Consider the following 72,089-nt stretch of genomic DNA (forward strand, 5'->3'; position numbering starts at 1 on the left):
AATATTCCTCCAAACACATTCATGAGACTGTTGGGTGTCTGTTCCAATGAGACTCAGAATCTTAGAGAAAGTATTTCTACCTCCTTCCCCACATTCTAAAGCTAATATGAAAAAAGAGATAGGGTTGATGTGTTCTATAGAAACAAAGATTTAGGGGAAACAGACATTGAAATGCATGAGGTAAAATATATCCAAAAATATAAGCTCAAAATTTCATTCTGTAATGAAACAAATACCGAGGAGAGGGAGAAATTCTAATCGCATACATAGAGATCAAGAACATATTGCATTTCTATGTAAAACAAACTGATTTATCAGAATTCAGAAAGAAATTAGAATTATTCATTCATAACTCCATAGACAAGGTTTCGCCTCTAACTTCTGACTAATCCCTATTTTCATCACAACTGGGAAGGCAGAAGTAGTCAGGCTTTTTACTTTGGGGACATTTGAGGAAGGAAAAAGATGGCTTCTGCCTTTTTGTAAAAAGTGTGGCATCAATAATTCTGGGCTGAGGTGTGCTGCGTGTATCCCATCAGAGAAGTGGTGGAATTATGACCTACTTCCACAGCCCACACCACTGCATACTGGGGGCTGATCTTGGAAAGGCCAGAGCAAGCCAGTGACCAAGGACATTAAATCCTTGTCCTTGTCAATTCTGTCAAATGTCAGAAATTAACTTCTTGGCATCAACCAGTAAACATGTGCTCCAGGCTGGGGAGAACCTTCAGCACTTTATCTGATCTCCAGGCAGGAGGGTCCATTTAACTTCACATCCTGAATAAACTCCACTGTCTGCAGGTAGCACTGGCCATGCGAAGCCACTGCCCATCTACGTGGCCATCAGGGATCGCAGAGGGGATAGTCTTTATTGTCTAGTGAGCAGTATCAGGAATACCTGCCCCGACTGTCAAACCAGCCCTACCAAGTGCCACGAGGAGACATCATCCACCTGTGCCCAGAAGACACTCTCAACAGAGACGCCTGGCCCAGAAGAAGGCTAAACAAACTATGGCTTAGCTAGAAATTGTTACTTCGTTTAAGATTCTGATTCAAGTTTAAATTGGCAAATGCAGTGTGTGTGCACGTACAAGTGTGTGTATATGTACAAGTGTGTGTGTACAAGTGTGTGTGTATGTACAAATGTGTGTGTGCAAGTGTGTGTACATGTACAAGTGTGTGTGTACAAGTGTGTGTATATGTAAAAGTGTGTGTATGTACAAGTGTGTGTGTATATGTACAAGTGTGTGTGTATATGTACAAGTGTGTGTGTATATGTATATATGTACACACACACAATCACGCATCACTTAACTACAGGGACACATTTGGAGAAGCATAATAAGTTGTTAAGTGACATCAGAACTGGGCAAAGAACACAGTGTGCACGTGCCCGAGCCCAGCCGGTGGGGCCGGCCTCACAGCTGGGCCGCTCCATACAGCCCGTCGCTCCTGGGCTGCACCCCTATAGGTGACTGGACTGACTACTGTGGGCAACTCAGGTATAACACAAGGGTCAGTATTTGTGTAGCTACACATATCTAAACACAGAAATGGTACAATAAAAATAAGATATAAAGGAAAAAGTGGCACAGCTTCATAGGCCTTCAGCATGAATGGAGCTTACAGGGCTGGACGCTGCTCTGGGTGAGTTAGTGAGTGGGTGGGAGCAAGTGTGGGCCTTGGATGTCTCTGCACACGACCGTAGACTGTGTAAGCACGGGCTCATAGGCAACGCTGAATTAATGAAAATATTTTTCCTTAATAATAAATCAATCTTAGCTTACTGTTGATATTTTACTTTATCAACTTTGTAATTTGTTATTCTTTTGTAATACCGCTTAGCTTAAAACAAAACATATTGTGCAGATGTTAGAAATGTCTTACTAACTTTTTGAATTAATAGGGTACATGTTTTCTTAACAATAATAAGTATGGTAATACATTAACCAGTAACATAGTCCTCTTTTATTAACATTTTTTAGTACAGTAGAACCTCTGTAAGTTGACCACCCAAGGAACTGTAAAAAACTGGTCAACATATGGAGGTGGTCAACATACAGAGATGTTCAACACATGTAGAGGGTCAACATATGGAGGGAGTCGACATATGGAGGTGGTCAACATAAGGAATTCCATTGAGTACATGTGGTGCACATCTGGTTTATGAAAATTAGGTCAACTTCAGGAGGTGATCACCAGTGGAGGTTCTGCTGAATTCCATATTGCACATAATTATGTTGCTGTCTCTGTGGGGGACTGACTGGATGGCAGGTGTGTTCACAGCAGCAGCATCTCCACAAAGACAGGAGCAATGCATTGCACCGCGAGGTTCTGAGGACCAGCAGGTAAGAATTATGGAGCTCCATGATGCTCTGATGGACTCAGCCATGGTATGTGCAGCCTGCCACTAGCAGAGCGTCATTACTCGGTGTGTGACTATTCACCAGCAGGAGAAGCAGTTGAAGACAGCGTCATCTGGGCTCTGACAGTCTGGAGGTCTACACATACCTGTCCCTGGGTGGTGGGGGAATTAGTGGGAAGTGGTGGGTAATCCTGACAGAAGGTGGCTCCTTTCAGCAGCTCTCTGCTTCGTTAAAATGTCCTCTAAAATCCAACCAGAAAAGGAGGTTTTCCCCATTCCTTGTATAATATTATGTGACAGCTTTAACTCGAGGACGGTATCTTATGTCAGGGCAAAGACCAGTGTCCTGAGGTGGAAGGCGCCCACTCTCCTGCTCATCATAGAGACCTCAGTGACAGCTGGAGCACTCACTTGTGGTCTCCTTTTCATCTGTCCTCAGGGAACCCAGCTTGTGACCACATCTCACTCTCCCTCACAAGTGGCTCTGGGTGGGAGGATGGTTGACCCCCGACACACATACACATACAGCTCTCATGGTTGAGAAGTTTCAAATAGTTCAGATGACATACGCTGATGCAGAACTGAAAATCTTATTGTAGACACATTTATTTTGTCGTTCTAAGCAAAGAACTGACTTTTAAAAAAAATACCACCCCAGCCCTGCTCAAAACAATTTTATGATATTCGCAAGTTCCTCACAGTACTCCATCAAGACTTCTGAACCTGTTTGTGTAGGCAAATCACATCAAGGGGAGATGGTTGGGACTCTTCAAGTGCAGATGCTGGTAGAGGCACTCCAGGGGGCCCAGAGATCCTACCAGCTCCCGAGCGACCACACAGGACCACACTCAGCAGCTAGGACTCCCCAGGGCTCTGCCTGCTCCTGGACCATCTTCTGGGACCTCCCAGCTCCGCTGGGCAGAACTGCCTTCAGGTACATTCTAGATTAAGTTCAGTCCATAAGATGACATTGAAGTTCTAACCCCCATTACCTGTGAACATATTTGCCTTTTGCAGCTAATCAAATTAAAGTGAGGTCACTAGTTTGGTCCCTATTCCAATATAACTCGAGTCTTTACTCAAGGAGAAAGTTGAACACCAAGGACTTGCATGGACAAAAAAGGTGGTGAAGACGAAGGGCGAATGACCTGTACATGCTCAGGGACACCTGAGGCCATACAAAGGTGGGAAATAGGCCTGGACAGAGTGTCTCCCCCATCCTCAGGGGAGCCAGCCTGGCTGACACCTGGGTCCTGGGCTTCTGGCCTCTGGGACCATTAGATAGAACATTTTTGTTGCTCAAAGCCCCCCAGTCTGCAGCACTTGGTCATGGTATCCCAGGCTAACTGGTACCAGATATTTGAACACTCTACATCCTTGTCATTAAAACAGTCATGTTCCCAAAGGGGTGGGATTAGGGACCCATCCTACCCATGGGAATTTTGTATATTTCTTTATACAGGACTAGCAAACATACAAAAACAAACTATTGTTGGGCTCTGTCCCTGACCCCCCATTGATAGATGCCTGTTTAAGTCCTTGGCACATGGTGTCAACTCTGTCCTCTGAGTGGGGCCACCTCCTATCATCACATAGCCTGTGGACCTCCATGTGGTTATTATCAGGTGATGCATTTGGGGAACTGAGTATGCAAACTGTGGCCAGACCATCCATAAACACAGAACTTCAACCCATGCCTTCTGGAGCAATTGGCCCCAAATGCTCAAGATTTGGTCCACAAATGCCAACTTTCATCATTTTTGCTCCTGATTCCAACTCAGAACCAGAGAAGGATGGCCTGCTCCTGGCTAGTCCACCTTCAGCTTTCCCAGGCCAATGGCCCTGATCAGAGCACACCCAGAGCCCTCCTTTCTTATCAAAAGGCTTCCCCATGCCCCTGCTGGCCTGGGAGTCCCTGCCATATGCCAGCGACAAGGGCAGAGCCCCTCACTATAGCAAGCTCTGAATGTACAGTCCCTGTGGGCTCCTGTCTGGGTAGTCTTCCTCTGTCCCCAAGCTTGGCTCTGATACTATGGCCACAGATTCCATGAGGGGAGAGCTCAGTGCTGAACACATCACAGGTTTTAGGAAATATTTCTGGGATGGTGAAAAAAGTGAATGAATGCTGTCATGACAACAGTTAAGTATTTGTTGAATGAGCAAATGGGTTTTGCACAACTCCTTTATCTGGGAGAAGAAATCACTGAAGAAAAGGAATCGCATGGCTGAGGGTTGACTGACTTTCGGTAGCTCTGGGCTTCAGTCAAACTGGGGGAAACAGGCAGATTGTGAGTCTCCACTTCCCAACACAATGCACATTCTTCTTTCAGCCTTGTTTATTGTGGTATTTTTCAAATTATAATAAATTTGCTTTCTTCTGAATATTCAGATGCTTCAAAAGGTACCCAAAGGATACAATTAGCCCCTGGGGAAATTGCCATTATGTGCACATATCATATTTTGCATGGGCTTTCCATCAGCTACATAATTTATATGCTTCTGCATAATTTTGCCTCTTTTTATGTTTCCTATGTGTTTGTGAGATAATCTAGAAGTCAGTTTCCTACCGTTGGAAACACAGAAGGAACTCAAGTCAATGTTGTTCTTCACCCACTCTGCCGGACTTCCAGTGAATCCCCTTCCAGAAACCTCAGGAGACCATGGCTTTTCATAGGCACCAACATCAAGGTGTGAAAAGTAGACGGTTCTAGGAGCTTTCAGGAATGAAACAGAACCTTGTCCATTTTCATACTCTTCTGGGTATTCACTGGGGTCTCTGATGAATGGTGCTAGCATTTTAAAGCTCTTTAAACTGTTTATAATCCTCGCTTTGGTTTTGAAATAGAAAAATAATGCCAAAATTAATGGCTTTTTAAAGCTTCTGATGTGAGTTGGTTGCATACACATTTCCCTAAAACCGAGAAAGTCTGTCATCTGGGGAACAGGTGAGTTGTGCATAACGCTGGGTGGAGTTTAATTGATTTTTCACTCTCAACGGGCTTTTCTGTTTTCTGTATCTTTAATTTCTGTCTCTCTGGTGTGTTATTCACTGCTCGCATCTCCTCACTGGGCAGCTGGTAGACGGGAGCAAGTGGCCTCAGCTGAGCCACAACCCTCCTTGTGGAGCTCGGGTCAGCCCTCCCGTCAGTCTTGCCAAAATTGAGAACATGCAAACATTTGCCTCAGTCTGCTCTCTCGTGAAGAAGTAGTTATGCGAATTTTACACTACAAATGACTTCCTTCCAGGCCAAAGAACACAGACATTTTAAGAAATTATCCTGCTGACGCCATCATTTTCACAGATGAAGAGAGTGAGCCTGAGAGAGGTGCAGGAACCTCCACCCTAAAGCCACGCCACGGAGGAGAGAGGCTGAGTTGGTTCCATCCCTGCGCCTTCCACCTCTCAGTCTGGAGCTGTCTCGGGGAAGGGCCGCGGCAGGGTGGATGTCACAGAGCTGCTCACTGCCAGGGCCATCGCACACTTGGACAAAGCAGCCAGTGAGGAATGGGGGGCTTCCCATACACTGGGGCAGAACTGACTGACCACAGGGATTCCTGCCTCCTCCAGGTACCCTGGAATATTACTCAATAGCTCACTGCTCCCCAGTCGGGGTCAGGAGACCCTCTGAGCATAACTGCAAACCCCCCCATCTCTTCTACCTACGTAATCACTGAAAAGCAAAATGCACCCCCAACCACCCAAGGTAGACGTAACAAATAGTACTGGAAAAACGGGGTGGTCAGACAGAAAGACGATAGGGCAAATTTTTTCCCAACATTTTAGCAAACAAAAATAGTTCCTATTAGAGCACAATGAATAATGGTGTATTAAAATTGGTTTACAAGAATGCTGGTTCAAAACTTCTAATATTCTATAGCATAAACCTCAACATCAGTGAGAGCCACGACAAACGTTGAGAGATCTGCAAACGCAAAGCATCCGGTCCCCTCGTCCTGACGCGAAGCTTTGCCAAGAGACAGGGAGGAAGAAAACGCCACTTCCATTGGGGTTGTTAGTGTTGTGTACCCGAAAATCATTCCAGAAATGGGAAGGGACTATGCAAGATGTCCGTATCTACATGTGTAAAATATGGGTCTGTGTGTTACCAAGTCCCTGTGTGTGGCTGAAGAGCTGCCTTTGCTAAGGGGGGGTCCTCGCACAGGATAGCGACCACCCTGTCCCTCATGACTGTGGCCTGTCACCTCAACTCTCTCTGTCTCTCCCTCGTCTGTCCTTTCTGGTGGCTCTGGTACTCTCCTTGTGCTCCCCCAACATGAAAGCCTCATTCGGATAGAGGCTCTTGCTCCTGTGCTTTACAGATCCTGTCTGATTTTATTACCTAGATCAACTTCCCCTTAAAGGAGAACCAGAGCACTCCTCAGGGAGGGGAAGAGACCAGGACCTAATTGAGGAAAAGGAAGGATGACAACCAAGATCCCCAACTTGCCACCCATAGTAAGCACCTCTACACAGCTCTGATGGAAAGCTTTTAAATTGAGAATTATCGTCTTTTGGTAACAAAGGAGATGGTGACTGCATTTCCCTATGGTAAATAAAATAGCAAAATATTTGAGGACAAGGATGATCTCTGCACCTCATCTTACTCAAACACCACCAAAAGTAGAAAATGAAGCTACAAATAGTGTAAAAGAGCCCGTTGCCATGGCAGGGTGTGAGTTGAAGTTGGCTGTGACCAGGCAGGGAGCATCCTGGTAGAAGACATCTTTCCTCTGCAGGTCAGAAGTTTGAAAACACCCTCCCCTGGAGGGATCCATGATTTCTTCAACAGCTTGTCCAAGCAAAAATACAACAGAGAAGAGAACTCCCACCTGAAGCTACCCTCAGAGTATGTGTATAAGTGGTACCAGGGTGCCACTGAGGGAATTCTGTTCCTATCAAGAATCCACCCCTTCCAGCAGAAGCAGAGGCCATTGCAGAGAGCAGAGAGCTGGAGCTTAAAGGTCAGCCCTTGCTCAGTAGCTCTCATGGCCTGTTGAACCGAAAAAACTGAATTATGTAATTGGTTATTTATTATGTGTTTCTTCTACTATAATCTCAGTTCTGTGCAGGCAAGAGCCCTCACTAGCTTTTTTCCAAGCTCAGCACCCAGTGGGGGCCCTGCACAGAGCAGTGCCAGGTCAGTACTAGACGAGGGAGTAAATGAATGGATAAGCAGAGTAGGAAGATCTTTGAAGAAAGAATCCACCTGCTAGGATTACCCAGGATGCTCTCTCCACCCCCCTGCAGGGGTCCTCTGGCTTTTAGAACAACATGCTAGCCCTCATGCTGGCCCAACCTATGTGGGTATTTAAGTAGCACCAGGAAAGGTGAAACCCACGCAATTTCTTTGTGTCCATTCACCAGACCTGGAGAGACTCTCCGCGTTCAATAATAAATGAAGGAAAAACCAAAACCCAGAGATTCTCGACATGAAAAAATGAGGAGAACTCACTATGTAGGAAAAAATACATACAGAATCTTACAAAAGTAAACTTCAGCGAAATTCTACGGCATCTATTGGAATGCTCCAAAATGTCTTTATAAAATAGAAGAGCCCTTAGAAACAAGAGATGGAGGACGAGAGAATTCCAGGGTGAAAGGCACTGCATGGTTAGAGGGACGACAAAGAAGAGCAAATTAACGCCAAGTAACACATCCCAGCTGAAAACACAGGGCCAGGGCTCTGAACAAGGAGACTAGTGACAAGAGAAAACACCAAGCGTCAGTGACGGAGTCGATGACCTTCCAAGGAGTGAGAGCTCAGATGAAAGGAGCAAAGCAAAATGACGAGAGAGGACGTGATAGATACGAAGGACAGAGAATGGAGATCAGATTGCTTTTCATGGAAAAGAGACTGAAGTAAATGGAATAGACGCAATGTCTGCAGAATAAATCTTCCTTAAGACAGAAGAATCGAAAAGCTTGAATCCAAAGTCTGAAATCATTTACCACCAGCAAAAATTGGATTTGCACTTTAAAAAAACCTCATAGGCATACGCTGATGAAAGTGTTGAGTTTTAAGGATTAATAAAAAATACATAAAAATATGACAAGCATCCATGCAGGAAACAAAAACGAAAGCAGAAATGCAAAGGCATTGCTTTAAAAAAAGGAAGTCACAATTGCTCCAAATTTCTCCACTGCAACATTAGATTCCATATTTTGTAGAGTTTTAAGACCCCAGGAAGACTGAAAAAATTGTACAATTAATTAGTATCTTTATACTGAACAACTGAACATCAAAATACAATGTTTTAGGCTTGATATTGACAGAGCATATGCTTTAAAATTGTATTGTTAAATTAACAAAAATAAAATAAAAGTGAATCAGAAACTTAAATTTAAAACATTCAGCTATGAAAGCACTAGAAGAAAACACTGGGAAGACACCCCAAGACACTGATTTAGGCAAAAAAATTCTTCCTAAGACCTCAGAAGCACAGACAACCAAGCAGAAATGGCAACTCTTGGGGACAGACTTGGTTGTGAGCCTTCAAGTCAACATTTCTAGACACTGGAGAAGTAACAGCCTCCATCCAGAAAGGGCCCTGGGCCCCCTGGTTGCCATACCACAGAGTCCACTCCTGGGGAGATGGACCAAGCCTCAGGAGCACTCCAGCCCCTTCCAGGCAGACCTGATTCAGACTCCAGCTTGTTCCCCCAACTCCCTCTCTGATCTTCCCCTCTGCTTTTCCCTTCGCCCATTGCTAGAGTCCAAGCAGTGTGATCTAGGACCATTTCAGCTTCCACACCCCTATGGCCAGCTCTGAAGGGCATCACACAGCTTACCTCCAGAGGATGCTGCTCATACCACACTCTGCATCAGTCACGCAGCACCCAGACCACATCCCTATATGAGGGGGTCTGCTTAATTTGGGGCCTCCAGTATAATACATTGGGAGAGCAACCCCTGTTCTCACAAATCACTGGCATATAATCTCTTAAGCCCTAAGACTGTCAACTTTTCCAGAGGTGGTTTCTCAACAGGTTCTTTAAATGCACCATAGTAAAAACTGTCTCTCCACAGTAAAATCAGAACCGGGCTCTCAGAAAGAATCTAAATGAAAACAAATATTTAAAATTGTTCCCTTTCACCACATTTATTTAACATAGTGCTGAAAGTTCTCGCCAGAGACATTAGGCAAGAAAATAAAATCAAGGGAGCCAAGTGGGAAAAGAAGAAATCAAACTATTGCTGTTTGCTCACAGTATGATCTTATATCTAGAAAACTCCAAAGATTCAACTAAAAGACTCTTGGAATTGATGAATAAATTCAGCAAAGTCTCAAGTTACAAAATCAACATACACAAATCAGTAGCTTTCAAATATGCCATCAACAGTAAAGCTGAGAATCAAATCAAAGATGTAATACTTCTCACAGTAGCAACAAAGAAAGTAAAATACCTAGAAACATACCCAACAAAAGAGGTGAGAGACCTCTACAGGGCGAATCACAGGACACTGAGGACAGAAAGAGGAAGGGAACAGGTGGGAAAATACCCTATGCTCACAGATCAGCGGCATCAACATTATTAAAATGGCTTTACTACCTAAGTGATTTAGAGATTTAATGTAATTCCCATGAAAATAGCAATGCCATTTTTTTCAGCTCTAAAAAAAAAAAAATTAGTTCTACTCTTCAAATGGAACCAGAAAAAGATCCAAATAGCCAATGCAACTGTACACAATAAGAACAAGCAGGAGGCATCACTTTACCACACTTCAAAGTATACTACAGGCTGTTGTAACCAAACCAGCATGGTACTGGTACCAAAACAGAGACATAGACCTACAGATCAGAACAGAGAACCCAAAGATGAAATCATCATCATATTCTTGTGTGATTTTTGACAACACACAGGTGGGGGGAAAAGGATCCTTTTTTAGTAAACGATGCTGGAAAAACTGGACAGCCACATGAAAAAGACTAAAACAGGATCTGCCCTGCTTATCGTTCACAAAAATTAACTCAGGATGGATGAAAGACTTAGACCTTAGGCAGGAAACTATAAGAATACTAGAAGAAAATATTGGAAAACTAGAAAAATGCTTATTTATATTGGCCTTATAAAAAATGCATAAAGACCCCAAAAGCAATCACAATATAAATGAATGGGACTTGATCAAATTAAAGAGCTTCTGCACTGCCAAGGACACAATCAGAAGAACCAATCGAAACACACGGAATGGGAGAAAATTTTCACATGCTACATATCTGATAAAAAATTGATTACCAAAACCTACAAAGAATTCAAGAAACAACCAAACAACCCCATCAAAAAGTGGGCAAAAGACATGAACAGAAACTTTTCAAATGAAGTTCTATGAATGGCCAAAAAACTCATGGACAAATGCTCAACATCTCTTATCATCAGGGAAATGCAAATCAAAAACACAATGAGATATCACCTAACTCCAGTGAGAATGGCTGGTATTAAAAAGTTCCCAAACAACAGATCCTGGCATGGACGCAGAGAGAAAAGAACTCTTATACACTGCTGGAGGGACTATAAACTAATACAACCTCTATGAAAATTGTATGGCGGTACCTCAAAGAACTTAAATTAGACCCACCATTTGATCCAATCCCACTGCTGGATGTATATCCAAAGGTCATTGTATATAAAGGACTCTTATACTCAAATCTTTATAGCAGCACAATTTGCAATCACAAAGATGTGAAAACAACCCAGTGGCCCATCAATACATGAATAGATTAATAAAATGTGGTATAAACATACTGTGGAATACTACTCAGCTGCAAGGAAAAATGGTGATCTAGTGTCTTTTTATAACAACCTGGGGGGACCTGGAGACCGTTCTTCTAAGTGAAACATGGAGAAAAAACACATGTACTCAATACCCAGCTGGAACCACTCGACTGGCCCTTAAGGGCACATATGCAGGTAAATTTCCATGAAAATCGAGCTTGAGGAGAGGAAAAAAGGAGATGGGTATGGTGCACACTGTGTGGGTGGGGGGCACATTTATAACCTTGGCTCAATTTGTGCCCCCAAAAGTGTGTAAATAAAACACACATACCCTCTAATATTCTTGCAATGAAATAAAATAAAATAATGCTTTTTGGTTAGACATCTTCCTAACTTTTGTTTAGGATGTTTCTTTCAAGTCTAAGTGAAAAGTTTGTAGAAGGAAAGGAATCAGACATCCTGAAATCATAGAACATAGGATCCCAGCCCTAAGGAGAAGGAACATCAGAGCTCCCCACAGCAGGTGCTGGATGAAACCGAGGCACAGGTGAGTCCAGGGAGTCACCCCGGGCATTGCAGTGAAAGCTTCCAGCCGAGGCCATCCCTGACTCTTCTGCCTTGTCCTGCCCACAGCTGAAGAGTCTCCCAGGTACACAAACTCTTTTTGCAAATGTGTCCCTTTCCCTAAACCTGAAAATTGTGTGGACATTTGTCTAGGTTCTAACTGGTCACAGAATGAAAGGATTAGCATGGCCAAATCCATCTTCCCAAACTTCCTGGGACAAATGACCACACATGCTCTGCAGAGTGTCTGGAGACAACACCCCAGAAGTCTGGCCCAGAGGGAGCCAAACAAGCTGCTAAATTATTTGAGGAACATAGGAGGAATACCTGCTGTTTCCCTTAATTTTTATTTACCATAATTAATGTGTTCAACTCATGCAACTTGCACATACATGGAACAAATAGCTGAGAAAATAATGAATATGCTTTATTAAAAAGTTCAAACAAAGTAGGAAAAATTCAAGGGTTAGTCACTCACCATAGTATCTAGTTACATAAAAGCATATAGACAGATACATTAAATTCAGTTTTAAAACAACTAGCAAAGTATCTAGTTATGACCCCAATTCTTTCCCATGGTCTTATAGGGATAACAAATGTAATATTGCTTTTTTCTTTTCTTTTTTTGAGACACAGTCTCACTGTGTCGCCCTTGGTAGAGTGCCGTTGCATCACAGCTCACAGCAACCTCAAACTCTTAGGCTTAAGGATTCTCTTGCCTCAGCCTCCCAAGTAGCTGGGACTACAGGTGCCTGCCACAATGCCCGGCCATTTTTGTCGTTGTTTAGCAGGCCCGGGCCGGGTTCGAACCCACCAGCCCCAATGTATGTGGCCGGCACCCTAACCACTGAGCTACGGGCACCCAGCCACAGCTGTAATATTTCTTAGACGTATGGTCCACCCGGAAGATATTTTAAATCAAAATCAACTCGTTTGTGATTTTTTCACAAATCTTAAAAATATAAATGATATTATCTCTATAAATATGACATCATTAAAATTGTATATGATGAGATCTGTGGTTTGAAATAATAATACTTTTCATAATCAAGTCCAAGGGCAGGAGATCACAGGCACACTCTGGGAGTTGCCTAAGTTATTTGAGCTTTTTAAATTCTTTTCTGTTGTCATTTGGCTGAAAATCAAAAAAATTATTTTTACAATATAAAAACCTCTTCCTTTTACCATGATAATTTCCCTTCCAAATCCATTTCCATAGGATAAGACTTTAGTTTGGGAAGTGACTATTTCTCTTAGTGAGGACTGAGGAAAGCCCAGGGGGTTCTCAAAGGCACTTCTGGGCTTCCTCCATGCCTCTCATAGAAACGTAATCGGGTTCTGATACTACAACTTAAAGAAATCATATACTTCAAATCAACAGGCCCCTTAGGCAACTAAAACCTTTATTTGCCTTTTGTTTAAGAAAAGAAGAGAGAACATTACACAAGCAGGAAAGCTTATGGCAGGTTATTTTGTTTATTAAAATGACAACTCGAGACATTTGTTTTGACATCTGTAGTAGACAGACGCTCGGGTAGCCCATAATCCCAGCCTCCTGGTGTCCACACCCTTGTGCTCCAGTCTACCCTGGGACTGCAGAGAGGACCTGTGCCTTGCTTCTAACCAACAGAATATGGCACAGAGACAGCATGCATGTGGCTACTTGCATGAGACTGTGCCTTCACTAAGAGACTCTCCTCATGCTGGCTTTGAAGAAGCAAGCCACAGTGTTGTGAGCTGGACCACCCACAAGGTGCCAAGGGTGGCCTCCAGCCAACAGCCACCAAGAAACTTGGGCTCCCAGTCCTTCAGTGGTAAGGAAGTGAACATTGCTAAGAAACACAGTGCTCTGCAAGCAGATCCCTCCCCACAGAACCTTCAAATGAAAACACAGTCCCAGCACCAATACTTGGACCATAGCCTCGCGAGGACACGGCTGAGCTGTGCTCAAATTTCCAACTGATAGAAACTAAGATAATAATATGTCACTTCAAAGTATTAAATCTGTGTGATTGTTACACAGCACTAGGTAACCAACACAGGGTCCATGCCCTGTGGGGCAAACCTCCTCCCATTCTGCACCAGTGGCAGAAACAACCAGCCATCGTGATGGCCTCTCCTGCATGAGTTCCATGCAGGCCCTTGGCTCTGCTGTCCTGTGCCAAGCCCCCGGCCCTATTGCTTGAGCTCTCAGTCTCTCCCGTGGTCTCAGTACAGCCTAAAACCTCCAGCGTGGCACCCACAACCTCTGAGCAGGGGAGTGGCCAGCTACCATCTTCCCTCTCTCCTCCTTTCACTGAACACCACCACGCTCCGCTTCACACCCTTGCCTGTCCCCTTCCAGGACACTCACCACACACCTTGCATTTCTGAGCCTATTCAGGCTCCACAGAAACCCAGGGGGTGATCGTCGTTATTCTCATTTTGCACAGGAGAAAGTGGAGGCCTGTGACTTGCCCAGGTGAGTGCTGGCCAGTGGCTGTCCTGGGACTGGAACTCAGAACTTCTGAAACCAGATCCACTGTCCCCCTCCTCTTTCTTATCCGAGAATGGCTCAGCTTCTCTCACACTGGTCAGCTTCAGTGGCAGGCCTGGTCATGGGCAAGGCACTGGCCTAGAGAGGTCAGTGGCTCAGGACTGCACTGAACGTCTGTTCCTTACCCTCTCACCCACCCGCCACCTGCTCTGTGCCCAGGGGGTGGACCCCTCTGGGTGCTCCCACCCAGATGCTTTACTCCTCAGCTTCCAGAGGAGACGAGTCCATGAGAGGCCCCTGCAAGAGGCCCAGAGGGCCAGGGGCTGGGCCTGGGTGTGCTCCTTCCGATCAGCTTGCCTACCGATGGGTGATGCTTCCTTCCATCACAGCCACGGCTACCTCTGGGGTGTCCTCTCAAGTCTGGGGACCACTCTTCCTTGGCCCCTCAGGGCCATGCCTGGCAGTGCTCTGGTGTCAGCAGCCCAGCGATACCACACTCCCCTGCCCACCATTGGTAAGCAGACAGCTTTGCCGAAGTCTGCTCAAATCCCCCAGAGTGAATGTGCCTCCTCCTTCCTGCCAAGCCCCAACATACAGAGACCTTGCAGGGCAGAGCTCAGGACCCTGCTCCTCTCTAGAAAATTGCCCAGATTCCACAGGGTCAGTCCAGAAACAGCAGCAGCCACTTCCCAGAGGAACCTGGTGGTTGCTGAGAGCCTTTCCTCTCTAGGCTGCCTCTGCACCCCCAGCTGCAGGGCTGTGGGGCTCGAGGCCACCTGCCTCCATGCACCGCACCATTTCTGAGCTGCCTAGAATCCACACTGGGCATGGCAGGTGGTCTGATCACACAGCACAGAGAGAGGAGGGGTTTCATTCATTGTTATCTGCCGGGGTGTACTTAACCTAACTCCAACAAGTCCTTGGAATTGTGATCTCCCAGAAGAGCTTGTATAATAACTAAATATAAACTGAGAACACCATTAAAGTTGATGACCCAGTCTGTAAGCAGTTTCAATGCATTTTACGTTACATGATTATATTTGGTGAAAGGCTGAGGGTGAGACAAGGGAGGAGAGCATATATAAAATCCGGTGGTGCCACTGTCGCTGGCATCCCCAATGCAATCAGATGCTGGTCTATGTAGCACAGGTGGCTAAATGGCAGGTCTCCAGTGGCAGCCACACAGCAAAGCCCCAAGCCTGGGCAAGCCTTTCCACACGTACAACAGATATTTCTAAATAAGCTCAAGTACATTCAACAAATGTAGAGATTCCTATTCTGTAAAGACCCCTGTTCTCTGAATCACTGGTGAGAAAGCCAAGTGCTGGTTCTCAGCTAAGGTGGTGAGAGATTGATGCAATGGACAGGCTCTGCCTGGAGTCCCCATCACTGGTAATGTGGTCTTGAGTACCCAGGGACTCCACTGGGTGTCCCAGAGGTCGCCCATAGATACATAGGGAAAATGGGAAGTTGTTGCTAAATGTGTCTTTATTTACAAATATTCATTACAATTTTACAAAATATTAACAAAACATTTTCTATGTGTTGACATATAAATGTAAAATAGATTAAAATACAACATGAGCGTTAATTTTTCCTGTGTTTGCTGATCATTGGGATGCTGTGTGGAAGTGCTGTGGCAGCCCTGTGAGCTAGAACGAGCAGAGACGGCCACAGGGGCAAGGGCACAGCCTGCCTACATCCAGGGCTTGAGGAGTCACTCCAGATGGTGAGAAATGGCTTCCTCTCAATGGATGGGTTTGTTCCTGGGGAGTGATAGTCTCTTCCTGTGGGTAGAGTAAGAAGTTGGCCTGATTTCAAGGGGAGCTATGTTCATCTTAACACGGATGACATTCTCCCCTGGCTTTACCACCTGCTCCTCGAGACCGTGTGGCCCCACTCCCTGTGCTCCTGGACAGTTGGAGAGGAAGAATAGAGTTCTGAAACATCTCAGCATTTCTTGCTTCCATTAGCCGGCACTTCCCAGATTCTCTTGCTCTGTGCTGTGGCTGTGCGACTCTGTGCTCTATCACTGGACCTGAGCATGGTGACAGCACCCGGGCTGGTGCAGGGGCCTGCACTCTTTGGCTCTTGCCCTTGCAGTTCACAGTGACACCCAGCCTCAGAGTAGCCCAGGCGGAGATGGCCCCAGAGGGCCCATCCAGCGACCAGGACAACCTCTGCCGACCTCTGCACGGCCAGAAATCAGCTGAGGTCATGGCTGCTGCCACGTGGCTGCTCGGCACTCCAGACCAGCTCCCTGGAGCCAGGACAGCCTCCCTCAATAGCAGCTGAGATTAGGAACGTGGCTGCTCGGCACTCCAGACCAGCTCCCTGGAGCCAGGACAGCCTCCCTCAATAGCAGCTGAGATTAGGAACGTGGCTGCTCGGCACTCCAGACCAGCTCCCTGGAGCCAGGACAGCCTCCCTCAATAGCAGCTGAGATTAGGAACGTGGCTGCTCGGCACTCCAGACCAGCTCCCTGGAGCCAGGACAGCCTCCCTCAATAGCAGCTGAGATTAGGAACGTGGCTGCTCGGCACTCCAGACCAGCTCCCTGGAGCCAGGACAGCCTCCCTCAATAGCAGCTGAGATTAGGAACGTGGCTGCTCGGCACTCCAGACCAGCTCCCTGGAGCCAGGACAGCCTCCCTCAGTAACAGCTGAGATTAGCAAACCCATGTTACTCAGCCAGACATCACTGGGTGGGGGCCAGTCTCCAAGGCCAGCCCCTTGGTCCCTGAGCCACCCTCAACACCCACACAGCTGGGCAAGGTTCTGCCAGGCAGGGTCCAAGCCGTGAGGACATAGCCACAACCCAACAGGGTTGGGGACAGGAAGACATACAAGGGCCGGCTGTGACTCTCAAGGATGCCCCGTGGAGAGTGCTTATGATGGGGGGAGTCATTCTTCCTCCTGCTCGCTCCGTGATTTTTGTCCTCTGCCCTCATACCCAGGGCCCTACCGGCGCTGAGACAGAGCTGCTGTGTGCTGTGCTCAGAGGCAGCGGCCTACAGGACACGTGTCAACCCACCTTGGCCTAGCACCAATCCAGGCACGGGTCTCCTGTGTCCGCATGCTGTCCTTCCTGCTGGAAGGCCTTGTGTCTGTGGCTGTCAGTAGGCTTCTCCTCTTCCTTCTGGCCATGTGCTGAGGTCGTACTCATGTGGCGGGGTCATACTTCCCGTGCTCTGAGGTGGCATCCATCACCTGACTTGCTTTGACCAGAGACGTGGGTGGGAGATGCGTCCCTTTCAGGCCAGTGCCCATTCTCCTCCTCCCCCTCCCTTACTCAGCACACGTGGGAGAGACAAGAGGGGGTCCACTGGGGATCTCGTGGCACTGCTTCCCACCACCACACCCGTGTGGAGCTGAGCCCTGCTGACACCTCCAGACGAGTCCTCAGATGAGAAGTAACCTTCCCAGTTCAAGCCCCTGAGGTCTGGGGAGGCTGCCCCTTCCACCTTCAGGGGCCTTTTACCCCAACTCTGAATCACCCAAGCAGAGTCACTTTGTTCCCTTCTCCCTTTGGGGGCATTTTTACATGTGTTTACAAATTACACACAAAGCATTTATTTCCATGTTTATTTCTCCTGAATTTATTCCTGTTTTTATCCCTGGAGACCTCAGCCAAGCTTGGGGTGTGATAGGCACTTCCTGAATCCCTCTCAATTCTCAAACAAAATGGGCCCTGGGGTGTACTGGAGGTCACTGTTGACACCCATTGGCCTGGGTTGTCGGGATCTCTGGAACATGCCATGATTCTGGAATGAAATGTCAAGTGTGCTTCTGTCTGTGCCACAAGCACAACGGACAATGGAGACTCGGGGAAAATGCAATCCCACCCTCCTGACAAGGTGGAGACAGCAAAAGGCAGCTCTCAGATGCGTCCCGTATACCTGAGCAATGCATGTCTCCAAGTCAGCAGCAGCTGTGAGCTCAGATTCCTCAGGTCTGTCTCAGCACCAAGCACTTGTGCCCTGGGCAGTGTGCTGTGGCGTGACATTATTCCCTGTGACAGGGACACTGAGGAATGAGGAACCCTTCCCACATGGCCAGCTGTGTGAGTATCAGGTAAAGACTCCAACCTGAGAAAATTAAAGCACAAAAGCTGCAGTTCAGATGTGGAAAGACCCAGGTCTCCGTGCACGTCTGCAGGGGTGCACCCCAGCCAGTGTGATGAAGGAACCCAGCACACACACTGGGCTAAGTCCGACAAGGTTTGGAGTGTGGTTCGCCACACACACTCCGGACAACATCAGGGGAAACACAGCTGCTGGCTCTGCCGAGCACAGGAGGGTTAAGTCCAGACCCAGGGCTCCTAGGCTCCAGGCCCCAGCTCCCTGCTGTGCCCAGGTGACAACAGCTAATCAGAGGGTCGGCTCAGCTGGAGTTGTGAGTCCCTGATCTACAACTATGTCACTGTCAAGGGCGTGGTGTCACATCTCATTTCTTGCTAACAGTAGTGGGCCAGGGTGACACTTTATTATCGAAACAGCTGGCAACAGGTGCGTGAGGGCACTGCGTGTGCTGAGGAGAAGACATTGATAGGTCTCTGGAGGGGAAGGTGAAACCCCAGGGGCAGTCGGAGAGAGAGCAGGGAAAGAGGGCGCGGGAAGGAGACAGCTGTGTACAGGAAGCTGAGGCCATCGGAACTGGAACCATCCCGGGAAGCTGAAGCCCTGAGCCCTCAGACCTGGGATTTTCTCAGCTCTCCCAGAGGGGCCTGGGCTCCCACCAGGTGTGGATGGGGATGGTCTGGGCCAGTGCTGCTCATACACCTCAGGGCAGTGATTCCCCTGCAAATGCAGTTTACAGTGTCATGTAGCGGTTGTTTATGTAAGTTGGAAATCTTCCAATCTCAGCTTACAGTGGAGGAGTCCCTTCCCTAATTCCACTGAGAGGCGATAGGCCTGGGGGGTGGGGGGGTTAACACTCTGTCCCTTTCTAGGATACACCCTGCCTCTGCTCCCACAGAATGATGGTTTATGCTCAGAGAGTGGATCAGATCTCCACCAGGATGAAACTGCCACTTCTTTATAATGCCCCTGTCCCTCAGAAAGGCCTATGACAAGAAGGCAAGGTAGTAGCTATCTAATCCACTCACACGCAGGTTTCCAATTTTTTTCTCTTTTTGCCAAGAACATTATTAAAAAAAAAAGTGTCGTTATGAAAGAAAAAAGTGTTAACAGCTAAACAGAAAAATATGCTAGTCTCAGCTAAAGAACAAACCTTTAAATTCAATCCACTGAGCTTTGTCAGAGGCTTGCGGTGGGAAGAGAGACATCTGTAACCACCCAGCCCACCTTCCAACTCAGGGGGTTTATTCACAGGATGTCAGAAAGACGTGGGCAGCTGACAGGATATTTAGAAAGAGACTTCAAATTAGAGGGGATTGCCCTTAACTGACAACAGAGAAGAACATAAAACTTAAAATTGACACAATTTGTCAATTTCTTTCTCTAGAAAAAAAGCAAAGACAGGCTGATTCATCATTCTAAGGCAAGCAGGGCTGTCAAAGACTGTCAGCGCTGCTGGACCCTCTGAGGGGCTCACCCCTGCTGCCCTGGCTTCTAGAGCCACACGCTGCTGAAGGGGTCACCCAGCTGGCTTGGCATCAGGCGCAAGGCCTCCCCCTGGTCTCCACCCCACTTCTCCACAGCTGACAAAATAAGCTCTGATTTGACATCAACCCAACGGGCTGGTGCAGGTAACAAATATTGGGTAAAGTCTATTCCCTGCCACCGACAGAAACTCACTCACCATGACCACCAAACTCTCCTTCCCAAAATGGGTGCTGGTGAATGTGTGAACTCTCCCCAGGGTTCCAAATCCCGTCATCCACTTTCCCAAGGTGCCTCCTGTGGCAGCACTTCTGAAGCTTGCATGTGTCCAGGACCCAGCTGGGGATCTTATTGTCCCCAGATTCAGATCCAGTAGGTCTGGCTGGTCCTACATTCAGCACTTATAACAAGCTTCCAGGCGATGTCCACAGATCACATGTTCGGCATCTCAGATCTAGAGTGAAACACAGCCTACCTCAAGGGTCTCCTCAGTCCCCAGTTACCTTATACCAAGGGTGTCTTTAAATAGCTCTGCTGCACCACCCAGACCTGGAGTGTACATGCAACCCCATCATATACCATTAAGATATGGACCAGGTGTGGAGACTCACACCTGTAATCCTAACACTCTGGATGGTCAAAACAGGAGGATCCCTTGAGGCCAGGAGTTTGAGACCAGCCTGAGCAAAAGCAAGACTTTGTGTCTACAAAAAATAGAAAAATTATCCACATGTCATGGCATCAGGGTGTGCGTCTGTAGTCCCAGCTGAGGCAGGAGGATCACTTGAGTCCAGGAGTTTGACTTTGCAGTGAGCTGTGATGGTGTCACCACACCCCACCCTGGGAGCAAGAACCTATATGTAAAAAAAAAAAAAAGATAGTCAGTGTGCCCAATGTTTCATATTTGTCTTACCTATAACTAAGGCCACATGTGTACCCCAAGGACCATCAAAGAAGGTGCCTGCCTTCTCTTTAGGGAAGATGCTGAAGAAATCCCAGCATGTGTTAATAAGGGGGGTAGGTATGAAAATAATAGAGAGGAAATGGTATTTTTATATATTGTCCAGAGTAACAGAATCTTTTTGAAGAATATTACTTTCTTCATGTATATTTAAAATAAGTTTGTCATTAACACACACCTTTATAACATGTTTTCATTACAAAAAATGTTATCTATTTGAAAAATAGATATAAAGAATAGGTTTAAAATCACCTGTAATTTTACCACTCTGCTCTTTTCCAGGCATCTGTGTTAAGGTCATAAGGTACATACTTTTATATTCCTTTTTTTTTTTCACTTAACATTTTAGCAGTGTTATTATCACATTAGAAACTCAGTAAACGTCAGTCTTGATCACGTAATGCTCTGTTATTGTTCTAATTTAGTGGTTCCTTTTGACTGAACCTTTCCATGGTTTTGTTTGATGGGGGCATTTCATTATGCATTCATTTAATTCCATAATGAATCCCTTTGTGCAAATCCTTCTTTACAACTTCAGTCCACCACATCCGAGCTGCTAGGATACGTCAGATGCTGACCATTTTCTTAGGATAGCCTCACCGTGCAGGAGATACCGGGTTAAATGATAGAGATGCATGTGCCAAATTGCTCTCTAGAAAGTTTGTGACACTTACCATTTCCAGGGATAGCCCAGAGAGAGCCTGGCTCAGCCTCAAAACTGCAGCAGCATTGAGCTCTGTGAGTTTTTACACCTTTCTAACATTTTCAAAGCAGACATTCACACACATTGTCAATGACCATATCAGTTCTGAGACCTGTTGGTGACCCATGAGTTGTCTGCCCTGACCTCTGAGGAAGGACACTCTCGAGCCTTCATTCTGGCACTATTGGAAGCAAGGTCTTGAGCCAGCAATAAATGAGTAAGCAGAGAAAAACCCAGAACCTTGTAATTGATTATTTAGTGCAAAAGAGGAAGAAAATGATCACAGGTGGTGATGGCAGATGCGACGGCCCAGGATACTTGGCAAAATACGGCACACATTGGATTGCCAGTACGACAGCATCTAAGGTGTTGACTGTCCAGGCAAATCTCTTTTGTGCCTCCATAGCAATGAATTATACATATTTTTATTTTCTCCATTTGCTTTCTTCTGTCTTTTCCAAATACTTAACTCAGTGACATCGATAGCAGATGTTGTGTGAAATTAGATGCCTAAGTGAGCTATAAAATTCTCTCAGTAAACAATGCCAGTAATTAAATACTTCAAAACAGGCCACCACTGTCACATCTCACAGTGGGCACATGACAACCTGAAAGAAGCAGCCATACGTGAGAAGTTTGGTGAGGAACGTAAATCGACTCTCATACTAGGCACCAATTCAAAGTGTTATCATTATTATTATTATTATTAATCGGTGCATACTGATTACTTTCTAACTTCCTCTCTGCTTTAGTAATAAAAGTCCCTTCTCTTCATTCCTGGAGTTTCAAGGACCCTCAGTAACAGTCTGATGTGAAAATGGACGTGCCTGAGAGACAGGGAAGGTGCTGCCCAGCCAGGCTCCAGCACAAACTCCTGAGATCATCTCCCTGGCATTGAGGTTTGGGAAGACTGTGTCCCCGAAAGAAAGTCAAAAGTTGCAACTGTGTCTCTAACACACCAAGTGTGTTAGTCCTTTTGCACGGCTCCACCACAATGAGGGTGAACAGTAGGCAAATGGTGCATTACCTGCAGCCTGGCCAAGTCGAAAGGCAGCTGATCATCACACAGCAAAGCTCCCAGAGAGAGGAGGCTGTTCCAGCTAGGATGCTGGACCGTCCACACCACAGTAACCCAGAGTGGCAATGAGACCCTTCAGCTGAGCGTCCCGGCAGCCCCACCCTTGCTTCTGCGGTGATGACTTCTCTGTCACCCAAAAAGCCGTGTCTCACCAAAGAGGTCTCTTCATCCCCAGGGACTTCTTTGGAGTCAAGAAGGGGAAAAGTAAAACTGTATTAACACCTCCAGCAAAATCAACCACAGGAAAGAAACAATAACAACAACAAAAAAATCATAAACAAAATGACACACACTCAGCCCAGCAGAGAGGAAACAACTCAAGGCCACCTTCTCCCGCTCTCACAGACCGTTCTGCTGGACAGAGGGCGTTTTCCTCCTTTCCTCCACCTGTGTCATGCCCTTGGTCGTAAGGTACATAGTTCCCTGCAGCCAACAATTAGCAGCCTCTAATTCACTTCCACAGCTGCACTATTCCTGAGAATTATAAGTAAAACCTGGGTGTTCATCACTGTCCAGGTCCGAGGCACTCCCTCTCAATGTGTCTCTGATGCTTCCCCAAGGCCATGGTGCAGCAGCTGGGAAAAGAGGGGGCTGGTGCTGTTGAGGATGGAGGTCAGGGAGCATGAGAGGCCAAGGCTACCTCCAGCATCAGGCCTCCCAGTCCAGGGGCCGCAGGAAGGTGCAAGCCCGGGAAGTGCCTGGATGCCATGGCCATGAGGCATAAGACTCATTCCAACATAAAGTGTAATCTGGAACGTTGATGTCCTGACCTACTTACATATAAACATGTGGAGGTTCCTGCATTGTTCTGGTGATCTGAGAATGATCTAATGTATAATTTTACTCTTAATTATAAACGTAGAGAACATCAGCTAGAACCTGATATTTGTCGGAGGGAAATGGTGCTGCTGTACCATCTTTCTGTGGGGAGGACCCTTGTCATCCTGCAGACTTAGAGAACTGGAGAGGACAGAGCCTCATAGGAGGTCACAGCTGCACAGTCACTGGGGGGAGAAGCTGAGGGTTTAAACACTGTGGCTGTTTCCTCCCCAGGTCCCTCTGTCCACTAACGCCCCCTCACCTCCTAGGAAGCAGTGTGGAAAGAGGAGGATGGGTGGTGTGAATTGTGGGTCATGTTGCCTTCTTGCTGAAAATGCTCCTGTGTGTCAGGGAGGAGAAAATTCACTGAAGCCTCATCAAATTCTCAGTCGGCCTAAGACACAGACGCCCTGTGCTGTCCTGAGTCCTGTCCCTGCTGTGTTTCTGTTCACCATGGAAATGAACACCTTCTGCTGTTCTGTCTCAGTTACTTGTTTAATATGCAGGTGGATTAATTCCCATCTCAGGAAACTGGACCTCAGCTACAAGTGGTAAAATATTTTGTGTCTGTTTTACAAAATATTCCCAAGCACCAGGGCAGTAGCTGGCACATAGTAGGTACTCAGTCAATAATTGTAAATGATACTAATAGAGATTAATTGTGTGGGTAATAATGACCCAAATCAATGAAGGAAAATTGTAATTTCTGGTCTCTGAGTCTGTAAACTGAGGCATTTGGAGCTCTAATTGACAAACAGGTACAAATGATGTAGAAGGAAAAGACAATAATTCCCTTTACATTTCTGAGAGCAGTTTGTGCCTAAAAAAAGGCAGTGGTGCCTTTAAGAAAGTGAAGAAAGGGAACTTTGAACTGTGACTCTCACCTTCAGCACAATTCATGTGCAGGTACAAAAGACCATGGCGTGCCACCTTGACAGGGAAGCCCTTAAGTGATATTATTTCCCTGGTCTCTTGCAGAGGAACGAAGAAACTTCAGACAAAAAAAAATGCCAAGAAAGATGTAGAATGTGATATATCACAAGGACCAGATTTGCTGTTATTTGTACCAATAAGTCCCAATGAGGGTGATACGAGAGGGTGGGACCTTTCTGGTGCTCATCAGGGTTATTGCCTTATAATAAATTATTATGAACTACCTGTCTTTTGTTCCTTTTCTACATATAAATTTCATTTTATATGAAGTTTTTATAGAAAAACTGTAATATTGTTGAAAGAAATGAAATTCAACATTAGATATAAAACATCTCTAAAGATAATTCTTAATACAAGCAATTACAAATGAAATATCTGGACCTACATTAGCTGACTTGGGGCAGACCAGCAGTGAGCTGGACCTTGTCCTGTGGCCTCCTATCTTACTCAAGCTCCCAACCCTGTGCCAGCTGCAGACCCCTGAAGCCCAGCTGAGCCCTGCACATCACGGGCTTGTCAGGCGTCGGTTCAGGAGTGTGCAGCACAGACAGGGGCAGGGACCACTGGGGAGGGACAGCGAGGGGGAAGGGGCTCTCTGGGTGGGTGTGCAGGACCCAGCAGGCTCCTCAGGATGCAGGGAGATGTTATAGGTCTTAAAGATGCAAGTACATCTGGCTCAGTGCCCGTAGCTCAGTGGCCAGGGTGCCAGCCACATACACCACAGCTGGCAGGTTCGAACCCAGCCCAGGCCTGCCAAACGACAATGACAACTACAAAAAAAAATTGCCAGGCATTGTGGCAGGTGCCTGTAGTCCCAGCTGCTTGGGAGGCTGAGGCAAGAGAATTGCTTAAACCTATGAGTTTGAGGTTGCTGTGAGCAGTAAAGCCACAGCACTCTGCCCAGGGCAACAGCTTGAGACTCTGTCTCAAAAAAAAAAAAAAAGAATACAAGTACATCAACTGCCTGATAAGACCAGATCCTGCAGGGAGAGACGGAAAAAGGGAAAGAGGGAGTGGGGAAGAGCCACCAGGAGGAGCTGGTGTGTGGGAAATAGAATAGGACAAAAGAGATGCAAATAGGAAATAGACTCCTCAGGCTGCTCTCCTCCTCCTCATCTGAGGACCCTGCCTCTGTGTGGGCCAGAGCAGTAACTACAATCTGGTGGCCTTGGGGAAATGAGAGATAGAGTTAGATTTCAGGTAAGAATGTGGACCTAACTGCTGCTGGTATTTGATAGCCAATGACATAAGTCAAGTCTTCCAGTCTCTGCAGACTTATCTCAGAGACTCATAACTTCACCTATGCAGTGAGAAATGGCCTGTGGATCTCCAGGACCCCTTAAATAGTTGAATTTTTGTAAATATAACCAGGGATGGATGCCTGTGCTATTCTGTCCCTCCAGGGCAGCCACTGTCCCCACTGTTCCCTGTGCCTGGCACTGCCTCCCCTTCCTGTTTCCCTCCCTCCCTGGCTCCAGGCTCAGCTAGTACTGGGGAGGGTGGTGCTTCCTGGGAGGTGTTTTCCAGTGAGGGTCAACATCAAACATTCAAACCATAATCCCTCATGCACACCTCCCAAGTGCTGGGAACCAATGAAAGCTGAAGGCTATCATACTTAGGAGAGGCAGACAAGAAAAAGCAACTCTGATAGGAAAGATTATCATTCACTGATAAAGCAAGAAAAGAAGCTACAATCAGCATGCTCCATGCCAATACACACACTAGCTCTTATTTTCCTGTCATTACAGTGTGAAAAGGTCACATAATTTTCCCTTAGAATTTCATGCACCTGCCTCAGTGTCCAAAGCAGCAGAAGTGACACAGCCCCTCCCAGGACCCCTTTCTCCTGGGGACCTGGCTCAGACGTTGTCCCTACCTGCAGGGTCTTCCTCCTTGTCACTGGAGATGTACTTGATGTCATAGGTCCACTCTGCAGAGACACAAACAGGAGCCAGCAGGTTACCCAAGGGACTGACTCTCCCATCCCTCCTAATGATCCCCATTAGTATCATTTACGACTATTGACCAGTGAGGTCAGCCAGATCACACCTGGTCACCCTGCCCTCACCTGGGTACTTGCATCTTTAATACCTATAACATCTCCCTGCATCCTGAAGGTTCTCAGAACCTCCCTAGGCTCTGTGGAGTCAGAGGTCTTCAACAAGACAGGGCTCACAGTTGCAAACCATCAAGGGAGAGGATCCGCTTGCATCTTCTCACTTCCCCATTTCCATCGGATCATCACAGCTCTTAACTCCAGTCTCACCATCCTGACATTCTAACTCTCACGCACACAGTCAGAGGACTTTAACCAACACTCCCTGTGCCAGGCTGCCCAGAGAGCCTGCTGTGGGGACAGAACTGCTCTCTATGTCACTATGGGGCACTGGACATGTGGCTAGTGTAATGAAATTGTGGATTTTTCTAAGCTTATTTATTTTAAATAATTAAAACACACAGAGACAACTGTCTCTTGTTGACCACACAGAATAGCACACCTCTAAAGATCCAAAGATCTCCTGGAGTCTCCTGGCAGAATAGTTGGCTGCTCTGATCCAATCATTCACTTGTGGGCACGTCCTGGGCTCAGGGTCAGAGTCAGACTCTCCCTGAGGCCTGGGACACCACAGCAGTGAGGACGGTCAGAGGGACTCCCTGCAGAGGGTGCACTTTCCCTTTTTTTTAAATTTTAGATTGATATGAGGGTACAAATGTTGAGATTACTTTGTTTTAATTTCTGAGATAAATTTGAAGTTGTATTTGACCCCTTCACCCAGGGGCCATTCTGAACACCTCCTGTGCACATTAAGTAAGATTCTGCCATCTGCCCCCCTCTCTGACTAGACTACACTTGTGTTGTTCTTTCATGTAGACATGTAGTTGTTTATATATTGGTTTCATCTTAGTGTGCAGTACATTGGTATTTTTTTTCCATCCTTGAGATAATTTACTAAGAGAAATATGTTTCAATTCCATCCATGCAAACACAAAAGATGTAAAATCTCCATCTTTTCTTATGGCTGATATAGTCCATGGTGTATATACCACAGTCTGTCAATCCATTCATGGGCTGACGGGCACTTGGGTTTCTTCTATGTCGTGGTGATTGTGAACTGAGCTGCAATAAACATTTTAGTGTAAAAGTCCTTGTGGTAAAATGACTTTTTCTTCTGGGTAGAGACCTACTCATTGGATTGCAGTATCAAATGGAAAGTCAGTTTTTATTTTTTGAGAATTATTTACACTTCCTTCCATCCATAGAGGCTGTACTAATTTGGAATGCCATCAGCAGTGCAGAAGTGTTCCCTTTTGTGAACATCCACTCTAGTATCTGCAGATTTGGGATTCTATGCTGTAGGCTAATCTCACTGGAGTTAAGTGATACCTCAGAGTGGTTTTGATGGAATTTCTATGATGATTAAGGACAATGAGCATTTTTTTCATGTGTTTATTGGCCATTGGTCCATTATATTCAGAGACATTTCTGTTTCTTGCCCAATTATAAATGGGATACTTCTCTGTAGATTCTAGTTATCAGCCCTTTGTCTGATTTATAGCATGCAAATACCTTCTCCCCTTCTGAATGCTGTCTGCTTTAGTTGTAGTACACTTAGCTTTGCAGAAGCTTTTAACTTGATCATATTTCATTTATTTATTATTAGTCTTGCTGCACTTAACATGGGGTCATGTTCATAAAATCTTTTCTGAGCCAATTTGTTCACAGTTTTCTCTACACTTTCTTCTAGAATTTTGGACGCACTTTTAAACAGAGAGAAGAGTGTGGTCCTGCCAACAGTCCCCAGACAGGATCGGAGCAGCTGCAACACAGGGCACAGGGGACACAACAAATCGTTGTTTGGAAAATCAGCTTCTATCATTAACATCAGATCCTCTTCTCCCTGGAAAGCCAACATGGACACTTCAAGCTTTCTAATAATATAACTTATTCTTCAGTGAGTGAGAGCACTCAGAATATGTACCCTGTCTCCTGAATCCTGAGGCCACCAGTAATTATTAAAAAAAAAATACATTAGCATGAACATTACACCATTCTGTGTCCTGTTTGCACAAGGTTTTCCTTGACTTGGTGATATTAAAAAAGGAAACAGTGGTGAGGGTGAGGGAACCAAAAACCAAGAACAGAGCAAACTCATTGTTGCCCAAAGACACACAGTTTTTGTGGAAGATGTATCTCTGAAGTCCATTTTGATTGGCAATTACAGAAACATTTTCCAAAGAGAGAAAAATGTTGCTAAGGAGGAGTCTCACTAGAACAGTCTGCATTGAAGCTGCAATTTTTAATGGTGTCTCAAATCCTTGAACCAGGTCTTAGTCATTAACACAGTCTCAGTCAAAATTTCACCCACCACAGAAAACATATATGACATCTATACAAACAATATTTGGGTTTTCCCATTTTTTATTTTAATTGGAAAGGAAAAACCAAGATAGCAATATTTCAATTTCACACAAAGACAGGTAGCCTGACCTTGGTCATGGATGAAATCTTGTCATCTGCCCAGTGATCTTATCCCATGTTGTCAGATGGCTCTAGGAGACAGAGTGACTGTCAATGCCTTGCCAGGGGTTGGTCATGAGTTATTTAGTGGACAGTGCTTGATGTGGACGTGGAATGAGAGGAAAGACCAATGAGAGGACCAGGAAAGACATGAAAAACAAAGCCTTTGCTGTCTGGGTGAAGACCACCTAACCAATGTGGACTAATCTATCTAAACACTAGATGCCCTGGAATGTCACCTGTGTGTTCAATGACAGGGTCTCTGGCTCCCCCTGCCCATAGGGAAGGGAAGTTACATGTCTCTACCTTACTGACACTTGCCAGGATCCTTTCTGCCTCTGGATGCACCTGTGCTGCTCCTGTCTAGGTCAGCTCAGCTCTTCTAGAAGACTTACACCTGCTACAGGTCACCTTTCCTGGGGACAGCATTCAATTCTGGGTAATGTATTCACTGGTATTTCTTTGTTAATCATTGTTATAAGTAATAAAATGAAAAAGATTAGAAAATGGTGAATTCTTCTATCATTTAGACATAACCACCACTGATCCTGTGACACTTTTCCCTCTGGACCTCTTGTTCAATACTCGGCGTGTGTCCATTGGTGAGTTGCTGCTCATGCTCACATCAGGCTCTGGCAGAGGGACAGTGCAATGTGGAGTTCAGAGTGTGGTGAATTCTGACCCTCTAACCAGGTCTGTAGGACAGTTCATCTAGGAAATCTCATTTGGGCACCAGGCTGATAACCATGTTGTCCTGTGAGTGCTCATTTAGAAGTAACCTCAGAATTTGTGAACTGCTGGAATTGAGCGTTTCTGAGCCTTGTGATAATCATTTATTAAAAAACAAACAAACAAACAATATGTCCCTTCTTTGTCTCTGCTTTACCCAAGTGTTGAGGAATGACCTCAGCATTACCAGATGCTGACCTACGGGTCCTATGTGGGCCTCTCAGTTCTCAGAATCTGTCTGCTGATCAGAATCCTGAGATCTCTCTATGTGCTCTTTACACCAATAATCTTCCCTAAGTGTGCTGTTCAATGTAACTTTTGCTACTCTGCGAGTTGTGATCACTACTGTCACTTTATGTTGATGGACACTGTTGGGATGTCTGTGGACCATAACACATCCAGGTGTGCACTTGGAATTCCTTGACACGTTGGTAAGTGCTCCACCCTACAGATGGGTGTTGATTTCAGTTCAATGTCCCAGAGCATCAACAGTGTGACTGGAACTGAGTTCACATGTTCCTCTTCTTAGGTCAACACCTTGAGCCATTCATCTCTGCATGGAAGGGGTGACAACAGTAAACCGGACGTCAGATGTGCCTGTGCTGAGGGACGACTGAGTGGATTTAGGGAAAGTGGGATTTGCTGGTGAAATACACAAACTTAGATGTGCCTTTGCTGAGGGACAACTGAGTGGATTTATGGAAAGTGGGATTTGGTGATGGAAGTTTTCCTTTAAGGAATATGACACTTGTATTGCGCAGTGCGGGTAGGTACAAATGTTTACAGGGAATGCACACACTCAGACAACCACACTAAGATTTGATGCATATGGTGTTATCCCTAGATCCCTGCCAAACCTCATGCACACAGTCCCTGCCATCTAAAAACTCAGGTTTCCTAGAGACAACAATCCAAGGTCACAGTTCTTTAATGCACCGTTGCTTGCTCCACGCCCCAATGCCTGTCTCCAGTAGGCAGCTGGAAACAGGAAGATCTCCTGATAATAGCAAGCAAGTCCAAATTTTGTATGACTTAGATTTTTCCACAGCAAGAAATTGATATGAAGATCTGTACAACTGACATTTTCCTGGAGTGCACCTGCAATGAGAGAACGGAACACACTGTTCCGTTTGCAGAGGTCTTTTGTACAAATCCTAACATCAGAAAATCAGTGGGGAGCAGTGATTGATACAATAACCCCCCAAACAAAGCACATAAGATGCTTGTGTAAAAACCAATGATGTTTATGAAGGATTTATTGAATGCATTTTGGTAAATGCAAAACTCTTTTTTTTGATATTTCATTTTATGTTTAATTTCAGATCAGTATGAAGGTAGAATTTCTTAGGTTACAAGGTTTGCTTTAGTTAGGTATGGTCCCTGTTGTAGTTGTGTCCCACACTCAGGAGGTTTGCCCCATATGCCTACCTTTTACATCATGCCCACCACTTGGGAGCACAATGCTCCTCCCTACTCGCCTCACTCCCCTCCCCCTACTAGAATTACTTTGAGTATTTTGTTTGTGTTGGCCTGTATTAGATCATGTACTGGCTTATTATTAGTATTGAGTACATTAGATACTTCCTTTTCCATTCTTATGATACTTAATTATAAAATTTTTATTGTTTTCAATTCTATTTTTTTATTAAATCATAACTGTGTACATTAATGCATTGATGGGGTACAATGTACAATTTATGTACAATTATGTACATAATTTTATGTACAATTTGGAATGCTTACATTAAACTGGTTAACACAAACTTCACCTCACTTACTTATTTGTTGTGTTAGACATTTATACTCTACTCTGAATAGTTTTGACGTATACCTTGCATTGTGCACAATATGTGAGGTAACACCAATACCCTCTCTCCTCTTAGCCTCCCTCCATCCCTTCCCTCTCTCACTTCTTCCCTCCTTCATTCTGGACTACAGTTGTGTTTTTCATTTGTATGAAACTGTGGGTGATTATATATTGGTTTCATAATAGTATTGAGTACATTGGATACTTTTTATTCCATTCTTGAGATACTTTACTAAGAAGAATATGCTCCAGCTCCATCCAGGTAAACACAAAAGATGTAAAGTCTCTATCTGTTTCCTGGCTACATAATATTCCATGGTATACATAGACCACAATTTGCTAATCCATTCATTAGTCAATGGGCACTTGGGCTCCTTCCATGACTTGGAAATTATGAATTGGGCTGCGATAAACTTTCTGGGGTAAATATCTTTGTTGCAAAATTATTTTTGGTCATCTGGTTATATTCCTAGTAGAGGAATTGCATGATCAAACATCAGGTCTGCTTTTAGTTCCCTAAGTGTTCTCCAAACATCTTTCCAAAAGGATGTAAGAAGAATGTGCTTCAACGCCATCTGGGTCAACACAAAAGACAAAAATTTCATGTTTTTTTTTTTTTTTTTAATGCCTGAATAGTATTCCATGGTATACATATACCATAGTTTCTTAATCCATTCCTGGGTTGGTGGGCATTTATATTGTTTCTACATCCTGATTAATTGTATGTTGAGCTACAATAAACAATCTAGTGCAAATCTACTATGATAAAAGGATTATTTTCTTCTAGATGCATGCCTAGAAATGGGATTATGGGATCAAATGGGAGGTCTATTTTTGGTTATTTGAGGATTCTCCATACTCCTTTCCAAAGAGGCTATATTAGTTTGCAGTCCCACCATGAGGGTCAAATTGCACCCTTCTTTCCATGTCCTTGCCATCATCTGATGCTTTCAGACTTTGTGATGTGATCTACTCTCTCTGGGATTAGGTGTTATCTCAGGGTGGTTTTGATTTGCATTTCTCTGATAATTAGGAATGATGGGTGTTTTTTCATATGTTTGTTAGCCATTCTTCTGGCTTCTCCAGTGAATGTGTTCTTCATGTCTCTTACTCTGACAGAGAGACATATGGTAGATGGGAGTGCTTACTCTTTTTTGTTGATTAATTTGAATTCTCTGAAGATTCTACTTAGCACATCTTTGTCAGATTCATGACATACAAATATCTTTTCCACTTCTGAAGAATATCTATTTTCATTAATTGTCATATCCTGAGCTGTGCAGAAGATTTTTTATCTTAATTAAAACTCATTTATTTATTTTTGTTGTTGTTACAATTCCTAGTGAATTCTTCTTCATAATATCTTTCCCGAGGCCCACATCATCAAGAGATTTTCCCATGCTTTCCTCTAGGATTTTTATTGTTTTGTGTCTTAGATTGAAATCTTTTAGCCAATGCACACCATAGTTTTTCCATGATGAAAAGTGCAGATTCAGTTTCAGGGTTTTATATGTAGTTATCCAATTCACCTAGCACCATGTATTGAATAGGGAATTTTTTCCCCTACTGCAGCAGTTCTCAACCTGTGGATCATGACCCACAGGAACTGTATTAAAGGGCCACGGCATTAGGAAGGTTGAGAACCACTGCCCTAGTGTACGCTTTTGTTTGGTTTATGAAAGATCAGATGGTATTGAAGAGGCCAGTTGCATCTCTACATTTTCTAACCTGTTTCATATGTGTATGTCTCTTTTCTTATGCAAATAACGATGCTGCATTGATCACTGTGGACTTAAGACTATAACTGAAGTCTGGTGGAGTGATTCCATGGGCTTTGTTTGTGTTACTATTGTTTTTGATATACAAGATTTTTCTGATTCCATACAAAACAGAGCACTTTTTTTTTTTCAAGTTCTTCATAGTATGGTTTGGTATTTTAATGGGAATTGCATCAAACCTGTAGTCTACTTTGGGTAGGGTAGACATTTTAATAGTGTTGATTCTTCTCTGCTAAGAGTATGGTATGTTCTTCCATTTGTTAAAGTTTTCTGCTATTTCTTTCCTTAGGGTTTCACAATTTCTTTTGTAAAGATGGTTCACCTCCTTTGTTGATGGTGACATTGACAAATGTTTTATGTTCTTTGAAGCTACTGTAAAGGGTATTGTGTCCTTGATTTGCTTCTCAGCTTGATTGAAATTGGCATATAACAAAGGCTATTGATTTATGCACATTGATTTTACCATATTACTATATTTCTTGATCACTTCTAGAAGACTTGTGGATGAGTCTCAGGGGTTTTCTCAGCATAAGATCCTATCATCAGCAAACAGAGTTTGACCTCTTCTTCCCCCATTTAGATGCCTGTAATATCTTTCCCTTGGCTGATTGCTTTGGCTAAACTTCCATAACTATGTTGAATAGTAGTGGTGACAGAGGACATCCTTGTCTGCTTCCAGTTCTAAGTGGAAAAGCTTTCAGTTTTACTCCATTCAGTATAATATTGACTGTGGGTTTGTCATAGATGGCTTCAATTGGTTTAAGAAATGTGCCACCTATGCCTATTTTTTAAAGTGTTGTTGTTAGAAAAGATGCTGATTTTGTCAAATGTTTTTCTCTGAAACTCATGGGAGGATCGTATGGTATTTATTGTCCTTTCTTTTTATGTGGTAAATTACATTGTTGGATTTGCTTATGTTAAACACAAACTTGCATCACTGGGATAAAGCCTTCTGGATCATAATGTGTATTTGCTTTAATCAGTAACTGAAATCTATTTGTTAGAACTTTATTGAGTACTTTTGAATCAATATTTATTAGTGAAATTGGTTTGTAGTTCTTTTTTAGTTGGATTTTTTTTCTGGTTATGGTATCAGGGTGATGTTTGTTTCATAGAATGTATTCCTTCCTTTTCAGTGTTTGGGAATAGGTTCTGCAGTATAGATACAAGCTCTTCTTTGAAGTTTTGGTAGAATTCTGATGTGAAGCTATCTGGCCAATGGATTTTCTTTGTTGGGAGGTTTTTTATAGCTTCTTCAATTTCAATGCTTGATATTCAAGAGATCTATAGCTTTCTCAAAGGAGGACGTGTAATTCAAGTATTGTTCCATTACTCCACGTTGTCAAATGTCTTGGCACGGAATTTGTTGTAGACATCAGAAATGACCTCTTGTGATATTAGTTATTATGTCCACTTTTTCATTTTTGGTTGAGGTTACTAGAAATCTTATCTATTTCTAGTTAGTCTGGCCAAAGGTTTATCAATTTTGTTAACCTTCTCAAACAACATACTTTTTATTTCAGTACTTTTCTGAATGATTCTTTGGTTTTCAAATTCATTTATTTCTGACTTAATTTTGCTTATTTCTGTTCTTCCACTAGGTTTGGGACTGGATTGCTTTTCCTTTTCCATTTTCTTGAGATGAGTCCTTAAATTGTTGATGTGAGCTCTTTCTGTCTTTTGATATAGGGATCTAATGTGATAAATTTCCCTCTTAGGACTGCTTTCACAATATCCCATGGTTTGGGGTAGCTTGTGGGTTCATTATTGTTATGTTTCAGGAATCTAATAATTTACTTCTTAATCTATTCCCCAATCCAAATTTTTAATCCTCATAAAGTTGTTTAGTTTCTATGGCTTTGTGTGGTAATGAAGGTGTTTGTTGAAGGAGTTGTTCTACCTTGATTCCCTTGTGGTCTGAAAAGTTACAAAGTATAATTTCAATTTTTCTCAATCTGTTGAGGTCCGATATGTGTCTTAGGATATGATGAAATTTGCAGGATGACCTACAGGCTGACAAGAAGAACACATACTCATTAGTTTGGGGATAATAGGCTGTGTTCATGTCTCTTGATTCCAATTGTTCTAGGGTTGCATTTCTGTCCCTTGTTTCTTTCTTTATGTTCTGTTTAGAGCATCTGTCTGATTATGTCTGAGAGATGTTAAAGTCCACAGCACTTATGGTGTTGTTTAATATCATACATATTGATCTTGCTCAGACCATTAAGGGTTTGTTTCAAAAATATGCTTATACCTACATTGCATGAATATATATTTAGAATTGAAATGTCTCTTGATATATTGGTTCCTTAATGAGTTTACATCATTAAGGTTTACATCATAATGCCCATCTTTGTCTATCTTTACTTTAATTGCTTGAAATCCAATTGTATCTAAAACTAAAATAAAATTGTGACATCTTCTTTCTTTTGTTTTCCATTTGCCTGAAATATTGTTTTATAAGCCTTGAGTATGAGTCTTGCTTTGTCTTTTGATGTTAGATGTGTTACTCCTAGAGATAGAATATACTTTGGATTGTACTTTTTATCCAGTCCATCCTGTGCTTTCTTGGTGGGAAATTCAAGCCATTCCCATCTATTGAGACAATTGGTAAGTATGTAGAGTTCTACTCATTTGTTGAAAGTCTTTTGCTTAGTTTTATCCCTTGTTCCACTGTAGAACTTATGTTTTGTTCTTTATTTTCTTGGTGTCTACTTTGCTGGAGATCCATTGTGATGGTAAGTTCAGAGAATTGGTCTGAATATTTCTGTAGAGCTTGTCTTGTTGTGGCTGGCATAGTTTGGTATCAGTAACAGATTTTATTTCTTCATTGGATTTGAAGCATAGTTTAGTAAGGTACAGATTCCTGGGCTGAAAATTTCCTTGTTTAAGAAGGGTAAAGGTAATTGATCAACATCTTCTAGCTTAAAAAGTTTCAGCTGAAAATTTCGCTGTCACCATAATGGGTCTGCCAATGTAGGTCAATTGATGCTTACTCCTAGCTTCTTGCAGGATTTTCATTTTGACCTTGACCAGGATCATGCCAATGTCTCTAGGAGATGTCTGTTTCTATTGAGATAAACCAGAGTTTGATATGCATCTAAAATGAATGTGATGATGCTTGCCAATCTTTGGTGATGCTCACAAAATTTTAAGTTATCATATCCTCCAATAAGACTTCTATTCCTTTGGGTTGATCTTCCCCTTCTGGGATGTCTATCATTGATATGTTTGACCACTATACCAATAATTTTATGACCACTAGCCCCATAATTCTTAGAAAATTGTTCTGCTTTTACAATCTTCTTTTCTGCCCCACTAAATGCCTGAGTTCACACAAGAGCTTTATCCTGTATTTCTGAGATTCTTGCTTCATCCCATCTAATCTGTTATTGATAGTTTCTACTGTATCTTTACTTTCTCTGACTGACTTCTTCAATTCCTTGAGCAGTGATGTATCTTTTCAAATTTCATCATGTGTTTTGTTCTTTTCCTGGGTCAATTTTTGTATTTCCTTTTGGTGGTTTTCCACTTTGTCTGCAATTCCCTTCATCATTTTTGCCATCCATAATCCAAATAACCTTTCTGTATATTCCCTCACTTCTTTTTAGATGGGATTTTCTTTGGCAGCTGCCTCAGGATCATTTGGTGGTGGAGACCTGTTGTGACTTTTCATGTTGACAAAATTTCCTTGTTTGTTCCTCCTCATGTGTGTTTTCTTCTTCTTCACTTCCTTCCCCTGCATTAGCCATGTTGAGCTTCCTTCCCCTGCATTAGCCATGTTGACAAAATTTTCTTGTTTGTTCCTCCTCATGTGTGTTTTCTTCTTCTTCACTTCCTTCCTTGAGCTTGCTGTTGGGAAGGAAAAAATCATGCAAGATTCATCAAATGTGATGCAGCTATTGTTGACACAATCAGACTTAAGCAATATGGAAAATGACGACCCTCAGACCTCTTACATGGTTTTGGCACGGGCTAGAATGTGTAAAATTCTTGGAAAAAGATTTTCAACAATATCTTCCATTGGTTATCAAACTCTTATTAAGACTGCTTCAGCTAAACCTGATATTGCTCTCTTAGATACACAAGATCTAGAGAATATGAGTGATGATGATAGCTGGCAATTTGTAAATCTTGGAGACCAGCAAAGTTTTGGAATTAAAACTTCAGGAAGCAACTGCTTGCCAGATGTTGGTTTACTATGCTAAGGAATTAAGGGAAGGATTTATGGAATATACTGAACAAGTTGTGAAGCTGATGGTTCCTTTACTGAAATTTTATTTCCATGACAATGTTCGAGTGGCAGCAGCAGAGTCTATGCCTTTTCTCTTGGAATGTGGAAAAATTCATGGCTCAGAATATCTTGGACAAATGTGGCAATTTATATGTGATCCCTTAATCAAGGCTATTGGTACTGAACCAGATACAGATGTACTCTCAGAAATAATGAATTCTTTTGCAAAGTCCATTGAAGTAATGGGAGATGATTGCCTTAATGATGAACACTTGGAAGAACTGGGAAGCATATTGAAAGCAAAACCTGAAGGGCACTTTAAAAACCAAGAATTGCAACAGGTTAAAAGACAAGAAGAAAACTATGATCAACAAGGTGAGATGTCTCTGCAAGATGAAGATGAATGCGATGTATATATTCTTACCAAAGTATCAGATATTTTGCACTCATTATTTAGTACTTGTAAGGAAAAGATTTTGCCATGGTTTGAACAGCTACTTCCATTAATTGTAAATTAATGGAAATTAATTTGTTTAAGTAGGCCATGGCCAGACAGACAGTGGGGATTGTGCATATTTGATGACATCATGGAGCACTGCAGTCCAACCTCATTAAATATGTAGAATATTTTCGGTGGCCAATGCTGCTTAATATGCGAGATAACAACCCTGAAGTTAGGCAAGCTGCTGCTTATGGCCTAGGAGTTATGGCCTAGGAGTTATGGCCCAGTTTGGTGCAGATGATTATCGTTCATGTTCAGAAGCTGTTCCATTGCTGGTAAAAGTTATTAAGTGTGCAAATTCCAAAACCAAAAAAAGTCATTGCTACAGAGAACTGTATCTCAGCAATAGGGAAGATTTTGAAATTCAAGCCTAACTGTGTAAACGTAGATGAAGTTCTTCCACACTGGTTATCATGGCTTCCACTGCATGAAGATAAAGAGGAAGCTATTCAGACTTTGAGTTTTCTCTGTGACTTAATTGAAAGTAACCACCCTGTTGTATTTGGTCCAAATAATTCTAATCTTCTCAAAATAATCAGCATAATTGCAGAAGGAAAAATTAATGAGACTATTAACTATAAAGATCCTTGTACCAAATGCTTAGCTAATGTTGTGCATCAGGTACAGATTTCTGAAGAATTATGGTTGGAATGCATATCCCAGCTTGATGATGAACAGCAGAAAGCCTTACAGGAATTACTAAATTTTGCTTGAGCACATTAGTATTGCTTGAATATCATTTACCATAAAAGTAACTACAAATAAGTGTTGCAAATGGATTTCATTATAAATGAGAGAACTGTTTTTGTCCTGCTAAACCGTTTATATTTCTTTCCTCTGTTACTCCAAGATTAGTCAGTGTTACAGCCTTCTGTTTACTTGCATGTTTTATCTTCTAAACACAGACCTTGGTGATAAAAAAAAAAAATAGAAAATGGCAATAGTGACAACTCTTATAACAGTGCATGATGTCATCGCCTCTATCCCTGGGAGCAGAATCACTGCTCCTCCAACTCTGTGACCCTCCTGCTCAGGAGACCTTGGCTCTCACCGGGGCTTGGTGAGAGGGAGACTTACCTTTAATATAGGGATAAAAGACAAACTTGACACTTGGAATATTTGAAATCAAAAGCTGACTCTCAAAGCTTCCCCATTTTGTCACATTGTTGGAGGAAATCGTGTAACTGCTCAGCTCGCTCTTCCGTCTCATCTCCTCCCCTCTCTCCACTGGACTCCTTTTGCCTCAACCACATCTGGTTTATTCCTGCCTCAGAGACCTGCACATGCTGTTCCCTGCCCAGAAGTGCTCTTCCATGTACACCCTCACAGTGTCTCCCAAAGCCTTCATTGATTTGGGAAGTGGGGTAGAAGGTAGGTATCCTCCCAAGGAATAAGGTGGCTTGTGTAGTTTTGGTTGTTGGTAAACAAACAAAAATTATTTAATGACATGATCTCTAGCAGGAGGCCCCGGTATCTTGGCCACTGATTTGTATACTCTCAGCACAGGCACTAAGTCAGTTTGGGCAGGATTTGAAAACAAATACACTATAAATTTAAGTAATTTTTTCATATTTATGGTTCAAAAATCAAAAATCTCCAAAAATGTAAGAATGAAGTAAAAGTATTTGACATGATTTTTACCTCCATTTATTTTGGTCTCACTCCAACTTTCTTAATTAATTTTTTTAATTCTTCTTGAAGTTGGTTTGTATTTTCTATACTTGAGATAGATCACTGATATATTCCTGTTCCCTCCCTAATTCACAAAAGTATGGGTACTACACCATGTATGCTGATGGTGTATATCCTTAAGCCCTGCATTCAGAGACCTTTCTAGACACCTTAACCACTGTTTTACTATTTAGATTTGAAATACAGCTGACAGTTTTACCAACACCAATTAATGAATGTTATGCTCTCAAGTGAGTGTTGTGTGATGTATTTTATTTTATTTTATTTTATTATTATTATTTTTTTTATTGTTGGGGATTCATTGAGGGTACAATAAGCCAGTTACACTGATTGCAATTGTTAGGTAAAGTCCCTCTTGCAATCATGTCTTGCCCCCATAAAGTGTGACACACACTAAGGCCCCACCCTCCTCCCTCCATCCCTCTTTCTGCTTCCCCCCCCATAAACTTAATTGTCATTAATTGTCCTCATATCAAGATTGAGTACATAGGATTCATGCTTCTCCATTTTTGTGATGCTTTACCAAGAATAATGTCTTCCACTTCCATCCAGGTCAATACGAAGGATGGGAAGTCTCCATTTTTTTTAATAGCTGAATAGTATTCCATGGTATACATATACCACAGCTTGTTAATCCATTCCTGGGTTGGTGGGCATTTAGGCTGTTTCCACATTTTGGCAATGGTAAATTGAGCTGCAATAAACAGTCTAGTACAAGTGTCCTTATGATAAAAGGATTTTTTTCCTTCTGGGTAGATGCCCAGTAATGGGATTGCAGGATCGAATGGGAGGTCTAGGTTGAGTGCTTTGAGGTTTCTCCATACTTCCTTCCAGAAAGGTTGTACTAGTTTGCAGTCCCACCAGCAGTGTAAAAGTGTTCCCTTCTCTCCACATCCACGCCAGCATCTGCAGTTTTGAGATTTTGTGATGTGGGACGTTCTCACTGGGGTTAGATGATATCTCAGGGTTGTTTTGATTTGCATTTCTCTAATATATAGAGATGATGAACATTTTTTCATGTGTTTGTTAGCCATTCGTCTGTCATCTTTAGAGAAAGTTCTATTCATGTCTCTTGCCCATTGATATAAGGGGTTGTTGGCTTTTTTCATGTGGATTAATTTGAGTTCTCTATACATTCTGGTTATCAAGCTTTTGTCTGATTGAAAATATGCAAATACCCTTTCCCATTCTGTAGGTTGTCTCTTTGCTTTGGTTATTGTGTCCTTAGCTGTACAGAAGCTTTTCAGTTTAATGAAGTCCCATTTGTTTGTTTTTGTTGTTGTTGCAATTGCCATGGCAGTCGTCTTCATGAAGTCTTCCCCCAGGCCAATATCTTCCAGTGTTTTTCCTATGCTTTCTTTGAGGATTTTTATTGTTTCATGCCTTAAATTTAAGTCCTTTATCCATCTTGAATCAATTTTTGTGAGTGGGGAAAGGTGTGGGTCCAGTTTCAGTCTTTTACATGCAGACATCCAATTCTCCCAACACCATTTATTGAATAGTGAGTCTTTCCCCCAAGGTAAGTTCTTGTTTGGTTTATCAAAGATGAGGTGGTTGTAAGATGTTAGTTTCATTTCTTGGTGTTCAATTCGATTCCAAGTGTCTATGTCTCTGTTTTTGTGCCAGTACCATGCTGTCTTGAGCACTATGGCTTTGTAGTACAGACTAAAATCTGGTATGCTGATGCCCCCAGCTTTATTTTTGTTACTAAGAACTGCCTTAGCTATACGGGTTTTTTTCCGGTTCCATACAAAACGCAGAATCATTTTTTCCAAATCTTGAAAGTATGATGTAGGTACTTTGATAGGAATGGCATTGAATAGGTAGATTGCTTTGGGAAGTATAGACATTTTAACAATGTTGATTCTTCCCATCCATGAGCATGGTATGTTCTTCCATTTGTTAATATCCTCTGCTATTTCCTTTCTGAGGATTTCATAGTTTTCCTTATAGAGGTCCTTCACCTCCTTCGTTAGGTATATTCCTAGGTATTTCATTTTCTTTGAAACTATGGTGAAGGGAGTTGTGTCCTTAATTAGCTTCTCATCTTGACTGTTATTGGTGTATACAAAGGCTACTGACTTGTGGACATTGATTTTATATCCTGAAACATTACTGTATTTTTTGATGACTTCTAGGAGTCTTGTGGTTGAGTCTTTGGGGTTCTCTAAGTATAAGATCATGTCGTCAGCAAAGAGGGAGAGTTTGACCTCCTCTGCTCCCATTTGGATTCCCTTTATTTCCTTGTCTTGCCTAATTGTATTGGCTAGAACTTCCAGCACTACGTTGAATAGTAAAGGTGACAGCGGACAACCTTGTCTGGTTCCAGTTCTAAGAGGAAAAGCTTTCAGTTTTACTCCATTCAGTAAAATATTGGCTGTGGGTTTGTCATAGATAGCTTCAATCAGTTTTAGAAATGTGCCACCTATGCCTATACTCTTCAGAGTTCTAATTAGAAAAGGATGCTGGATTTTATCAAATGCTTTTTCTGCATCTATTGAGAGGATCATGTGATCTTTATTTTTGCCTCTGTTAATATGGTGGATAACGTTTATACACTTGCGTATGTTAAACCAGCCTTGCATCCCTGGGATGAAGCCTACTTGATCATGATGAATGACTTTTTTGATGATAAGCTGTAATCTATTGGCTAGGATTTTGTTGAGAATTTTTGCGTCTATGTTCATGAGTGAGATTGGTCTGAAATTCTCCTTTTTGGTTTGGTCTTTTCCTGGTTTTGGTATCAGGGTGATGTTTGCTTCATAGAATGTGTTGGGGAAGATTCCTTCTTCCTCAGTTTTTTGGAATAATTTCTGCGGTACAGGAATAAGCTCTTCCTTGAAGGTTTGATAGAATTCTGGAGTGAAGCCATCTGGACCAGGGCATGTTTTGGTTGGAAGCTTTTTTATTGTTTCTTTGATCTCAGTGCTTGAAATTGGTCTATTCAGAAGGTCTATTTCATCCTGGCTAAGTCTAGGGAGAGGGTGTGATTCCAAATATTGATCCATTTCTTTCGCATTGTCAAATTTCTGGGCATAGAGTTTCTGGTAATATTCAGAGATGATCTCTTGTATCTCTGTGGGATCAGTTGTTATTTTCCCTTTATCGTTTCTGATTGAGGTTATTAGAGATTTTACTTTTCTATTTCTTGTTAGTCTGGCCAATGGTTTATCTATTTTATTTATTTTTTCAAAAAACCAACTCCTTGTTTCATTAATTTTCTGAATGATTCTTTTATTTTCAATTTCATTGATCTCTGATTTGATTTTGGATATTTCTTTTCTTCTACTGAGTTTAGGCTTAGATTGTTCTTCTTTTTCCAATTCCATAAGATCTCTTGTGAGATTGTTGATGTGCTCTCTTTCTGTTTTTCGAATGTAGGCATCTAAAGCGATGAATTTTCCTCTCAAAACTGCTTTTGCAGTATCCCACAGGTTTTGGTAGCTTGTGTCTTCATTGTTGTTATGCTCAAGGAAGTTAATGATTTCCCGTTTTATTTCTTCCTTCACCCATCTGTTATTCAACAGAAGATTGTTTAATTTCCATGCCTTTGGGTGGGGTTGAGCATTTTTGTTAGATTTGAGTTCCACCTTTAGTGCCTTATGGTCTGAAAAGATACAAGGTAAAATTTCAATTCTTTTGATTCTGTTGATATTTGTTTTGTGTCCCAGGATATGATCAATTTTGGAGAATGTTCCATGGGGTGATGAGAAGAATGTATATTCTTTATCTTTGGGGTGGAGTGTTCTATATGCGTCTATCAAGCATAGTTGTTCTAGGGTCTCATTTAAATCTCTTACATCTTTGTTTAATTTCTGTTTAGAGGATCTGTCCAGCTCTGTAAGAGGTGTGTTAAAGTCCCCTGTTATGATGGTATTATCAGATATCATGTTGCTTAGACTGAGTAAGGTCTGCTTCAAGAATCTGGGAGCATTTAAATTGGGTGCATAAATATTTAGAATTGAAATGTCTTCTTGTTGTAGTTTTCCCTTGACCAATATAAAGTGACCATCTTTGTCTTTTTTGACTTTAGTTGCTTTAAATCCACATGTATCTGAAAATAAGATTGCAACTCCTCTTTTCTTCTGAATTCCATTTGCCTGAAAAATTGTCTTCCAACCCTTGACTCGGAGCTTTAATTTGCCTTTTGAAGCCATGTGTGTTTCTTGCAGACAGCAAATGGATGGCTTGTGTTTTTTAATCCAGTCAGCCAATCTATGTCTCTTCAGTGGGGAATTCAAGCCATTAACATTTATTGAGATAATTGATAAGTGTGGTAGTATTCTATTCATCTTATTTTGTGAGAGTCCATTGCTTAGTTTTGTCTTTTGCATCATTGTGGAGGTTAGGTTCTGTCCTTTGATTTTTGAGTTCTTACTTTGCTGCTGATCCATTGTGGTGGTCAGTGTGCAGAACGGGTTGAAGTATTTCCTGTAGAGCTGGTCTTGTTGTGGTGAATTTCCTCAATGTTTGTATATCCGTAAATGATTTGATTTCTCCGTCAATTTTGAAGCTTAGCTTAGCAGGGTACAGAATTCTGGGCTGCAAATTGTTCTGTTTAAGTAGATTAAAGGTAGATGACCATTGTCTTCTTGCTTGGAAAGTTTCATTAGAGAAGTCTGCGGTCACTCTGATGGATTTGCCCCTGTAGGTCAACTGGCGCTTACTCCTGGCAGCTTGCAGAATCTTTTCTTTTGTCTTGACTTTGGACAGGTTCATCACAATGTGTCTTGGAGAAGCTCGGTTAGAGTTGAGGCGACCCGGGGTCCGATATCCCTCTGAAAGTAGTGTGTCAGACTCTTTGGTGATATTTGGGAAATTTTCTTTTATAATATTCTCTAGTATGGCTTCCATTCCTCTGGGGCATTCTTCTTCCCCTTCTGGAATTCCTATAACTCGTATGTTGGAACGCTTCATAAAGTCCCATAATTCTGACAGTGAACGTTCTGCTTTCTCTCTCTTCTTTTCTGCCTCTTTTACTATCTGAGTTATCTCAAGAACTTTGTCTTCTACCTCTGAAATTCTTTCTTCTGCATGGTCTAACCTGTTGCTGATACTTTCCATTGTATCTTTAAGTTCCCTAATTGACTGTTTCAGTTCCTTCAGGTCTGCTATATCCTTTTTATATTCTTCGTATCGTTCATCTCTTATTTGATTCTGTTCTTGGATTTCCTTTTGGTTATTTTCCACTTTATTAGCAATTTCCTTCATTGTTTCCATCATTTCTTTCATTGTTTTCAACATGTGTATTCTAAATTCCCTTTCTGTCATTCCTAACATTTCTGTACTGGTGGAATCATCTGCAGTAGCTACATCATGGTCCCTTGGTGGGGTTGTTCTAGACTGGTTCTTCATGTTGCCTGGAGTTTTCTGCTGATTCTTCCTCATGAGTGATTTCTTTTATCTGTTTCCTTGCCCTAATTTTCGTTTCACTTCCTCTTGCTCTTTAAGTTCTTGTGCCTGTGGACTAAGGGTTACAGGACCAGAAAGGTGAGAAGGTTGAAGAGCAAAAAAAGGGGATGAAAAAAAGGAGGACCGAGTGATAAGAAAAAAAGAAAGATAGAGAAAGGAGAAGGGGTGGGTATAAGGAATATTGACAAAAAGAAGAGAGGCACAGAAAGAGGGAGACAGAGCAATATTGGTGTACAGTAGGGTACTTTGACACAACCTTAAAAAAACCCACCTTCTGGGGGTGCCCAGTTGCGTGGTTCCCTTGAGGTCAGCAGCTCTTTGCTAACCTGATCAGACACAGTACCCCACCTCCACCAAGTAGAGAGGAAAGACAAAAATGCTATAAATCAAACCAAAACAAGCAAACAGAAAACTTTTCGGGGATAAAATTGGGTGAAAAACCAAATTATATCGGTAGAAACACTAGCAAAAATGAAGTTGAAGTTATTAAAAAAGGCAGCAATGGGAAATTATAATTAAACTAGGAAAATTGAGAAAGAAAAAGGGATCTGTGTGGAAAAGATTGAAATTAAAAAAACAAAAGAACACCAGCAACGTCAAAATAAAGAAACAAAAAAAAACAACCAAACAAAAAAAAAAAAAAGAAAATAATACAGAACCAAAAACAAAGCAGTTTGTATATGTTATTGAATATTGTCTGGGCAAGACGTGGTCTTCTGGGGTATGAGATGTTAGTCACAGTTCTGATACGACTGGAGGCTGCTGATTTCTCAAACCCCAGCAGGTAGACACCCTAAATCTCTCTTCAGCCTACTTAAAAGGCACTTTGAACTTGTAAACTTGCTGAGCAGAAGCTTTTCCCAGCTTTCTCGCTGGAATCGCTGCTGAAATGGCTATCCCCTTACTCAGTGTGCCAAAACTGGTCTCACTCTGCCCCTGAGGGTAGGGCTGCAAGGCGGCTCAAACCCCACCCTTAGGCTACTTGGTTGCTGGGTTACCAGCTCCCACCCATTTGTAGCTCTGCGACCCTGAGGGCGGAGCTTGCCGGGGCAGATCACTGACAATGGATCCGTGTGACCCACCGCCAAACACTATTAGCTCTGTCTGGCTCAGCGGCTCAGACTGGGGCCCTAGACAACGGCCAAAGTTCTCCGCACTCCCGCTCAGGCCTTCCCCAAGGCAGTTCAACTCAGTGCCAAGTCCAAGGACATCAAAATAGTTCACAGGTAAGGCCTTTCTGGTTTGCAGTCTCGCTGCTACTGAACTTACAGTTGTGGGCGGGTTTAGACGGATTGAACACACGTGACCACTTGCCGGTTTTCCACTGTTTTAGTCCTCCTCTTGGGGTCCAGAAGTCTCTCGCTGACTCCCTGTATCTTCATAGGAGTGATGATAGGCAGTTCCCACCAGCCAGAGATGCCTGGAGTCCTATCTCCCCAGACTCACGGTGCCCAGATGCAAGGAAGCTGTTACTCAGCTGCCATCTTGCTCTGCCTCTCCCTTAGTATCTCGATGTATTTTATTTTTAATTTCACTTCTAATACTACATCTAGGAGGTTTCTTAAACATTTAAAAAATGACCGTTCTAGACTATATGATATATTGCTATTTCTAATGTTTATTGATAATAATGCTTTAAGTTTATAAATCTAAAAATGTGGCTGGAAAACCAAGAAGCATAAATACTATGGCAAATAAAATGATTGTAGAAAAAATACATGAGATAAAAATAAGAAACACAACATTTTAATACAATGAAACAAATAAAACTTTGGTAATAAATATTAAAGACTAGTCACAATGAATGTGGGTATCTGATCTTCCTGGGGAATCAGTGAGGGCTCCTGGGTTATCACAGCCTGAGAGTTGGACCCTGAAACAGAAAGAGATTCATGTTAGGAGTGAGGAAGGAGGATGGAGGGATCACCCCAAAGTCTGCCTTGAAATCCCATGAACAGGAGAAAAGTGAGGAGGAGGAAGAAGAACATGTGCAACCAGGCCATGATGTGGTATGACAAGGACACTCTGGCCTACACCTGGTGCTGGCCACTGTGATGGCCCTTTATCCCGCCTCAGCTCCTGGGTATAGAGTTTATTTCTGGGTGGTGCTTCAATCCAGTCTGAGCCCTTTCCCACCCACAGTCATCCAGTCTGTGTCCCCAGTCCCAGGAGCAGCTCCAGTGTCAGGAGGCTCTGGTGGGTTGAGCTCCGAGTGTTTCCCTTCCTGGCAGGAAGCAGCTGCTGTGACCTGCATCTCAGGTCAGTGAGCAGGGACCCAGGACCCTCTGAATTTGAACTTGCTCCTGGCCTTGCTCTCCCTGAGCAGCTTACAGCACCCCGGTGACACCAGGTAAGGAGACAATGAAAGCAAATAGATAACCATCAGAATGGGAAAAAATATTTGCATATTATCTATTGGACATAAGCTTGATAACTAGACTCTACAGAGAACTCCAATTAAGCAACAAAGAAAGAGACAACAATCCTTTATGCCAATGGGCAAGTGAGATGAATAGAGCCTTCCACAAAGAAGACAGATGAATGGCTAATATGTTCATCATCCCTAATTATCAGATCAAAACCACTCAGAGATATGACCTAACCCAATGAGAACGGCCCACATCACCAAGACTCAAATCTGCAGATGCTGTGTGGATGTGGAGAGAAAGGAATACTTTTACACTGCTGGTGAGACTGCAAGCTAATACAACACTTTTGAAGAATCCTCAAAGAACTCAAACTAGACCTCCCATTTGATCCTGCAATCCTATTACTAAGCGTATACCCAAAAGGAAAAAAACCAAATATTTTTTTCATAAGGACATTGGCACTAGACTGTTTATTACAGCTTAATTTACAATTGCCAAAATGTGGAAACAAAATGAATTCCCAGCAATCCAGGAATTGATTAACAAGCTGTGGTATATGTATACCATGGAATACTAGTCAGCCTCTAAAAAACATGGTGACTTTACACCTATTGTATTAATTTGGATGGAGGTGAAATACATTCTTCTTAGTAAAACATCATAAGAATGGATATGCGTTGATAAGAATCCAATGCACCCAATTCTGATATGAGGACAATAGATGCTAGTATATGATGTGCGAAGGGGAATGGGGGGGCGGAGGGAGGTAGGGAGGGGAATGCGGGGCCCAAGTGTTTGACACAACCCTTGGCGATGGTACACTATTATTAGAGGGAGGCAAGCAGTTGAACCTAGGCTGTTTGTACTCTCACTGATTTCCCAACATTAAAACATAAAAATGGGCAAAAGATCTGAATAGACATTTCACAAAAGAAGAGGTGCAATAGGAATATGATCAAACACTCAAAATGATGAGTCATCAGGGAAATGCAGAGCAAATCTACAACTACATATCTCACAAAAGTTAAAACGCCTTTGGTGAGATAGGGAGTTGAAGATTTGATTTGCGTTATCAAAAAGATTGACAATAATGATTGCTCTTGAGGATGAAGAGAGAGAAGAACACTCATACACTATTCGTGAGGATGTAAATTAGGACAACAGCTATAGAGAACAAAATGGCCATTTTTCAAAATATTAAACATAGAACTGAAGTTTGACTCAGCAATCCCACTGATGGGCATATATACAAAGGAGAGGAATCAAGTATATCAAAAAGATTCCTGCACTCCTATGTTTATTGCATCACTACTCACTATAGCCAAGATTTGGAACCATACTAAATACTGTTGGATGCATGAATGGATAAGGAAATAGTGGTTCATATCCACAATGGAATATCCTTCAGGAAATCCTGCCATTTGTAGAAACATGCATGAAACAGGAGGCCAGTTCACTAAGGGAAATAAACCAAGCACAGAAAGACAAACTTTACATGTTTTCACTCAGATGTGCAAACTAAATACAGGGTGTTCATAAATTCTGCATGCAATTTAAAATAGTTGTCTAAAGTAAAAAGATTTCATGAAGACAGAGATTAGAACTATAGTTACCAGAAGCTGAGAAGGGTACCAGGGAGGTGGAGGGACAAAGTGCTAATGATTAATGGGTGCAAAAATACAGTTAGGTATTTACGTAAAATGAACAGCATTTAATAGCACAACACAGTCACTACCTTCAACAATGAGGTAGGGCATACTTAAAAATCGATAAAAAGTAAAATTGGAATGTTAATGACAGGAAGAAATAGTAAATACCTGAGGTGATGAATACACCAGTTACCTGATTTGATGAATCCAGCTTGCATGCCTGTATCAAAGCATCACATATGTAGAAATTTTATATAACCATTATAATTAAAAACAAAAAGTAATTAGCAAAAAACTATAATACTGAGTGTAACCACGATGAGTCATCAGAGAAAGAAAATAAATTTTACAAGTTAAAAAAAGATGACATATGGTACATATAAACAATGGAAGAGTATTCAGCTATCCAAAAAGAAGAAAAATGTGATTTTCCAGCAACATGGATGGAAGTGATGACACCATGTAAAGTGAAATAAGCTAGGAACCGACAGACACGGCATATTCTCATTCATATGTAGGAGCTAGAAAAAGCTGATCACATAGAAGTGAAAAGTAGAACAGAGGAAGCTGGAGGCTCCCAAAGGTAGGGAGAGGGAGGGGATAGGGTGAGATTTATTGTAGGATACAAAGTTATGACTAGATAAAAGGAATCAACAGTGTTCTATAGCACTATAGGATAAGTGGAGTTAAAAGCAATTGTTAATTTCAAACAGCTAGAAAGAGATTAGTGAATGTTCCAAACACAAAGAAATGACACAACTTTGAGATGATGGATATGCTAATTATGGCAATCAGATCCCTGTATGATAGATTTATCCAAACATCACTAGGCAATCCATGAATATTTTAAAACTATTGTGTGTAGCAATATTAACTGATTAATTAATTTAAAGAAAATAACCTCATGTTTTCTTTTTTCTTTTTTTTTTTGAGTGTCAATACTTTATTTTGGTGTAAAGATGGGAAGCTGAAAAATACACTGTATTTAAAATTTTCTTGGTTCCCCCTCACAATGTGGAAACCCCTCCCCCCCAGTGCTAATCTGTTCAAACTCAAATACTTAAAAATTACAGCAGCCAAACAAAAGCACAGAAGAAAGAAATCCAGATGGAGAAGGTAGCCTGGGCCAGTAGAGTCACTTGGTGTAGACAACTGAAGTACTGAACAGGAGCTTCTGTTTCTGTTTTTTTTTTTTTTTTTTTTTCTTTTCTTCCCTCCTTTCTCTTCAGAGAGGGGATCTGAAGAAGCTGGTGTGTCCAGTTTCATGAAGACAGCTTCAATAGCTTGGCTGAAGGAATTTTGGAAACTGTGCACAGGAACACGGTCTGAGTTATCACTCTCCCCATCACTGTCCACCGGGGCAGGAGGAACTAGGCTGTTCTCATCTTTCTTTGGAGAAGTTTTGGGACACACTTCTGCTTTTGCTTTTCCAACCCTCAGCATCTGAGCAAAGGAAGGGAAGGGAGAATCTTCTTCCAGACTCACAACGCAGAATGAGGGACTGCCCTGAACAGCTGTGGGTGACAGAGAGGTCAGCAGAAAATCTGCATGGGAACCTGGACTTCTGCTAAGAGGAGAAAGAGAGAGGGCTCCATGGCCCTCAGTGCTGGTGGAACCCAAAGCAGAATCAGAGGAGCAAGTATAGGAATTGAAGGCAGGAAACTGCTGTAAGTTCTCTAGGGGAATGTGGACTTCCGGATACTTGCCCTATTCATTCTCTTCCATCTCGATCCTGCGCTCTCCACGGCGTTCCTCTCGCGCCTTCTTTTGGCGCTGACGTTTCCTCTTCTCAATGTCATCTGAGAATATTTCTAGGGTTTCCTTTGAGACCACAGGAGGCTGGAGAGCCAGTTCACAGATACTGAACTCACAGGTGAGTGGCAAGTGAGAGAGATATCTATGACGCTGTCGAACATCCTCAGACATGGGGTACCCAGCAATCTCCGCTACTGTAGCTGATATCCTCTCAGGGCTCCGCTCCAGGCTGCCATACTCCCACACGAGGCAGCGCACATTCCCAGGGTGCAGGAACATGCGTTGCCCATCTTCTGCTTGGTACAAGTAGTAACAAGGAGAATTTCTCAGGTGTTTTGTGAAGCCTGGCTTGGTGACAGGTTCCCGCTGGCTGGACACAATACAAATGGTCCCTTCCCCAAGTTGTCATCTGTTAATTCCGAGTAATCACAACCCTCTGACAACCCCTCGGGCTCTGGCTCAGACACTGCCTCTTCTTCCACTACCAGAGGGAGAGCAAGAGGAGAGAAGGGGAGTCCAGAGAACAAACTGCTGTGGTTTATTCATCAAAAGCAGACGGATACTCTAGCACACACTTCCTGGGTTGAAAAACAGACTCCTTCACCAAGGGAGCCATCAGCATCAGTTGTTCTAGAGCAGCCATGACACCAGTGACCTCCCCACTGCTTTCAGCCAATCCTGATAGAGCCTCCTCCCGAGTCTTGAGCTCTTGGATAGCTGCCTCAATAAAACAGGACTCGGGAGTATGCTTCTCCTCTGCCAGCTGTTGTTCTAGTGCTACTTTCTCTTCCAGAACTACCCGGTGCAGCACCTGCTCCTTGGAGGCCAGCAATAACTTGGAGTACTGGCTGTGCTGTCATCTCCTAGACGAATGGGATGGTCTACGTCCATCCATTTGGATTTGGGCAAAGCCAGCAACACCTCTTTCTCCCTCTTCATCAGCTGCATTGTAATGGTATTACCAACAACATACTGACGTGACTCTGTGGCAACAGCACTCTTGAGATCCTTCTTATGCACAGAACTATAACAGGTGGGACATTTACTCCAGATCTTCTCACTCAGTGAAAGCTAGTGCAGGATGCGGGCCCAGCAGAAGATGTGTCCGCAATGGGTTATCTTGGCTGCAGTAGGTGGATAGAGGCATATTGGGCAAGATGGCACTTCCTGGCTACATATGCGCACTTGCTTCACAAAGTCCCAGTTGACTAAAGTATCAGGATCAGCAAAATGAGCTGTGTAGTCTTGGTCTTCAGATACCACAAACTGGCAGTTGGCCTGTAAATATAGTTCCTTATTAAAAGGCTTATGTCCCCACTTGTTCCTTTTGCCCCAGCTGCCATGTCCACTGCCTTCAAAGTGATCTGTCTGGCCACGGGGTTCAAAAGTAAAATTCAACAAGTGGTTCAGGTTGATCTTCTTCCCTCCAGAGAACTGGGCAGGGCTAAACTCTGCCCGTTGAGCCTCTGCTACCGCTCTTAGGTTTAGACTCCCCGGCTGGCCCCGCCGAGACGGAGCGGGGCGGCTGTTGCCCTTTGCTGCTGCAGGAAGAGGCGGAGGAACTGCTGGTACCGCTGTTCCTGTCCATGTCGGAGGCGGAGGCGGTGGCGGCAGCGTTGGGGGAGCTCTGCCGCATCAACGGGGGCCTCTGCGGCTACTGTGGTCGGAGCGGAGCGGGTGCGGCGGGGACCCAGGCTCATGGCGTTAGGGGCCGCGGCAGCGGTTCTCGGCCCTCCTGGCACATTTTTCCTTGTTTCCTTCCTTGGCTTCTCAAATTGGGAAGAGAAGCGACAGGCGGGGCTGCTGAGCCCGGTGGCGGTGGTGACACGAGAAGGAGGAGGAGGCCGGAGCTCGGGAGTCCGGGCCAGGCCTGGTGGGGCGGAGGCTGCGGGGAAAGGGGAGGTGAGGCAGGGCCCGGCCGGCCGGACACGCTCTCCCGCCGCTGGGGCGAGGGAGAGGGCTGGTTGTCTTGGTGTCGGGGACAGGTGTCTCCCACACAGCGACCGACACTCGCCTCTGAGCCGAGGCCGAGCTGCTCCGGGAATCAACCTCAAGTTTTCTATCTAGGCAAAGATAAAGTTAAACTGAATGTCACCGCACGTCCTATGCTTCACTGCCCCATCTCTAGATCTCTGTGACTCGTTTTCCGGGAACCAACAATAGAAGCCTCTAATTCACTTGTACAGCTGCACTTTCTTGAGATCAGTTCCTTCAGGGAGTCAGAAAGGGAAAGAGGGAGTGGGGAAGAGCCACCAGGAGGAGCTGGTGTGTGGGAAATAGAATACAAAAGAGATGCAAACAGGAACTAGATTACTTTTCAGGTTGCTCTCCTCCTCTTCATCTGAGGACCCTGCCTCGGCATGGACCAGGGCAATAACTATGATCTGGTAGCCTTGGGAAAAGAAAAAGTAGAGTTAGCTTTCAGGTTAAGAAGTGGACTGTGCTACTGCTGCTATTTTATAGCCAATGACAGAGTCAAGTCTTCCTCATCTCTGCAGACTTGTCTCAGAGCCTCATAACTTCACCCCTGTAGTGAGAAATGGCCTGTGGATCACCAGGGCCCCTTTAAGCAGTTAAAATTCTATAAGTATAACCAGGAGGGGACACCTGTGCCATCCTGTCCCTCCAGAGCAGCCACTGTCCCCACAGTCCCCTGTGCCTGGCACTTCCCCTTTCCTGTTTCCCTCCATCCCTGGCTCCAGGCTCAGCTGGTGCTGGGGAGGGTGGTGCTTCTTGGGAGGCGTTTTCCAGTGAGGTTCAACATCAAACATTCAAACTATAATCCCTCGTGCACACTTCCCAAGTGCTGCGAACCAATGAAAGCTGAAGGCTGTCATGTTTGGAAGAGGCAGACAAGAAAAAGCAAGTCTGATAGGAAAGATCACCATTCACCAATAAAGCAAGAGAAGAAGCTACAATCAGCATGCTCCGTGCCAATACACACACTAGCTCTTATTTCCCCGTCATTACAATGTAAAAAGATCACATAATTTTCCCTTAGGATTTCATGCACCTGCCTCAGTGTCCAAAGCAGCAGGAGTGACCCAGCCCCTTCCAGGACCCCTTTCTCCTAGGGACCTGGTTCAGACGTTGTCCCTACCTGCAGGGTCTTCCTCCTCCTCACTGGAGGGGTACTTGATATCATATGTCCACTCTGCAGAGACACAAACAGGAGCCAGCAGGTTACCCAAGGGACTGACTCTCCCATCCCTCCTGCTCCAGGTGAGGTCAGTGGGATCACACACAGTCACCCTGCCCTTTCCTCTGGGTTCTCAGACTCTTCCTGGGCTCTGCGGAGTCAGAGATCTTCAACAAGACATGGCTCACAGTTTCAAACCACCCAGGGAGAGGATCCCCCTTACATCTTCTCCCTTCCTCATTTCCATGTATCATAACAACTCTTTTTTTATTATTTAATATTTTTATTGTTGGGGATTCATTGAGGGTACAAAGAACCAGCTCGATGACATTGATTCCATTTGTTAGGTAAATTCCCCCTTATAACTGTGTCCTACCCCAAAAGGTGGCACACTGTGACCCCCACCACCCTCTCCCTCCTTTCCTGTCCCTGCTCTCCCCTTTCCCCACCCCACACCATGTACTAGGTCATTAATTGTCCTCATATCAGAATTGAGTACAGAGGATTCTTGCTTCTCCATTCTTGTGATGCTTTACTAAGAACGATGTGTTACACTTCAATCCAGGTTAATACAAAAGATGTGAAGTCTCCATATTTTTTTTCACTTTTCTTCTTTTAATCAGATAGTTTTTGGTATTCATTATTTTCTAAAACGTGTCAAATATGGTAGAGCAATTTTACATAAACGTCTGCCTATTTATAAATTCCTGAGTCCTTTGGTCCTTCTAGTGACTTTCAAATCGTCAAATTCTATTTTCTATTCTGTTATAGCTTCACCTGATAATGCATCAATGACATTAATGGCTGAATAGTATTCCATGGTATGCATATACCACAGCTTGTTAATCCATTTCTGGGTTGCTGGGCATTTAGTTTCTTTCCACATTTTGGCGATCGTAAATTCAGCTTAAATAAACAGTCTAGTGTGAGTGTCCTTATGGTAATAGGATTTTTTTTTTTCTTCTGGGTGGATGCCCAGTTATGGGATTGCAGGGTCAAATGGGAGATCTAGTTTGACTTGTTTGAGGAGTCTTGATACTTCCTTCCAAAAACGTGTACTAGTTTGCAGTTCCTCCAGCAGGATAAAAGTGTTCCTTTCTCTCCACGTCCATTCCAGCATCTGCAGTTTTGAGATTTTGTGATGTGGGCCATTCTCAATGGGGTTAGATGATATCTCCGGGTGGTTTTGATTTGCATTTTTCTAAAAATTAGGAACAATGAGCATTTTTTCATCTATTTGTTAGCCATTCATCTGCCTTCTTTAGAGAAGGTTCTAGTCATCTTTCTTGCCCAGTAATATAAGGGATTGTTGGCTCTTTTATGTGGATGAATTTGAGTTCTCTGTAGATTCTCGTTATCAAGATTTTGTCTGATACAAAATATGCAAATATCCTTTCTCATTGTCTAGGTTGTTGATTTGCTTTGGTTCTTGTCTCCTCAACTGTACAGAAGTTTCTCAGTTTAACTAAGTCCCATTTGTTTATTTATGGTGCTGTTGCAATTGCCATAGAATTCTTCATAAAGTCTTTCTCCAGGCTGATGTCTTCAAGTGTTTTCCCTATGCTTTCTTTGAGGATTTTTATCATTTCATGCATTCAATCTAGGTCTATTATCCATCTTGAATCAATTTTAGTGAGTGGAAAAAGGTGTGGCCATGTTTCAGTCTTTTACATGTGGATATCCAGTTCTCCCAGTACCATTTATTAAATAGGGATTCTTTCCCCCCGTGTATGTTCTTGTTTGGTTTATCAAAGATTAGGTGGCTGTAAGATGTTAGTTTCATTTCCTGTTTTTCTATTTGGTTCCAAATGTCTATGCCTTTTTGTGCCAATACTATGCTCTTTTGATCACTATGGCCTTGTAGTACAGCCTAAAGTCTGGTAAGCTGATGTTCCCGGCTTTGTTTTTATTATTAAAAATGGAGACTTTACATCCTTCGTATTAACCTGGATGGAAGTGGAAGACATTATTCTTAGTAAAGCATCACAAGAATGGAGAAGCATGAATCCTATGTACTCAATCTTGATATGAGGACAATTAATGACAATTAAGGTCATGGGGGGGAAGCAGAAAGAGGGATGGAGGGAGGGGGGTGGGGCCTTAGTGTGTGTCACACTTTATGGGCGCAAGACATGATTGCAAGAGGGACTTTACCTAACAATTGTAATCAGTGTAACTGGCTTATTGTACCCTCAATGAATCCCCAACAATAAAAAAAAAAAAAAAAAAAAGAATTGCCTTGGCTACACAGTTTTTTTTTCTGGTTCCATACAAAATGAAAAAATATTTTTTTCCAAGTCTTGAAAGTATGATGTTGATATTTTAATAGGGATAGCCATTCTCAAGAATGGAAGACAAAGTATCCAATGTACTCAGCCCTACTATGAAACTAATTTATAGCTTTCTTATGAAAGCTATAACCCATCTATAACCTAAGAATATGGGGAAAGGGAGGGGAGGGAGGGGGGAGGATGGGCAGACGGAGAGTAATTTGTGGGACCACATCTATGGTGCATACAAGGGTACATGTGAAACTTACTAAATGTAGAATATAAATGTCTTAACACATTAACTAAGAAAAAGCTAGGAAGGCAATGTTAACCAGTATGATGGAAATTTGTCAAATGGTGTATAAATCCAGTGAATGGTGAAAAAAATAAATAAATAAAAGTAGCCAGGAAAAAATAGTAGGGATAGCATTGAATCTGTAGATTGATTTGGGAAATATAAACATTTTGATAATGTTGATTCTTCTCAGCCTTGCGCATGGTATGTTCTTCCACTTGTTAATATCTTTTGCTATTTCTTTTTCTTAGTGATTCATAGTTTTTTTTGTTTTTTTTTTTTTTTTTTTGGTTTTTGGCCGGGGCTGGGTTTGAACCCGCCACCTCCAGCATATGGGACCGGTGCCCTACTCCTTGAGCCACAGGTGCTGCCCGTGATTCATAGTTTTCATCATCAAGGACCTTCACGTCTTTTGTGAGATGTATTCCTAGGTATTTCATTTTCCTTTGGAGCTACAGAGAAGGGCATTGTGTCCTTGATTAGTTTCTCACCTTGGCTGTCATTGGTGTATACAAAGGCTACTGACTTGTGGATGTTGATTTTATACCCTCAGACATTACTGCGTTTTTTTTTCTTTTTTGTTTGTTTGTTTGTTTTTGAGACAGAGTGTCACTATGTTGGTACAGTGTCATGGCGTCACAGCTCACAGAAACTCTTTGGGCTTAACCAATCTCTTGCCTTAGCCTCCCAAGTAGCTGGGACTACAGGCACCCACAACAATGCCCAGCTATTTTTTATTGCAGTTGTCATGATTGTTTAGCTGGCCCAGGCTGGATTTGAACCCGTCAGCCTCAGTGTATGTGGCTGGTGCTGTAAGCACTGTGCTGCAGGCACCAAGCCATTACTGTATCTTTTTTTTTTTTTTATCACTTCCAGGAGTCTTGTGTTTGAGTCTTTGGGGTTCTCTAAGTATAAGGTCATATCATCAGCAAAGAGGGAGAGTTTGACCTCTTTTGCTCCCATTTGGATGCCCTTTATTTCCTTCTCTTGCCTGATTGTATTGGCTAGAACTTCTAGCCCTATGTTGCATAGTAGGGGTGATAAAAGACAACTTGTCTGGTTCCAGTTCTAAGTGGAAAAGCTTTCACTTTTACTCCATTCAGTAAAATATTAGTTGTGGGTTTGTCGTAGATGGCTTCAATCAGCTTAAGAAATGTGCCACCAATGTCTATATTCTTCAGTGTTCTAATTGGAAAAGGATGCTGGATTTTATTGAATGCTTTTTCTGCATCTATCGAGTGGATCATATGGCCTTTGTTTTTGCTTCTGTTGATATGGTGAATTATTTTTATGGACTTGAATATGTTAAACCAGCCTTGCATCTCTGGGATGAAGACTATTGATCATGATATATGACTTTTTTGATGAGAAGCTGCAGTGAATTGGCTAGGATTTTATTGAGAATTTTTGCTTCTATATTCATTACAAAAATTGGTCTGAAGTTTTCCTTTTTAGTTGGGTCTTTCCCTGGTTTTGGTATCAGTGTGATGTTTGCTTCATAGAATGTGCTGGGGAAGATTCCTTCCTCCTCAATTTTTTGGAATAATTTCTGCAGTATGGGAATAGGATTTTCTTGGAAGGTTTGATAGAATTCTGGTGTGAAGCTATCTGGACCAGGGCATTTTATTGTTGGGATATTTTCAATTGTTTCTTTGATCTCAGTGCTTGAAATCGGTATGTTCAGGAGATCTATTTCTTCTAGTGAGAGGGTATGATGCCAAATATTGCTCCTTTTCCTTCACATTGTGAAATTTCCGGGCATAGACTTTCTTATAGTTTTCGTAGATGCTTTCTTGTACCTCAATGGCATCTCTTGTTATTTTCCCTTTATCATCTCTGATTGAGGTTACTAGAGTTTTTCCTTTTCTGTTTCTAGTTAGTCTGGCCAAAAGACTTATCTATTTCATTTACTTTTTTCAAAAAACCGACCCTTTTTTCATTAACTTTTTGTATTTTTTTGTTTTCAATTTTATTTATCTGTGATTTAATTTTGGCAATTTCTTTGCTTCTGCTGGGCATAGGGCTTAGATTGTTCTTATTTTTCCAAATTCATAGTGCCTAGATTGTCAGCTCTCCACCCTGCTGCTCCAGTTCATGTACAGGAACCAGCACCCTGCTGCCTTACAGTACACCTCAAGCCACAGCTCCAAGCAAAGTCTCCTTCTAAACCACCGGACTAACTCTCGTTTCTAGGTTGCTCTAGGGGAACTCGGCCTAAAGGCATCCCGGTTCACCATCTTGCCCCACCTCTTTCATCACATCTCATAACTCCAATCTCATCATCCTGAAATTCTAACTCTCATACACACTTACTAACTCATAGGACTTTAACAAACACTCCCTATGCCTGGCTGCCCAGAAAGTCTGCTGCCAGGACAGAACTGCTCTTTAGAGTACAGATATTTCACTATGGGACACTTAATGTGGCTATTACAAAGAAGTAGCAAATTTTTAAGTTTATTCATTATAATTAATTAAAACACACAGAGACACAACTGTCTCTTGTGGACTACATGGGATAGCAAACCTCTAAAGATCCAAAGATATCCTGGTGTCTCCTGGCAGAATAGTTGGCTACTCTGATCCAATCATTCACATGTGGGCATGTTCTGGGCACAGGGTCAGGGTCAGGAACTCCCTGAGGCCTGGAACACATCAGCAGCGAGGACGTGTCCAGGGTCCACTTATAAATGGGGTTCTTCCTATGTTTTCCTTGTGGATTAATCTGAGTTCTCTGTAGATGGTAGTTATCAGCCCCTCTTCTGATTTATAGTGTGCAAATACCTTCTCCCCTTCTGAACGCTATCTGCGTTAGTTATAGTAGTACCCTTAGCTGTGCGGAAGATTTTTACCTTGATCATGTTTCATTTATTTATTGTTTGTCTTGCTGCTAAGATATGGGGGTCTTATTCATGAAATATGTTTAAGTTAAATTTGTCAAGAGTTTTCTCCACACTCTCTTCTATACTTTTGGATGGACTTTTATTATTATTATTTTCGGAAGCATTTTTATTTTATTTTATTTTTTGTAGAGACAGAGTGTCACTTTACCGCCCTCAGTAGAGTGCCATGACGTCACATGGCTCACAGCAACCTCCAAGCTTTTGGGTTTATGCGATTCTCTTGCCTCAGCCTCCCGAGCAGCTGGGACTACAGGCACCCGCCACAACGCCCGGCTATTTTTTGGTTGCAGTTTGGCCGAGGCTGGGTTTGAACCCGCTACTCTCAGTATATGGGCCAGTGCCCTACTCACTGAGCCACAGGTGCCACCCTTCGGAAAATTTTTAAACAGAGAGGAAGAGTGTGGTCCTGCAGAAAGTCCCTACACAGAATCAGAGCAGCTGGAACACAGGGGATGGGGACACCACAGATATTTGTTTGAAAACCAGCTTTTATCTTCAATCCCGGATCCTCCTCTCCACTGGAAAGCCAACGTGGACACTTCAAACTTTCTAAAATGTAACTTATTCTACAGAAAGTGAGAGCACCCAGAATACGTACCCTGTCTGCTGACTCCTGAGGCCACCTGTAATTACAGAAAAATATAAATAAATAAATTAGCATGAGCATTAGGCTATTCTGTTTCCTATTTGCACAGGAGCTTTCTTCACTTGGTGACACTAAACAACTAAATGGGAAACGGTGGTGAAGATGAGGGAACCTGAAAGCAAGAATAGAGCAAACTCATTCTTGCCCAAAGGCGCATGGTTTTTGTGGAAGATGTATCGCTGAAGTCCATTTTGATTGGCAACTACAGAAACGTTTTCCAAAGAGAGAAAAATTTTGCTAATGAAGAGTATCATGAGAATACAGTCTGTACTGAAGCCATAATTTTTAAGGATGTCTCGAATCCTTGAACCAGGTCTTAGCCATTAACAGTCTCAGTCAAAATTTCACCCACCACAGAAAACATATGCAACATCTATTCAAACCATATTCATGTTTTCACACATTTTTTTCACTGGAAAGTAAAAAACAAGACAGCAATATTTCATTTTAGACAAAGACAGGCAGCCTGACCTTGGTCATGGATGAAATTTTGTTATCTGCCCTGGTCCCAGTGATCTTGTCCTGTGGGTCCTCAGATGGATCTAGGAGACAGAGTGACTTTTAGTGCCTTGAAGGTGTTGGTCATGAGTTATTTAGTGGACAGTGCTTGATGTAATGTGCAATGAGAGGAAAGACCAATGAGAGGATCAGGACAACATGAGAGACAGAGTGTTTCCTGTCTCACTGAAGGCCACCTAAAAATGTCAATTAATCTATCTAAAAACCGCATCCCTGTGTGTTCAATCACACGTCTGGATCCCTTGCCCATGAGGAAGGCAAGTTCAATGTCTCTACCTTACTGACACTTGCCAGGATGGGGGGACTCCCCTTTCTGCCCCAGAAACTCCCTGTGCTGCTACTGTCTATGTCAGCTCTTCTAGAAGACATTATACTAGCTACAAGTCATCTTTCCAGGGGGACTCAGTTCAATTCTGAGTAATATATTCACTGATATTTCTTTGCTAATCTTTTGCAATAAAGATAAATGAAAAAGATTAGAAAATGGTGAATTCTCCTATCATTTAGACATAACCCCTACTGATCCTGTGACGCTTTTCCCTCTGGTGTGTGTTTCCGTTGGTGAGTTGCTGCTCATGCGCACGCCAGGCTCTGGCAGAGGGCCAGTGCAGTGTGGGGTTCAGTGTGTGGTGAGGGCTGACCCTCTAACCAGCTCTGCAGGACAGTTCATCTAGGAAATCTCATTTGGGCACCAGGTTGACAACCATGTTGTCCTCTGAGTGCTCATTTAGAAGTAACCTAGGAGGTCGTGCCATGCTGGATTTGAGGATTTCTAAGCCTTGTGATAATCGTTTATTCAATACAAAACAATATCTCCCTTCTTCATCTCTGCTTTACCCAAGGGTTGAAGAGTGACCTCAGCATTACCCGATGCTGACCTACACTGGCCTATGTGGGCCTCTCAGTTCTCAGAGTCTGACAGCTGATTGGAATCCTGAGATCGCTCTATGTGCGCTTCACACTAATAGTCCTGCCAAGGTGTGCTGTTCAATGTACCTTTTGCGACTCCGCACATTGTCATCACTGTAGCACCTTACATTTATGGACACTGTTTGGGGGTATCTGTGGACCATAACACATCCAGGTGTGCACTTGGAATTCCTTGGCATGGTGGTAAGTGCTCCACCCTTCAGGTGGGTGTTGATTTCAGTTCAATGTCTCAGAGCATCAGCATTGTGACTGGAACTGAGTTCCCATGTGCCTGTTCTTAGGTCAACACCTTGAGCCATTCATCTCTGCACCAAATGCCACCACCAAAATTAATTCACCAAATCCCTCTTTCCATAAATCCACTCAGTCATCCCTCGGCACAGGCACATCTGAAGTAAACCAGATTTATGGTTCTTTATGGAAAGAGGGATTTGGTGGTGGAATTTTCCTCTTGAGAAAGGTGACACTTGCACTGAGCTGTGCTTATAAGTACAAATGTTTTCAAGGAATGCACACACTCAGACAACCACATTAATAGTGGTTGAATATGGACTTACTCCTAGATACCTTCCAACCCTCACACACACTATCCCTGACATCTAAAAACTCAGGTGTTCAAGGGACAACAATCGTGGTCACAGTTCTTTAATGCACCATCAGTTGCTTGCCCCACACCCAGGCAGCTGGAAACAGGAGGCTCTACTGATAATAGCAAGCAAGTGCCAATTTGATATTACTTAGATTTATCCATAGTAAGAGATTGATAGGAGCACACGTACAACTGATATTTTCCCCGGAGTCCACCTGCAATGAGAGAAAGGAAAACACTATGAGGCCTTACAGTGTCCTGTTTGCAGAGGTCTTTTGTCCAATTCCTAATATCAGAATAACTCTAAGCAATTGCTCTGCTCTTACAATCTTTTTTCCTGCCCCCTCAGTTTTCTTTTTACTGAGACAAAATCTCACTTTGTCACCCTTAGTATTGTGCAGCTCACAGCAATCTCAAACTCTTGTGCTCAAGTAATTCTCTTGCCTCAGCCCCTCTAGTAGCTGGGACTACAGGTGCCCACCACAACACCCAGGTATTTGTGTGTTTGTTTTTTTAGCAGGCTCTGACCAGGTTCAAACCCACCAGTCCTGAAGCACCTGGCTGGCACCCTAACCACTGACATATGGGCGCCCAGCCGTTTCTGCCCCTTTCAATGTCTGAGTTCACTCAAGAGCCTCGTCCTGTAGTTCTGAGATTCTTTCTTCACCACGGTCTAATCTGTTATGACAGTTTCTCCTGCATCTTTAAGTTCCCTGAGTGACTCTTTCAATTCCCTTAGCTCTCATATATCCTTTCAAACTTCATCATGTGTTTCATTCATTTTCTGGGTAACTTTTGGATTTCCTTTTGGTAGTTTTCCACTTTTCTTTCAATTCCCGTCATCATTCTCACCATCCTTTCTCTAAATTCTCTTTCTTCATATTCCCTAGTTTTTTTTATAAATGGGATTTTCTGTGCTAGCGGCCTCATGGTATTCTGGTGGTGGAGACCTGTTGTGACTTTTCGTGTTGACAAAATTGTCTTGTTCCTTCCTCCTCACATGTGTTTTCTTCTTGTTCACTTTCTTCCCCTCCTCTGTCTTCTGGCTTACTCCTTCTCCTTAATTTTCCTTGTCTTGGAATTTGGACTGGCCTCCTCAGCCACTGCAGTCCCCTGTTATCTCACTGTGCACCAGAATGCTGATTATTCTGGGGGGGGACAATTAATCCAGAGGTGGCTGGAGTCCACTCTCCCCAATCTCCCCAACAGCAGCTGATGAGGAGACGCCTTTCATCCACCATCTTGAACCATCAGCAAAACTTTCTCAAGCAGGAAAATTTGCCACTGAGGATAATGCTCACTACTATACAGTTTGTAAGCAAAGTTGTCTTTTTCAAATGCCATCTTCAGTCGGGTTTAGTTGGCAACAAACTCTCACTAGACATTCCCTCCACCAAGAAATTGTTGACATCATTTATAATGTACACGGTCAGACTTCGTATCTTAACTCAAAAAGAAAAAAAAGTAAAAGAAACCAAAAAAACTTTTCTATATCTGAAAATGAACGTGAATCTTACCTTCACAGCAGGTTGGGCCTCCTCCAAATTCGCACCTGTCACCTCCTCCACCACAGGCTCTGGGGAAGCTGGGAGAACGCAGAGGATCTGTCAGTGTGAATGTGCTGCTGGAGACTCACTCAGGGAGCTCGTGTAGATGTGGACGTGCGCTGGAGTGTGTGCAGGTGTGTGGGTCACAGCACAGCCTGAGCTGCAGCTGGTCCGTGCTCCGTGGTGGAGAAGGAAGGCCAAGGACAGGAGCAGGAAGGAAACGAAGGGCAGAGCTAGGCCTTTTGTCCAGGGCAACCAACTGAAGGTAAAATTTTCATTTTACAAATATGTTGACATGAAAATGCACTTCATTATTCAAACACCACTCCTCCTCACTCCTGTTACTCATTTTGAAGCTGAGGTAATAGACACTTATTTCTTGAAATGTTCCAAGGCCGTTTAGCTTCTGTGCAGCTGTCTATTCTTCTGAATATATCATCTCTTCTGTTGGATTCCCCCCCAATATATTGTGGTGATATATATGCAATAGTTATTACTTTAACTATAAAGTGTATACTTCAGTGACATTATTTACATTCACAATTCTGTAACAAAAGTAAGAAAAAAATGTAATCTAATTATATAGCTTTCACTTTAGGAAACCAGAGATAAAAAGAGATGTGTGTTGTAAAGCAAAGAGAAGAAAAAAAGAATGCTTTCAGAATCCAGTATAATGGAAAATAGGAATAGAGAAAATTCTCAAAGCTAAAACTCATTCTTCAAAAGGGTAAGCTTAAAAAAGTTCTAGTGACACTAAACACAGGTAATGAAGACACAGTGAACCAATAATGTAAATACTGATCTCATACTGCTAAAAGGATAATGATAAAACAATCGTGAATATCTACGCTCATAAATTGCATTGCTTAGACAAAGTGGACTGATTTCTGTCCTCACTGAAACTACCAAAACTTACCTGTGGTGAAATAAATAAACTGAACAGACCTGTGTTTTAGAAATTGAATCAATAGCTAATATATTTTCAAAATAACAACAATAACAAAAACATTAGCAGTCTAATAAGGTTTCACTTGCAAATTCTAGTATTATAGAATTATAACAGTATTATATATTATAGTAGTTATTATATAGTATTATAGTAGTTAGTTATCATAATTATAGTAGTTAGTTATCATAATCTTAATATATTTAACCAAGTAAATTAAATGTTATGTCCACATAAAAAGAGCACAAGAAAGTTATGGTAGCTTTTTCGTGTCTGTCCATTCTAGAAACAACCATTAAACTCTGTTACACTGATCCACTGATAAATCTACTGAGATATTCAGCTACAAACAAATCTGAAAAATACTCAGTCTATATTGCTAAGTAAATAAGTCTATCTGACAAAACAGTATCTACTGTGGTTCTAACTACATACAGTTCTGAAAAAGAAAAAAGAAAACCTAAGGAGACAGTAAAAATATCCAAAGTTGGCAGAGATTGACACAAAAGGGGAGAGATATTAATAGTTAAGGCACAGGTCAGATTCAGGGCATGACACTATTTTGTAACAGGGATGGACGACATTATGAGTTTGTCAAAATCTCCAGACTGTGCAACACACACTGAACCTCAACCCAAACTTGGTCTTTAGTTCTTGATACTGTATCATCCCCTGCAGGGGTCAGAACGTCTGTGCATTTAGGAAGGGTCTTTCCTTCTTAGAAGGCCTCACAAGCTGCAGCCTAGTGATTCTGAGAAGCTGGGAAGGGCAGGCTCAGCAGAAGCAGGGGACAGGCACTTGCAGGAATGGAGAGTAAGACAGGAGTTTATGAAGAAGTTGGTCAGGTGTACATAATCCCAGGTTGCAAGAGGAGCTATGAATATTATAACAGAGACCCAGGCACAGAGTACTAGGTTTCCATATATGTAACATACATGATCATATTGGGTTGGAGATATGACGTTTAAAGGCATCACAAGTAGGTCCTGTATATAAAAGAGTGAAGTTTACAGGATGAGTCCATGAACTCCACACCTTCACCTGACTGGACAGAACCACTGCACAAGGAGCAGTGACTTATTAAGAAACTCTTCCTGGTTTATAGTGGATGTCACGTTTTACCCACAGAAATGAGAGGAGTGTGGCACAGTCAGATAATGTAACAGAGGGGTCTTCAGGCTCTTTTTTCTCTCACACTGACCTTTAATAAAATTAGGTAATGATTAGCAAACGGAAAGGGTAAACACAGAAGAAACATGGCCAGCCCTCCATCCTGCCACAGCCTGGAACTCCACAACGTGAATGTTTTACCCAAGCTGTGTCTGTTAGTTTGCTGGAGGAGTTTAGCACGTTTACTTCAGTCCTCAGGATCAATATACCTGCAGTCACTGAAACACACACACCACAGCAGTGAGGGCTGTGAGTAAGAAAAGAACTGCATGGAGAGAGGGGAACACCAATGCTCTGCTCTGTCTGTTCAATTTATATGATAATGTAAGATTCTTCTGCATAAGGTCTATTAAAAGTCAGTATTTTAAAAGTCAGTATTTCAGGAAAAATTCACATCAGGCCATGTTTTAAAATAGATAAAATTTCTAAATATTAGACTGAGATGTTATGCTGTATGCTATTAAAATTTTACAGAACCTAAAGTTCTAAATCCAGTATATCATTACTTTTGTAATAGTATCACCATTCATTGTATTAATATTGTTAAAATTGCACAAGGGAAAATATATAGCATTTTTTGAATTTGTCTTAAATATGGGACACTCAATAAACCCGAATTATTATACCTGAATGTGTATTACTTAATACCTGGCTTTAAATCATACCTTCATTTAGTTTCTTTTCTGAGCGTGTCCTCTTTTGTGGCCACTTTTGGAATTTTTTTGCCCACTTCCTGGAACCACCACAAAGTGGCTTTTTTGTCCCTAGGGGAGAAAGAGTTTTTATAATGTATTCCGGTGGCAGGATCCTGGAAAATATATTAAAATAAAGACAGCTATAGACATCTTGCTGGCAGATGACCATAGAGAAATTAGAATATTTTATTCATAGAAAAGAATTTTCATCCCCTTTTCTTGAATCTTCTTAGCTGAGTCTTCAGAATCTGACATTCTGATTCTATAGGATCAACTTGTGTGTGGGTTGCAATGAAAACCCAACACCCTAATTCTGTAGGCAAATATGTCTCCTTAGAAATGACAGCACAGAACAGCAGCAGAGCAGAGGGACCAAGGACACAGAAACTGCTGCCAAAGGGCAGGGTCTAAATCCTCTACCGACTCTGCATGGACCTAGAACAATCATGGAGATGCCTCTGTTCCTAAGTTCCCTGTCTTGAGACGTGGACATGGAGATGTATCTAACAATGATAAAAAACATGTGAGGCATTAAGAAGAAAAATGCTTCATAAGGGCCTTGAAGGATTCAAACTTGAAATGTGTGAAATAACAAGCCAGACACTTGAGATTGGTTGAATACAGGGAAGGATCCTGGATCCTGAGTGGGTTCAGGGCAGGGAAGGTTGAAAGTTTACTTCATCATATCCATCATCACAGGTGTGATGCTTTCTAGCTCATGGAGACTGTCATTTTCTGTGATACCAACATTACCCTGAGGGATACATACAGCAGGGGTTACAACACATAATTTATAGTTTAGAGAACTGAATTTGGAGATTTTTTTTTTTTTTTTTTTTTTTGTAGAGACAGAGTTTCACTTTATTGCCCTCGGTAGAGTGCCGTGGCATCACACAGCTCACAGCAATCTCCAATTCCTGGGCTTAGGCGATTCTCCTGCCTCAGCCTCCCACGTAGCTGGGACTACAGGCACCCGCCACAACGCCCGGTTATTTTTTTTTTTTGCAGTTTGGTCGGGGCTGGGTTTGAACCCGCCACCCTCGGCTTATGGGGCCGGCGCCCTGCTCACTGAGCCACAGGCGCCGCCCCAAATTTGGAGATTTTAAGTGACTTTCTTCAGAAGTAAAGAGTAACAACACTGATAAGTGATGGATTTGGGATAACAATGTAGTTGATTTTCTGGAGCCAGAAATCCCTGAGCCAAGAGCTCTTGTCACATGTCTTCTCAAGTGTCCAGACACTAGGCTCATGCCCTGGAAGAGGGTGTTGAGTCAAGAGAAAGAGTCACAGCATAACTCAGCCTCCTGCTTCTAGGATTCTATCCCTGACCTCCGTGTGACAGTTTCCTACAAACAAAGCTTCTCTGAAAGGCAGCTTCAAGTGTTCGGACCTCCTATCCCAAGGATCTTCACACTGTCAGTGCCTCGGCATGAGCCTTCCCATTACCAGTTGATCTCTGGATGTGGCCAGTGGTCAGTTTGACTCTCAAGCTGGCATAGAATCCTGGATGTTCCAAACCAACTGCCACCGGGTGGCAATGCCATGAATTACATCCTCTTCCATTGACCCAGCCTGGAGGAGCAGTTCATGGGAATTACTGAAAAGGTGGCCAACTGGGCTGGAGCCTCAGAGGCTTAGTGGGTTACATCTGAGGTCCCCACTTTCTCTCTGAAGACTTACCTGAGCAACTGTCTGAGCAGCCGTGTCTGAGAACGGGCAGTGGCGGCACCAGCACAGAGTGTGTAAATTTCTGCTCACATCCTTCCTCTCCAAACTCATTCTGGACAAACTCCCCCTGCCTCCCTAGATCTCACAGGGTAGGGACAGAGACCCAGGCCCTCAGAGAGGGACCTGTCCACAGACAGAACTGGGGAACCCACCCCAGGCCCCTTCTTGAGGACCACACATACCCTCTTTCCCTTTTCTACAGAATGTCCATCCCCAACCCTCAGCACTGTCCCTTCTCACCACCCTTCCTGGCAGCACACAAACAGCCAGTGACCCCGTTATCCTCAACCCCACAGATACCCCACCAGGAAATCTTAGTTTCTTTCCTTTCAAATACCTCTGGCTTTAGACTGCTCTACAACTTGGTTTTGGGTGGCCCCTTATTCCTTTTCCTGTACTGTCTCTTGCTGTATTAGGTGTCAGGAGGCAGTATGGGAGTGTTCTTTCTGTATCTGTTCTCTGGAAGACTGTACAACATTTCATGGGGAAATAGTACATTTTCCTAAATAGATTCAATTTAAAGCAACCAACTTGATAATGGTGTCAAATATAGAAGTTTAGAAATTGAACAAAACTGTAAACACATTCACAAATCTGTACACAAAGTAGAGTAAGCAACGTCAAAATAAAGAAGATTTTCAGCACACACTAATGGGCACATTTGAAGAAATCACAATCAGATCAGTATAAGCATACCTGCCCAGCAGGAATTCATATTTCCCATGTTGAAGGACTCTAAATATATAAATGAAGGGAAAATCAGTAAGACTTCGCTAAAGTATGAGCTTCCCAACTGCGGGTCACAGTTGAAATGGTAGGCAAGACATACATCATCACATCACCATGGTGACAGATCATCACAGAACTTTAAGAGTGAACACAGGCCACCCATGGGGTCCAAGTAGTAAATTTTTACATGTTCAAGGGTGTCATTGAAGAGAACTTCATTTTTTTGTCAAAAACTCAATCTCACATTCACACATCATTATTCTGTTTATGAAACCAAGTTAAGTGAGAAAAATGACCAGCCCCCTGAAAATATTTAATAGTGAAAGTTTCCCTGTAAAAAGGGACACACCTAACGTGGTAAAAATAAAAAGAAATTTCTGCCTTGATTTAAAACACTATCATCACCCATGTATAGATCTAATAAAAAATTGTTCCTGAAAATTAACAAACAATACTTTAAATTCATCGTGTCTCTCTAAGGCACATTAGTTGTCACATGATATAAATCCTTTTCTATCATGTATGTATATTTCCTTTTCTGTGTTTAATGAGTTAACAAGATCTGTGATTAACAAAGTCACTGATCCTTTTCCTTGTCACTGTATGAGGAAAGACTGACTAATCTCCGAGTAATTTTTTTTAAAGGATTGTTATAAGTTCACTATTTGTCTGATGGAAAGTATGTAATTAATATTATTAATGCAGAGTTTCACATGACAGCACAGTCTAGGATAAAACATGTATCTGGCTCATATGTGAACAATCAGTCACATCACTCTTATAATTTAGTCATGAATATTGTCACCAAACCCACATGGGGGGTTCATGCTGCTCACTGCACAGAAAGCCAATTACTGAGAAAAGGGGGAGTGTCAAGGAGGTAAGGATTTACTGCAGGAGATGAATCTGCTGGGAGGGGGAGGCACAGACTGCCTCAAACCTGCCTTCCTGACCAATAGGTTAAGGGGGGTTTCATGGAGGTGAAAATGAATAAAACACAAGGGGGTGAACATCATTATGTGTTTGGGGTAGAGTGTGGGGCACACAAGCGTAGTGCTAGTACATATATCCCATGAAGAAAATACCATGGATACAGCCTGCCCAAGGTGGGGATCATAGCATTATAATGAGCGAGTAGTTAATATTTGTCAATTTTTCAGTCTCGGGCACATGATCGCTGGATCCTTGGACACAATCTGTGCTAGTGGGTCACTTGTCTTTCCTGGACAAAGGCACCATAAGGCTCTGTAGTTGTTTCAACATCTGCAAGGAGTTTCCACTGTTCCTCAGGGAAAGAAACTCTAAGGGGAACATATCATTGGCACAAAAAGTTACAAAGTTCTGGTTAGCAAATCTTACTGGCCTGCAATTTGAACCACAAGGGAACTACAAAAATTTTTTTTTAATTAGAATTTTTATTGCTTATGCAGCCAGTTACAATATTGGGCATAGGCATGGAATAGAAAAGCCCCCAAACCGGGGAGGCGGAGCAAGATGGCAGCCGAGTAACAGCTTCCTTGCACCTGGGCACCGTGAGTCTGGGGATATAGGACTCCAGGCATCTCTGGCTGGTGGGATCTGCCTATCATCACCCCTGAGAGGATACAGGGAGTCAGCGAGAGACTTCTGGACCCCAAGAGGAGGACTAAAACAGTGGAAAACCGGCAAGTGGTTGCATGTGTTCAATCCGTCTAAACCCGCCCACAACTGTAAGTTCAGTAGCAGCGAGACTGCAAACCAGAAAGGCCTTACCTGTGAACTGTTTTGGTGTGTTTGGACTTGGCACTCAGCTGAACTGCCTTGGGGAGAGCCTGAGCGGGCTCAGGAGAACTTTGGCCTTTGTCTAAGGCCCCAGTCTGAGCCACTGAGCCAGACGGAGCTAATAGTGTTTGGCTCTGGGTCACAGGCAGACATTGTGAGCTATCTGCCCCGGCAAGCTCCGCCCTCAGGGTCGCAGAGCTGGAATTGGGTGGGAGCTGGTAACCCAGCAACCAAGTAGCCTAAGGGCGGGGTCTGAGCCGCCTTGCAGCCCTAACCCTCGGGGGCAGAGGGAGACCAGTTTTGACACACAGGGTAAGTGGATAGCCACTTCAGCAGTGATTCCAGCGACAAGCACTTCCCTGAGAAAGCTTCTGCTCAGTAAGTGAACAAGTTCAAAGTGCCTTTTAAGTAGGCTGAAGAGAGATTTAGGGTGTCTACCTGCTGGGGTTTGAGAAACTAGCAGCCTCCAGTCATATCAGAACTGTGATTAACATCTCATACCCCAGAAGACCACGAGTTGCCCAGACAATATTCAATAACATATACAAACTGCTTTGTTTTTGGTTGTTTTTTTTTTTTTTTTTTTTTTTTTGGTTTGGTTGCTTTTTATTGTTTATTTTGATGTTGTGGATTGTTGTTTTGTTTTTTAAGTTCAACCTTTTCCATACAGATCCTTTTTCTCTCTCAATTTTTCTAGTTTAATTATAATTTCCCATTGCTGCCTATTTCAATAATTAGAACTTCATTTTTGTTAGTGTTTCTACCGCTATTATTTGGTTTTTCCAGCCAATTTTATCCCGTAAAGTTTTCTGTTTGCTTGTATTGGTTTGATTTATAGCATTTTTGTCTTTCCTCTCTACTTGTTGGAGGTGGGGTACTGTGTCTGATCAGGTTAGCAAAGAGCTGCTGACCTCAAGGGAACGACCCCACTGGGCACCCCCAGAAGGCGTTTTTTTTTTTTTTTAAGGTTGTATCAAAGTACCCTACTGTACACCTATATTGCTCTGTCTCCCTCTTTCTGTGCCTCTCTTCTTTTTGTCAATATTCCTTTTACCCACCCACTCTCCTTTCTCTAGTTTTCTTTTCTTTTTTTTTTCTTATCACTGGGTCCTCCTTTCTTTCATCCCTTTTTTGCTCGTCAACCTTCTCACCCTTCTGGTCCTGTAACCCTTAATCCACAGGCACGAGAACTTAAAGAGCAAGAGGAAGTGAAAGGAAAATTAGGGCAAGGAAACAGATAAAAGAAATCACCCATGAGGAAGAATCAGCAGAAAACTCCAGGCAACATGAAGAACCAGTCCAGAACAACCCCGCCAAGGGAGCATGAGGTAGCTACGGAAGAGGATTCCACCTATACAGAAATGTTAGGAATGACAGAAAGGGAATTTAGAATACACATGTTGAAAACAATGAAAGAAATGATGGAAACAATGAAGGAAACTGCTAATAAAGTGGAAAATAACCAAAAGGAAATCCAAAAACAGAATCATATAAGAGATGAATTATATGAAGAAAATAAAAAGGATATAGCAGAGCTGAAGGAAATGAAACAGTCAATCAGGGAACTTAAAGATGCAATGGAAAGTATCAGCAACAGGTTAG

At 42.8% G+C, this 72,089-nt stretch overlaps 2 pseudogenes across 1 annotated transcript; one reads left to right on the forward strand and one right to left on the reverse strand.

Moving 5' to 3' along the window:
• Positions 1-17,192: 17,192 nt before the first annotated feature.
• Positions 17,193-38,532, forward strand: LOC128570239 (ran-binding protein 6-like; annotated as a pseudogene).
• Positions 38,533-49,794: 11,262 nt separating this feature from the next.
• LOC128570109 (RING finger protein 10-like) lies at positions 49,795-52,262 on the reverse strand (annotated as a pseudogene). Its single transcript, XR_008375526.1, has one exon. The product of XR_008375526.1 is annotated as an RING finger protein 10-like (transcript).
• Between the last annotated feature and the right edge of the window lie 19,827 nt (positions 52,263-72,089).

The sequence above is a fragment of the Nycticebus coucang genome, chromosome 18, assembly GCF_027406575.1.
Source record: "Nycticebus coucang isolate mNycCou1 chromosome 18, mNycCou1.pri, whole genome shotgun sequence".
Taxonomy (NCBI): domain Eukaryota; kingdom Metazoa; phylum Chordata; class Mammalia; order Primates; family Lorisidae; genus Nycticebus; species Nycticebus coucang.